This window comes from Lissotriton helveticus, chromosome 5_1 (assembly GCF_964261635.1).
Source record: "Lissotriton helveticus chromosome 5_1, aLisHel1.1, whole genome shotgun sequence".
Taxonomy (NCBI): Eukaryota; Metazoa; Chordata; class Amphibia; order Caudata; family Salamandridae; genus Lissotriton; species Lissotriton helveticus.
The window spans coordinates 1345996621-1346068709 of NC_136065.1; positions in this window are offsets into that span (position 1 = coordinate 1345996621).

The following is a 72089-nucleotide window of genomic DNA, read 5'->3' on the forward strand; positions in this document are numbered from 1 at the left end:
CAGTAGTATAACATATCACATTTAAAAAGTAAAATTCCGGCACATGAGATGACACTGATCCAGATATAAATTGGATTAGAATACTCTTCTTGGGGCCCCCAAATCTTCTTGTCTGTTTTTCAAACAGCCTCTCTCCTTGTAAGTCGTCTCTTCTGCCTTTGCACAGAAGTCAATGCCTTCTACCCATTTGCCCAAAGTGGGGAGAATCTCATTCTTCCAACCAGATGCTATATCTCACCTGGTTATCAAGATGCCCCCTGCCAGCAGCAATCGGGCCCATTTAGAACACTCATAGCCTTCCATAGTGCCCAGCAATGTCCACTTCAGGTCCATAGCAAATAAATGTCCCAAGACCCTTCCTAACCTCAAGGGGACGTGCTCAAAAATAAACAATGACTGGGCAGTGCCATATTGTGTGTTAAAATGTGCAGTGAGCCTGTGCACAATGCAGATTAGGAGCTGGTGCTCTGCCCACCTGCCAGAGGGTCTGGGTGAAAATGGACTCTTTGGAAGTGTTTACATTGGATTAGCCAGAGGCCGGAGGAGATGGCAAGAAAGCATGGGGCCATTTTCGCCTCAGTCCACTCATCATCCTCAGGCTCCCCCATGCTCGTGCTCCCACTTTTTCCTCAACTATTTCAAGAGGGCATGGTGCATTCACCACCAACGATTTTGGATATTCTCTTGTTTCCGATCTTCTCCACAATTAAGCTAGGTTGCCGAGGACTGAAGCTGTCAATTTATTCCGGTAGGCTTCTAAGGCATGACATAACTGCAGTGCTTAATTTGAGCAGGTGGTTTCCGGTGCTCGGCAGAGGCAGTTAATTGTCTGCACCGGCCCTTATTTGTTGACACTGGCACTTATGACAGCTGCCACATGGTAGTGCTGTTTGTATAATTTAAAGATGAGAAGAACAGCAATTGGTTATTAATTCAGTATGCATTAAAAACAACTAACACCTGCCGCCAAAGCTATTTTTATATCTTTGGAGACCAGGAATAGGCTGGAATGTCAGACTTATAGTGTTGTGCTGGTAAGTAGTTGTGTAGGTACTGTCATTGGCAATGACGCCAGTGGCAATGGGTAGAGCAAGCTAGAGAGGCCTCCTGACTAGATCCCTGGCACTTATGTTTTTTTTTTTACAAATTAAGCACTGCATAGCTGTAGGTGACAGCTTTTGTGTGGAGAAAGTTCCTTTGACAGGTGTGCAAATGACTTTATGTGGTCTGAGATCCATATGCCCCCCCCCCCAGTTTGATAAATCTAACAGATCCCATTATTTTAACCCCTACTGTTTCACCACCTGGGGAGCCATGAGCCCTTCTACTGGGGAGTTTCTTTTGTTGCCCTTCCATGCAAATCAATGTGTTTCAGGGCCTCCCACCAGCATAACATTGGTACCTTGGTGATTCGTGGCAATGCGTGGGGAATTTTAATCCCATACAAAAGGGAGTGTAAACTGGGTCTCTCCAGCAAGTCCAGCTCCAGTCTCACCACCAAGTCACTCCTGTCACAGAAAAGGCAGTCATTAGCTGGAATCACTTGTGAGGCCCAGTAGTTTAGACAGATATCAGGTATTCCCAGACAATAATCATATGGAGCCTACTCACATTTAGCAATTGATACCCGCCGGAGGCCTTCCACATATAGGACCTTGTTGATCAATGATTGCAACCCAGTGAAAAATTGGGGTGGAATATACCGTGGGTAGTTTTGGAGACTTTATGGCAGCTGTGGTGAAGAAATACCTTTAACGAGTGCTCCCCTACCCATTATTGACCCTGGCAAGGAGGCCCATCCCTCCAGCTCCTGTTTGTTTGTTTAATTTACAGTGAAATGTCGCCCCACATATGCATAGGTATTTAGAGTGATCATTAATGCATGGAACTAGTTGATAATTAAACATAATGGGTATGGGCCTTTCACCAAGAAATATGTAGGATTTGGATAAGCCGAGAGAGAGACATGTTTAGGTGCTGAATCTATAGTAGCATGTTATCAACATATAAGAACACTCTATCTTTGTATCCATCTCTCCAGCGGAACCCCCTCAGCTATATGTATCGCCATATCTATTCAGCAAGAGGTTCTAATACTAGTGCAAAAAATAGAGGGAGAGCAGACACCCCTGACGGGTGCCTCTCTCTACTGGAAATGGGGCACCCTTTGTCCTGTTTACTCTAACTCGGGCCCAGGGGACCTAGTATAGAGCTGCTATATATTTAAGGAAGAGAGGGCTGAAGTTCATTCCTCCTCTTTAGAATTTTATGCACGAAGGGCGCTTTCTCCAAGTCCACTGCTACCAATGCAACCAGACTCTGCTGTTCTTCTGCTCTCCCCAGAAATTTATACAGTATAGGTAGTGGTGGGCGCTCCTACCTGGCATAAAACATTTTTGATAACTCTGGACCAGAGTGCATTTTACCTTAGCTGGTGAGGACCTTTGCAAGTATTTTGACCTCAATATTTATTTTTAAAAATTGGGCAGTATGAAGAACATTTGTCCAACGGTGTCAGTATCTCTACCTCTGTGACAGTACGTAGGTCGAGTAGCAGGAAGGTTGTTTGCAGGGACTCTTGTAACATCCCTTTTAGATGCAGGACAAGCCGCAAAACATATTTTTAGGTCTCACCTAAGCAGCGCATGCGCTGTCTGTTCGAAACATACTGTATCTACTCTGTGGGCTTTTGTCACTCCCATCGCTTTTCATTTCTTCCTTCATGTGTCTTTTTAAATTCCTTTCTTTTCATTGGTGAAATGTTGCTATTTATCCTGCTTTTGGATGTGTTGTTCCCTCCCATGGAGACTGCTCCTGTTTCGTGTGCCCCTACACTTTTGTTTATTTATATTTTTTCGGTACACTTTTTTTTTAGGCTTGGCTTGTGTTTTGTGCATTGTTCGTTGAATTGCTCCTGCACCGCTTATTGCCTGCCCCGGCTGCTCTCCTTCCTGTCCCACCTCCCACAGTGTTCATTGTGAGTCTCCGGTCGCTCGGTCAGTGGTGTGAAGTGAAGTGCTCGTGTGCTGTTTATTGCTTGCCACCGGATTCTCTCCTTTCCGCCCTGCCACCCGGCAGTTTATTATGAGCCTCGAGATGCCCGGTCAGTGGTGTGAAGTTTAGAACTCACTCCCACCTTGGCAGCAGACAGAAAGCACAGGGGGCATGCGGGAGGAGTGGGGCAGCTTTGGCAGCATACACCTGATGGGCTCAAGCGCTGCTCTCCACCCCTCTAGCTCAGTTCCTGCAGCTGGTAGTTGCCATTCCGGGCAAAAGTTCTTGTCGACTTGCAGGCAAAATCACACTTCCGGTTTACCAATGAAACTGAGGGTTCCTGTTGTACACACTTGCGGGTTCGAAGTGTCTGGCTCACATGCTGCATTTGAGCTAAAGAGATGTACAACTGCATTGACAGAAAAACGTTTTTACTTTAAAGCACAGCACACTGCATCAAAATTGCTTTAAATTACCTTCAAATTTCAAAGTAACAAACCATTCTAAAATAAAAACTGAGTGGAATTGTTTCCACTCAGTCATAGAAATTTTTAGATCTTTGCTATCAAAACTCTCTGCTCCATGTCAAAATGCCAGATAACATCTAAGCACTCTGGTGCATCTCCCATCTGCTCCTGGAAAATGTCAAACATGTAAATAACTTACTGTCTAGAGACCTGTTTTGCTAACTTTTAATTCTATAAGCAGATAAAGTTTGTGAACGTCGCAATATTTGCCAATGTTTTGAAAAATGAATTAAAAAAAACTTCAGCTATAAGAAAGTTTGTGATCCAGACATGTTATTAAAGTGTCGGACGCTGGTGCACTCCTACCATACCTCAACCTCCAGTGCATTTGTTCCTCAAGCACATTATCCATCCCACAGCAGTTTCTTTCTGTCTTTGCAGGACGCGGCTGTCACAATAGGTTGCTTTTTGGGAATGTCTTTGTTCGGATACCACACTCCAATGCATTTTTTCCGTTGGAATATTATTCTATTCAGAGATGCTCAGATATCTATGTAGCTGGTGCATTAACTCCTGAGTTGCTCTACAAGCTTAATAACACTGTAACATTTTCCCCTCAGGCCAGGGACGTAAAACCATATTTGTGGAGTATCACCAAGCCACTAGTTTCCTATGAACTTCACCAAAGTTTGAACACGCAGCAGAAGTATTTGAATACAAAATATAAACAAAAAGGTGCATATAAATTCACAAAAATAGCAACTTTTATTTGGCAATGTGCATCTTAGTTAACTTTGGGATTCCTAAATAAACATTTTTAGAAGCGCTTTTTACAGAAAGCCCTTATTGACGCTTTCTCTATTAAGGAAGTTCTCATGCCAAGCCAGACGTTTAACGCGAGCCAGGCTCGAGCCCTCATTGGCTTGCACTCACAGACACAGAAGTAGCCGAAAATAGTCCTAAAAGTTTTGATAAATAGTCTTTCTACAGTGACAGATCAGACACATTTCTTGTTTATGGTCACATATACTACATTTGTGAGGTAAATCATCCTGCCTTATCATTTGTAGCGTTTTAAGTTTTCTTCCTTTGCCACTTCCATTTCTTTCTCTTGTACACTCTTTCTTCCCCCTTCCTCTACCACCCACCCTCCCCAGTCGCTGCAATCCCAATCTAAAAAGTGCTATAAATCAGCTATTGCTGGTCACTTGATAGCCCTTTTTAAAATCATTATGTTGTCCACCCCACCAGTCCCCTGTACCCCAGTAAGCCACCAACACCCGATTGCCAATTCTTGTTTTAAAAAGTCTGTAGGGAACCTCTTCCAGGCTAGTGTCTTGCTTGTTTGCATGTCCGAGATCACCCACTTTGTCTATGAGAGGGGCAAGTCCTGCTTGTGGCAGTTATCCTTCTTGTGTTTGCCTTATGCATGTAGTGATTGCCATAGTGTTGATAACAGAACAGATCACCATAATTAGCAGAATCTAAGTATAAATCCTCAGCATCAAAGGCAACATAATATTTCAAATCTGAAAGCAAAGCCTCTACGGCTTGAACATCCCAATCATCAGAGCGTATATTTTGTTTTATCACATCCCCCATAGAAACTCTTAGTACATTTGGGACATTTATAACCTCTGTGGGACCATGTATTTGAAATTTAACAGCATCCCATACAATCCCAACTAAAACGGGCCAAGCAGTAATGTTTACAAAACTCAGGTCCCTCTTCAATCTGTGTGATGAGGAATGGGGTGCCAATGTTCCATTAATATGTCGAATGGCAGTCCTCTCTTCAACGTAGTGTCCATTCACAAGACGAAAAAAATACACCACAAATCCAATTGACATAAACAAAAAAAATGAAAAAAGTACTAACCAAATGTAAGTCCAAGGAGGAATCAACATTTTTTTAAAACCATGTTGCAAAAACAAACTTTTGAAGGGGACTTCGATGTGGTAGAGTTAATGTCAAATGAAAATCTGAACTCAGTGGCCAAACAGGTCTGTAAATCGGGCATCGATAAGTCTGTGGGATAAGTATACTCAGTCTCATCAAGTTGAGCATCAGGTGGGGTATTCAATAAAGGACTTGGAATTGCAGGCATCTCAAGGGAAACATCAGGCCTGTTGTTAGGGGCAGGAGCCAAAACAGAATTTCTCAGTATCGATGGACAGGAGACCGCATGAGTCATACTAAGAAGAATCGGCCACTCTGTGTAATTTGACATTGTCAATGGAGATGTACCTTTTTTCCTTTCGACCTGGAAGTAGAGGTAAAATGACTGTTCTTGGGCCGTGCACGGCAAGGACAGGGACTGGAGCTTGATATGAGGGACCAAATTCTTTCTTGTTCTCGATCTTCTCTCGGACCAGCTCTCCAACTCGGGGTAGCCAGCCAACTACCGGAATCTGCATTGCAGCATCAGATGTGGAGGGCAAGTGTTCCTTTGCAAGACTGTCTCTCGTCTTTTGTAGATTCTGTAAAAAATCACAATGTTCATCTACGTCAAAGAGGGCAGCAACCGCTGCCTGGTCTAGACCTTCAAGGTCCGGGACAAACATTTTGATACCAAAGAGCATTTTGTATGGGGTCCGCCCACCCAGAGACCTTCTAGGGAGAATATTAAGTGCACGCTTTACGCTATTGAGATGGGCCAGCAAGTTCCTGCTGGTACCTATAACCCTAGCTGTGAATGATTGCTTTAAATCACAGTTCATCCGCTCGACAACACTATTACCCTCAGGTCGGTATGGAGACGAAAATTTGACTTGGACCCCCAATGAACTCATGGCATCCTTGTACGCCTTAAAGGCGAACGCTGGACCCTGGTCCGAATGGAAGGTGCCACACGCAAAAATTCCCACAAAGACAAGCAAATCTCTTATGACAGTTCGTGAATCAGCACTTCGGTGGGGCCATACCCATACAAAGCGCGTGCAAGAATCAACTGCAACTAAGATATACCTATACGCAGTATCCGAAGAAAAAGGACCGCAGTGATCCAAATAAACATATCCAAGTGGTTTATTGGAAATGTATAACTGTGTTTGGGGCGGACGCGCAGCAGACGAAGGCTTGATCTGCTGACAAATGTCACATTGAAGGACATAATCACGGGTCTGTTTGTACAGTCCCTGCCACCAAAAGCGAAGTTGTAGCTGAGATATAGAAGCCGAAACGCCCGCATGTGCGGGCGCAACACCCTCGTGAGCAGCTGTAATCAGCGCTGACCTGCGTTCTGCGTTGGGAATCAATCTGCCACCAACGTCTGTTATTTTCACATAAGTAACTTTATCAGGACTTAAATGATAAGAGTACTTTGAAGGAAATCCAGTAGGATATTTACTTCCCGTCTCAGTAGCGGCAATTGCTGCCAAGATGTCATCATCAATCTTACTTTTGGAACGTGTAACTGCTGCAACCAAATATGTTGAAACTGCTGTCTTCGCGGCCTCATCGGCCAAACTATTGCCAACAGTATGAACTCCCACACGCTGATGACCAAGAGTATGAATTCCATACACGAGTGGCAGCAGCTCTTTAAGTACAGCCACTCGAACCCAGATCATTTTGTGTTTTATTGTGCTATCTTTGGAGTCACGATGGTCGTTCTGAGTCCAAAAGAACAGATTGTCATTGTAAGACTGGACACAGTAGTAAGAGTTACTCACAATAAGAGTAGTCACACCAGGGTCTGCATACTCCAATGCAAGCATCAGAGCACGGAGCTCCCCTAACTGGGGGGTACAGTCCCCTAATGTCTGTGTATGCATGACATCGGACTTGAATTCTCCATCCACCATAGAACCAACCACAATAGCGCAAGCTGAGACATATGCGTGCTTAGACCCATGCGCAACTTGCGCAGAACCATCAGTGTGAATAATACAATAGAAATCCTCCAAAGGGCGCATAGTCAGAGGGTCAGGATGAACAAATTCATACTGCAAATACTCCTGCGACCGTAAGGAGGCATCAAAAATGAACGTGACATCCGGAGACGTCAATGATGTCGCCTATTGTATCCACCGTGGATGCAAAGCTTTAGAATTTCTTACACTGGCTTTTGTCACTGCCCCCAAGGCAGGATACGGGGTAACAACCAGCATGCGTTTTCCCTGCGACAGTGCGCGTTCCTTCAGAATCGCCATTTGCACTGCTTTCAAAACTTTTTCCACAGTGGAAAACCGCATTTCAGCCGAAGTGTACAAGTGTGACTTCTAAGCGATAGGTACTGTGTCACCTTCATTAAAAGTAAGGTTCGTGAAACCCACCGTCCCAGGGACGATTCTTATCACCAGGTTAGTGTGGTTATCACAAGTCAGTAAGAATTTAGATTCTAGAAGATCAGCCTGCAAAGATTGCAAAATGCCTGAAAGTTCAGGCAGCCAGCACGATTTGCTAAAAGTAGGTTGTATCAAAGCATATAAAGGCTTGATACGCTGGGCATATTTGGGAATGTATGTATGCCCGAAATTCAAAATCCCAGCAAGGATTGCAATTTTTTCAGTGTTGTAGGAGCGCGCAGTTATGCGCATTTCTCCAAGAAGTGAGGAGCCAATCCTCGACCTTCATTTTTTTTTTTAACTCTTTTTATTATATAGAAAGAAAACAAACAATCGAGGCAAAAGGAGCATTACATTACAGGCGCTTTTTCTGATCGGGAAGGAAAAGGCAGTAGCATCACAGTGCAAGTCAATCAACAAAAATCAGAGGGGGGGCATAATCGGGGGTAAAAGACTAAAGATTTTAAAACATATGAATTAGAACAAATCATGGAACGTCAGGATCAGGGAGAATGTGAAGCATCGGGGACATCAGGAAGGGGTGGTGTGCATATATCTCCTCTGTAGGAGTTCCATTGATTCCAAATGTTTCCCCATTTTTGGGGCCTACCTCGTGCCACATACACCGTCTTCTCTCGAAACATGCACCAATCCATATTTTCCTTCCACACCGAGACCGTCGGCGGGCGGGGAGCGCCCCACAACTGTGCAATGTCTCGTTTAGCAATCATGTTGGCCAGGGTCGCCCATCGCGTCTGAGCCACGTCATAGTCATTCGGTTCCCACACATTCAGCAGACACCGCCTAGCTTCCGGGTGTATCTCGACTCCCGTGACCTCTTTTATGACCACATGCACTCTATTCCAGAATGCAGCAACCTCCGGACATTCCCAAATGATGTGAAGGAAGGTAGCAAGTTGACCACAACCACGGATACATAACCATCAACAGAATAAACCATTCGAACCAGTCGCAGGCCAGTGACATACACACGGTGCAAGATCTTGAGTTGGACTAGTCGGAGACGGGCCGGTATCGCGACCTCCTTGGGTGAGGACATCGCGGATTTCCAGTCCTCATCATCTAACAGTAAACCGTCTCTGGTCCAGACCTCCCTTAAATGCGTTAACAGGTCAGACCGATTGTGAGACTTGGCCCTTTCCCCAAAATGTTTCGCCTTTTATTTCCCTTTTAAATCAGAATGCCCTCATGGTAACAACAATGTATAGGCCTTGTGTGGTGGAGAATGCCCTGTGTAGTTTAAAACTAGTGTTAAAATGCAGGTGACTTATACCCCTAACATGGCTGCCACTGACCACTGCTGCTGCAGCGTGGTTTAGTGGGCGCATTCTAGTGGTCAGGGCCTGGCTGGAACCCTCCATACAATGTATCAACTTAGCCTGCCAGCCTGTCCACAGGTAGAATGGTGGAACCTCCTGGAAGCCTCTGGAACCTTCTGGAAGAGGTGAGGTGACACCAACTGCCACCACCAACTGTCAACTGGCAGTATATAAGGAAAGGGAGGGAAACTTTCCAGAGAGAGAAACTGAGGGGAAGACCTGGGGAAGAACCTACGCAGGAGGATAGGCAGTGAGGGTCAGGACAGGGACTTATGATACTGGAAGAGACAGGGCCTAGGAGTTGCCTTTCAAGTGTTGAGGTATCCTGTAACCCCCTCACTGACCTAACCCCGCGGCAGGGAACCCCCAAGGACCACTTGAAGGGATTGGCTGAGAAGAACTTGGAACACCAGCCACCAATTTATTCCCCCCTTTAAGGAACAAGAAACCAAGCAACAAAACTAAGGGCGCAAGAAACATCACGCCAAGAAGAAACTAAGCCTCTATTTACAAGGGCACAAGGAACCTAAAGCGCTAAGAAGAAATTAAATCATCACAGGACTTTTGAAGAAGCAATCAGGTATTGGCGCGGTTCTGACCCTGCGTTTCCTGATGTCACCTGGGGTCTCCTTTGCTAACCTGCTACTGGGGTGTCACCTGTCCTGTATATATAGCGCTGCCCTTGCTGACCCTATGAAGAGCGCTGAAGTAATGAAGGGGGTTGCAGCCTTCTGAAGCGCTATATTCTGTGATGCCCTTCAGCAGCGCTACCTGGAATGAACTGTCTCCCGAGCGCTACCTCTGCTGTGAATTACCTGCTATATCATAGCGCTGTGTCACCAAGAACTTCTGTGGCGCTAGAAGTTGCTGCCTTGTGAAGTGCTGTACCTGCGGGGTGCTATTATCTAAACCTGATTGCCTGTGGCCAAGCGCTCTCAAGTGAGGGGGAGGAGTGCTGTCTGAGTGCCCCGACGCCGCCGTGGAGCGGACCCGATCGCGTGCAGTGGCTGCAGCGGCCCCCGGAGTCTTGGGGAGGCCGCTCCGATTGCCTGGGAACCTCCTGCCTGTTTGGAAATCTGTTGCGGCAGCCCCCGGTGTGAGGAGAGGGCCGCCGGAGTACACGTCAGGCCGCGCTGGGCCTGTCAGGGCTTGAAGCCTGCATCCCCAACCACATGACGGGGGCTTGCTTTGGTTGCAGCCCCCGCCGCGCACTCATTGGCCCGTGGGAGGCGAGTCCCGCAAGCCGCGCTGCTACGGGTGGCTACGGGCGCACCTACTCCATTCTGCCGCCTGATTGGTCCTGGGCCCGGGGAAGCCTTGGGAGGCCCGGGACCAGGAGAAGAGCGCCGGAGCGGCGCAGGCCTTCCCTGTTTAGCCCCCTGCACATCGGAGGGGCGGGAAGGAGCACGAGCCTCCTCCAGGACAGCAGAAATCTCCGCAAGGGCCCTGAAAGGGGCCGAAGATAAAAGGTAATCCCCCAGGGGAGGAGGGCGGAAGGCCAGGTATGGCCCCGCGTTCGCCCCTCCCCGGGGGAAGATGTCACTGAGCCTCGTTGGCCCCCATTGTGCCCAGAGTGACTGTGGGGCCCCTCAAAGTGCATTTAAGCGGCCCTGGGCCGAACACGGGGAAATGCTGGGTTGCCTGATAAGGCCTGTCAATTCAGCCTATCGTGCTGTTCCCCTACACCAGAGAGTTGTTAGCCCGGCCCCATAAGTTGTTTTAAATGAATTGTCAAATGAAATGCCCGCTCTTGTTAATTGCAGAGCCTTAATTAAAAGCTTGCATGAAAGGGTTTTTATGCAACATTTTGACGCCAGGTTGTAATGCAAGGTTTTAATTCCCCGTTTTCAATTAAGGTGCTTTATTCCATGCACAGCGGAATGCTCATTTAGAGTGCTTCATAAAATGCATAATGAAATGCTTATAGGAGCCTAGTGAGATACTTGGGGGGGCTGAGTACTGGAATGAGGGTAATCTCCCAATAAAAAGCTGATTCCTAAACAAGGTACTGGTTATTGTTACCTAAAGGAAATGGGTACCCTTGCCTAGTGAATTGGGGCCCGAGCTCTAATTAGATATTTTGCCTTTATAAGAGGTACTACCCTGATGCAATGCTTGGTTGATTGTAGATGTTACTCCGGTTCCTTCCCTGTAATGTGTACTCCTGATTAGGGGGATGTTACCTATGCTTGGGGAAGAGTTTTGAACTGGTTATTCCTGCTTGAAGCCAGGATTATTCTGAACTATAGAAGTTTTATTACACCCCTGCCCCAGTGTACTAACCTCTACTTATTTACAGGGTTACTCTTGGGTGCTGAAAGGGTTATGCCTGCTTAATGTAGGTATTAGAATGTTGATTCTGAGCTAGGAGGTGGAAACGCCAACAGCCGCATAATGAACTGTGTCTGCTGACTAATGAAACATTTATTCATATTGGTTGAAAGGTGGAGCACATGCCCACAGTTATGGAGTGAGGTGCTCCTTGCTTTAAAGAAATGTTTTCTTTTACTAAAAGGTTTTATATGCATAAGCCAAGTCCACTAAACTCAGGCTGGTTTGCTAAAATGTTTAATGATGTGCAAGGGATGTTTACTCATAATGAAATGTGTGATCCACACTTAATGCCCTGTTTATTCCTGCAGAAGGAGATGTTATTGTTTTGGAACTGTGTAGCCCTGATCTAGGGAATGTCTACTCCTACTGGGAGAGATGCATAAATTGGTCATTCCTAGTTAAGGGGAGGGATATACTTGCACTAGGAGATGTTTATTCTAATGACATGTTTTCTCCTATACTGTGCTATATTTACTGAAACCTACAGCTATTTATTCACCTATTTATGGTTAGTGAAACATGGGTGAAATACCCGCAGGAACAAATGCCATGTTATTTGGTTGTCTCCTTAATGCATTTTTACAGGTGCTGTCAAGAAGCAAGGCGAAGGATAGGCCTGTGGTTTTCTGAAAATGTATTTAACTGATATCTGATATTTATTGAATATTTACTATCTATCTAACTATTTATCTTAATACAAATTACTTGTTTTTTATAAAGCTTTGGAGTGGAGTCATTTATTGCGTGCCCAGGTTTCTGTCTCAGTGTGAGTGTGTGCTGCATGATCGCTTAACACATGTGCTTTCGGATGCCTACCCGCTCGTGCCATGCTACCCTAGGGAGCTGGTGACCCCAGTTCCAACACCGATCATTAATTAATTTCTTATAAATCAAAGAAATCGTGCTATCGGGCACATATCCGTCAAGTATCCGATCCTCCAATGGGGAAGATTCCGGAATAACGGTCCCAACGGGGAAAACAGAGCCCAGCGCGTGACGAATCTGTAAATAGCGAAAAAATTCCCGATCACTCAATTCATATTCCGCCTTCATGAACTCGAAAGTCTTAATCCTATCCTTAGCCCAAAGATCGCCCACTCTACTGATACCAATCATATCCCATTTCCCAAAGCCTTTCGTCCTCCATAAACTTCCCAGCTTGCAAGAATCGTACAAGGGGGTCGCCCGGGTCAGTCTCCCGCTCCACCCCATTGCCGCATTCGCACAATTCCACACCTGCACGGCGATCCTGGTAGGACCAGTAAGCGTCCGAATTGCAGATCTCAAATGTAGGATCTAAACCAGGACCATACATACCGTGATTGATTGCACTCAATTGAGAGGCCCAATAGTAACGCCTGATATCGGGAAGAGCAATACCGCCGTCATACCAGGGAAGAGTAAGTTTAGGGAGGGCGATACGGGCACGCCCATCCCAAATCAGCTGTCTTTGTAGACTCTCCACTTCCCGGAAGTATTTTGCCGGATTTGCGTCAAACGTATTCTGGAGCGCGTATAAAAACCGCGGTAGAGACATCATCTTGAAAAGGGTCGCTCGCCCGAGGGGGGACAGAGGAAGGCCGCGCCAGCCCACCACATCAGAACGCAACCGTTGTAGCGGAGGGAGTAAATTACGTTCATATCTGGCTACGGGGTCCAAAGTGATAAAAATTCCCAAATATTTGAAACCCTCTTGTGTAACCTGTATTGGACAACCACGCGGCAATGCAGGGGCGCCACCCGCGAGTACGTATATACAAGACTTGGACCAATTGATCACGAGGCCAGAATTGTGTCCGAATGAAATCAACACATCAAACAGCATGTTTAACGACTTTTGGGGCGAGGTGAGGTACAACAGAATATCGTCCGCATAGAGCGAAATGCGATCTTCAAACTCAGGGGTCCACTGTATACCTCTCATCGATGGTTCCCAGCGCAACCATGCAGCCAGAGGCTCCAGGGGGAGTGCAAAGAGGAGTGGAGACAACGGACAGCCTTGCCGAGTGCCCCTTCCCAGAGCGAAGGGACTGGACACTCGACCATTGACCACTACCTGTGCCAACGGAGCTTCATAGAGAAGTTTCACCCAGCTAATAAAGCCAGGACCAAAGCCGAATTTCGCCAGAGCGGCCCACAAATACGACCACTCCACAGTGTCAAAAGCCATTGTGGCGTCAAGAGAGACCAAGATGGCCGACTCCAAAAGATATGGGGCTCTCGCGAAAGCGCCGTGTAAGCGTCTCAAATTCAGTGCTGTATTACGGCGCGGGATGAATCCGGACTGGTCCGGATTAATCAAGTCACTAATCACATTGATAAGACGGTTAGCTAGTACCTTAGCGAGGATCTTTGGCTCCGCATTAAGAAGCAAAATGGGTCTGTAGGACGTACAACAAGCCCTTGGCTTCCCCTCTTTGTGAATCACTACTATCGATGCAAGACGCTGATCGTAAGGGAGGGAGCCAGTATCTCTCGATTCCATGAACCTACCGCGGAGATATGGTGCAATCCTGTCTGGACGCAACTTGTATAACTCAATAGGGAGACCATTGGGACTCATAGCCTTCCCCGAACGAAGAGAACGTATAGCAGTAGCTATCTCATCCGCGGAAAGTGGCGCTTCCAGCAGCTCCCTGTCTGAGTCCGATAGGTATGGCAGTGAAATATCTCTCAACAACTGGTGAGAGTCTTCTTCGGGTCTAACAGAAACTGGAGAATAAACCTCACGAAAATGATCAGCGAAGCACTCAACTATCTCAACGGGTCAGTCACAGGCATTCCATCAGGCCTCTCAATCACCGGAACCACACGACTCGCTCTCTCTTCTCTGTCCAACCAGGCGATCAATTTCACAGCCTTGTCCCCTACATCATATAGCCGCCCCTGTCGCTCCCTACTCATGAGTTTAGCAGCATCAGTCACCAAGGCCCTATAATCAGACTGTTTGAGACCGAGGACATGAAGCTTGTCTCGGGTGACCCCCAACTCCAACTCTCCTTCCAGTTCAGTAATATCAGCCTCAAGTCGGACCACAGCCTCACTCCTGCTCTTTTTAGCACCAGCAATTAATGATAAGGCATGTCCACGAAGGACCGTCTTAAACGCTTCCCATAATGAAACAGAAGAAGACACCGATCCCTCATTCTCAAGAAAGTAGTGATCAAGGGACTTGACAAGTTCAGCACGGGTCTTAGGGTTATGAAGATACCAGGGGTTAATCGGAGCCACTCGACCCCCAGTGCCCGGATTATTGTCCATATGAAGCCATACGGGAGAGTGATCCGAAATCCCCCTAGCTAAGTGTCTGATCTCCTTTATCAATGAGGCCTGTGCTGCCGGCATCAAAACATAGTCCAACCTGGACAGGCTACCATGGGCACCCGAGTGGAAGGTAAACTGTGTCCGACCAGGGTGCATCACCCTCCAACAATCAATCAAGCCTAGAGTTTCCAGGAATCCACTCAACCATGATTGGGACCTTGCGAGATCTCGGGTGGGGATGGCGGTCCTCCACCCCCGAAACAACAGAATTGAAGTCCCCGCCCACCATCAGCATACAATCAGGAAGTCCCAGAACCACCCTCCCCAAATCAGAAAAGGTCAAGGACTGCAGACCAGGGGGGGACGTAGACAGAAAGCAGCGCGATGGTCTTCCCCTCCCACCTACCAGTGAGGGCAGCGTAACGCCCTCTATCGTCACACATTACATTGTCAACCTCCAGGGGAAGGGAGTTCCGAACAAGAATACCCAGCCCCCTGGAACCAGAGGTGAAACCAGCATGGGCAGCAAGGTGGTATCCCCGCCTATTCATAGCATGACAAGTGTTCCCAATCAGATGCGTTTCCTGCAATAACACTACATCAGGGAAGAAACGTTTCAAGTATTGCAATACAACACCCCGTTTTATCCTGTCCCCCAATCCATTAACATTCCAACATAGAAGTCTCAACCCTCTACCCCCCACACTCGAAATGGTAGCCGATCCCTCCCAACCCGCAGCGCAGCACCCAAATCAAATAGTAAATCAATACGTTGCCTTGAAAAAGAACCAAAACACACCCCAAACACTTCCCACCCTCCCCCCACAATCCCAGGAAACGAACGCCCCCCACCCTGCACCCCTGCGTTAGACTCAAAAGCCACCCCAACTTGCAGTGTGCCTGTCGCCCTAACATATAACTAATCTACAAGAAGAAACCCAGAGGAGGAAAGAGTCCCACCCTCCCCCGCCACCTCAGGGTACACACAGAAGTCTTAGAAATGCGGGAGACGTCTAACCACAGTGACATATCATAAACAGTGTCAGTAACTCGTGAGCTACAGCTCATTCCTGGTCAGGTTGGCCACCCTCAGCTCCGCCGTAATGTTCCGTGCGATCTCGTCGCTCAGGCAAGGAATCAAGCCAGTCACTCACTCTGTCAGGGCGATCAAAGAAAAATGTCCGGTCCTCATATTCAATCCGTAGTCGGGTCGGGAAAAGCATCGCATATTTCAGTCCCATGTCCCTCAGTCTCCGCTTCACTCCTTGGAACTCCATCCTCTGTTTCTGAACAGATTGTGTGAAGTCCGGGTAGAAGCTCACAGTGGTATTCTCAAACTTCACCGGGCCACCCGTTCGCGATGCCTGCAGGATAGCGTCTCTGTCCCTGAAATAGAAGATTCTAGCAATAATCGGGCGTGGTGGAGCACCGGTTTTAGGCTGACCACCCGGAACTCTCTGCGCACGTTCCACGGCAAAGAATTTGCTGAGGCCTTTAGGAGCAAGATGCGTGAGGATGAGGTCTTCAACAAGGAGATCCGCGGAAGAGGCCGTGGAATTTTCCGGAACACCAATGATGCGCACATTATTGCGTCGCGCCCGGCTTTCAAAATCCTCCAGTCGACGATTAAAGAGGTCATTAGAGGTCCAGAGATTACGCACCTCCGTTTGGAGGTCAGCGACATCCGTAGTGAGGCTGGAAGTCTTTAAGTCCAAAGATTTTACCTTTTCGTTGGTCTTTGATAAATCCATTCTGATAATATTGACGTCAATGGCCACTGTGTCTAGCTTGAGGGCGATGGCCTCATACTGTTGGTCCATAGAAGTCTTCATACCAGTGATGGCGCCCATGACATCTTGCAATGTAAGATCAGCCAACATGGCGGGGTCTTCGGTCACTTCACCCCGATTCCTATTTGCCCCTCCGGGTGACACCTTAGGCTGGGTGTAGCGGTCCATGCGTTCGCTTGAACTGAACCACCTCGGAGAGGGGTCTTGGTTTTGCGTTTCTCGCTGTCTGGTTTGCCTGCCATGTCGGGCGGCAAGCCCCCAGGAAGCGCCCTGGACCTGGTGAAAATGTTTCGTGCGTTTTCCACCAATATTACCGATAGCAAGCTAGCGGGCACACGGCGTAGACCACAGACCTTGGGCTCACAGTGAAAATCTAGGGTCCGGGCGCAACACAGGCTATTGCGACAGGATAGAGATGCGAGAGGGTGAAGACCCAAAAACGAAACTGAAAGTGAACTCGGGGCAGCAACCAAGACTCCGCCGCCGTTGTTGTTGAATTACAGCCTGGGCACTAAGACCACCCGAGGCCCAGAGGTGTCCATGGGGCAGGCCTCAAAAGTTCGGAGTATCATAAGTTCGGTTCCCGGAGTCCAAATCGATTTCTGAAAACAGATCGTATGTCAGCTGGGTTGCGTCTTCAATAGCCCGTCGATGTTGGCAGAATATTATTCAGGATAAATGCGGAAGGTGGCGAGGGTCTCGGGAGCCCTGGGCTCACGCGGCAATCTTGGATGTGCGTGTAGCTCCTCCCCCTCGACCTTCATTATTGAGCTGATAGCCCAGGAACAACACTGTGTACTCTGCAATGTGAGATTTTGCAAAGTTAAATTTGTAACCGAAGTCCGCAAAATTGCAAATTATGCGGTCAATGCGGCACAGATGCGCCCATATCTCGTCGTCTGTGAGATAAATATCATCCACATACGAACACGCATATGGGTCGATTCTCTCCAAAAGAGAAACTATACAGGCAGCAAACACACCTGGACTATTCTTATAGCCCATTGCCAAACGTTTGAGTTTTTCTGTGTGTCACCACTGGTAAAAGCAGTCCATTGACTACTTAAATCTGAAAGATTGTGGACAAAAAACCATTGGATATGTCAAGTGTGGTTTTAAACCGTTAACGCACAAGACCATCCACTAGAGCAGAGCCGTGGGTATTCTGTACTGCACTGGTACGGCAATGCGAGTTTAGATGCCGGTAATCCAATACCAAACAGTAAGAACCGTCAGGTTTGGTCACAGTAAAAAGGGGGTTATTCATCAGAGACACACAAGTTTCAATTACACCTTGATATTCCAATTGTTCAAGGATTTCTGCGACAGAAGCTTTCGCTTCACGCCGTATGGGATATTGAAGTTGAGGCTGTGGCATAGATCGTAAGGGAATCTCAGGTGGAGGGTAGTATTTATCCCAACCACAGTGAGTGTGGTACAATGCAGGCGCAAGGGCCTTAGCCCACTCTTCTGCAAAATTCAGCGCATGCTCCTTTAACACTGTGTGCGCGAAACTAGGGAGGATTACCTCCTCCCCTCTCAGAGCTGCAAGAACAAAAGGTGGGGGCCGGTCAGCCTCCGCTAAAAAAATGTCATATGTAGTTGTAAGATTTTCCCAAAATACCCCTTTTATGGTACGTTGTATGTCACCTTCAATTAAAAGGCCGATTTCAAATAACCTATCAGGGGGAGCTACTCTAGAATCAGCTGTCTCAACAACAACAAATTTGTCAGTCGCTGTCACCTTCAGTAGTGGGCGCAGGGCCTCTCGCACTATGGTAATTCTTTCTTTTTCTGAAACTGGGGTATTTTCTGTGAAGAATCGTCCTGCTTGCCGTTTCCGTCTTTCGGGCGGGGCTTGTCGCGACTCTGCTGGCTACCCCTTCCTCTGCCTCCACCACCGGACGATGAGGCCGATGTGTCCTGTAAAGAACGAGGAAAACGTTGATCAGGAACCTGAAATCGATCAGGTGACTTAATCGTAGCGCGGTCGCGCAAGTCATTAGAGCGCTCAGTAGACGCAGGCACTGGTGACGCAGGACGGGACTCCTGTTTCTGTTGAGCTTTGGGTTGAATGTCTTTTTCAGACTTTGACCCCTGAGTCTGTTTTTTTTATCTTTAGCAGAAAAGGGCTTGACACCTAAACTATTACGGCCTATGGTCTTATAAGCCGCAATAATAATTCTCGGTAACTGATGGGGTTTATCGGCATCGGGGACCTCGCGCAAGGCATTAGACACTTGGAAGTTTACTGCATTTCCCTTGATATTAGAAAGGACGAGAACGGAAACTACATCAAACGAGCCAACGAGTCTCATTCCCAATTCAACCGCAGCCTCAGGTCCGTGTTCATCCTGAACGCGTTTGATGACCGTCGGCAGGACAGCCATTGACGGAGTGCTGAAGCACCTCGTGTACACTGCCGCAAAGATTCTACCCCATGACTCACAGTCACCGGCTTCAGGCACCAAGTCCTTGGGCAAACTAATTGTAAGAATTCTGTGTTTTTCTACAGGACTCGAATTAGGAAAAACAGCTTCCAGCTGGTCAAATGTCTCGGCAAAGCCAGAAAGGCATATCATCCTTATCCTGGGGACGCTTGCCCATAACCGCATTAACCATGACGGGACTAAGCTTCATACCGCTCGGTCCAGCTGGGAGCGCCGCAACACCAGGGGCCCGCCCTGGAAATTGCGGGCAATATATTGAACCAAGGCCCTAATAACTCAAATAGCGGAGGTATATAGGGGCCGCAACTCAGCAACGGTGACTGCCCCGCACGAGGATGCGGGGTAAATCAAGCTAAAACAGTCCAAGAAGCACCTGGAATGGACAAAGGACCTAATCTAATCACGTTAAACTGTGGGGAAGGGCGCCATTATACCAAACGCGGTGCTGCCATGCAGAAATCGATATTTCCTGTGTCCTATAAGGAACATATTCCACGGGCATGACTGTGTGGGTGTAAGTGTGAAACACCTGAGTAGCTGCATCCACAGGTGAAAATGTCACCCATGAGTAGAAGATCTCAAACGGGTAAGTTACCTCAGCACTCACCACTAAAATGACCGCCATGCCCTCCAAGACAACATTATAAGCCTACAAATGATTGGGGACCACAATGCGACCATGCTGCGATATGTCAACATCAACCATAACAACACAGTTAAGAAAGGTACAATGCAAAACAATGTAGCACAACTGGGTAGTAATTCAAAAGGAAACCGTTTTGAAAGATTCAAGCTTGAAAAGACCTATGTAACTATAGGTAGGTTTATCGGTCACCACTGTTAACCGGAAACAATAGTGAGGGGGTTAAGGACTGATAGAAGTACTACTCAAGCGTCATGAATTAAGACCACCAACGTATGGACGCCATGTTGCAGGGATTCTGCTCAGTCACAGAACTGTGCACAGAGACTCAGGACCTCAGTGAATTAGGGTGTACCAAAACTGACCTTAGTACCCAAAATTCCCTACCAGACTAGCATCAGTGTCACATTAGCTCTTCGTCCTATAGCAAAGTCACCAATGATTAGACAACCCAGAACATGCGACTTAGGATACCCTCAGGTAAGGTGGGAATCATGAGCACTCTTTCGTTATACTCTCTTACCAGTCCAGAACAGGGAGTAAAGGGAGACACGAGCAAATTTAAAATGTTTATTTTAACGCTGTGATCTCAAATACAGCATCTTAGCTAATACAAGCAGACATATGATAAGAAATAAGATTGTCAGCATAGTTACTATACCATAAAAGGTGCCAGTATCTGAGCTGTCCACAGCTGCATATATGTTATGTCTAGAACGTGCGCTGATCAGTTCGAACAAAAGCAACAGTGTTGATAACCTTGAAGGCCTCGGCACTCACTGTTCAGACTGCGCTTACAAAGCAAGTCTAGCAATGTGGAAAAACAAGTTATTCTCATGTGAAGCAAAACTCTCAGCTTAACATGAAACAATAACTAACATGTGTGCCGTGTGCAAAAGAAAGCAAAAAGGTAAAATGGCGTTTAAACTTCTAATAAGCTCATGCTAACTTAACACTGTAGAAATGCAAGGCTTAGCCCCACTACTGTAGGATGTTAGCCTGGGTACTTCGGCTGGAGCAAGAGATCCCTCCTGTTCTTCATTTTCGTGCACCTAGTCGTGCCCTAGTGACCAGTCATCAAGATATCTTGAATGTCCTTGTTTGCCATTTTAAAACAGTGTACCAGGTAGGCGAGGCAGGTCCCGAGGGGAGGATTGAGAAATTTCTGGCTAGTGTTGGAATGCCCACACTTGCACCAGACCTTGTACATAACCTGAAGAGGGAAATCTCCTTGGAGGAATTAGGTGAAGCCATTAATACCCTTAATAGAGGAAAGCCCTAGGGGGAATGGCTTCCCAGTTGAATTCTACCAGACCTATTCCACAATACTTAAAGAGAGACTACTGCAGGTTTTTCAGGAGGCGCGGAAAACTGGTGCTCTTGCACCCACCAACAGGAAGGGAATTGTTTGTCTTATGTCGAAACCAGGAGGGGACATTGTAGACTCTTCCTCGTACAGACCCCATCACAATTGCTTAATATGGATATTAAGATTCTGTGTAAACTCCTTGTGATTAGACTAGGAGGGGTGATTCAAAGGTTGATGCATGAAGAACAATGCAGCTTCATGCCGGCTCACAGTACTGCATTTAATTTATGCAGGCTCAATCCGGTGCTTCATGAACCCATTGATGATAATCGGGAGTTGGCTATGGTCTCCCTAGACTTGGAAAAAGCATTTGATACCGTAGAATGGGTTTACCTGCTGGCGATTTGGAATGGTATGGGATTTGGGTCAGTGTTCAGTAGCTGGGTGTGTCTTCTGTACGCTTGCTCTATGGTCAGCATCCGAGTTGGGATTGACCTTTCAGGGCGGTAGGGAGGGGGACTAGGCAGGTGTGCCCACTTTCACCCCAGCTTTTCGCTCTTGTGATTGAACCCCTGGCTTTGTTGTTATGTAAGAAGCTGGGGCAGGGGGATCAGTGGAGGAGGTGTCATGCATGTTATCTCCCTATATGCGGATGACGTGATCATATATGTTCACACCCAAGTATGCTCGGTGCAGATTTTGGGCGGCTTATTTACTGCCTTTGGGTAGGTGTCTGGGCTCCAGGTCAATGTCCGTAAGTCACTGTTTTTTCCTGCTTGGGAGCCTGGTTGGGATACCACTAGCCTGACTGCCACAGTTGGGCCTCCGATAAGAAAATGAGGGCTTCTGATACTTAGGCATAAAGACCGCTCATCCTGAGGATGTTTTCCAGGGTCCTGAATTTGGACAACCTGACGGAGCTATTGGAAGCATTTGTATCCTTCTGGATCAAACTCCCCCTATCAGTAATGGGTAGGACAGCAGTGGCAAAGATGGTCTTCCTTCCTCTGTGTAACTATTTAGTCCAAAGTGCACTGTTCCCCCTTAGGCCGCAATTCAATAATAAATTGGATAGCCTCCTTAACCAACTGGTATGAGCAGGCCGACGCAGCAGAGTGACGTTGTCGGTCCTTGAGCGTGACTTGGAGGATGGGGGACCAGCTCTCCCAGACTTACATACTTATTATTATGCTGCAACTTTGCAGCATGCGTCAAGATGGTTCCCCAACTTGCACACAGGAATGTTGGGAGTGGATACCCTCGGGCATCTATTAATGAGAGGGTGAGGCTCTGAACACCCAGTCCCTTATTTGGTATGGCAGACAGCAACAGTCTGGGAAGCTGTTGTCGTGAAGTTGCTGCATAGGGCTCCCTTTGACAGGGGACTCGGTTTGTGGGGCCTGGCTTCTTTTTGGGCGATTGATAAGGATATGTCTATGGAACAATGGAGGCTGGGTGACTGCACAGTGGCGGGCAATTTGTATCCAGGAGAGGTTTTCCTTTCATTTTAGCAGACTCAGGAAGCTTTTGGGATGGGACTGAGCCACTTTCTTCACTATGCCAAATTGAAGAATACTGCCAGAGAGGTATGGGTTGGGTTCCCAGGGACACTCAGTCCTCCCGGGTACTGGGTGGCCTGCCCCAATTGGGAGATGCAAAGCATCTTATCACTTTATTATATGGTGTGGTATGGGTGGACATGGAGAGTGCCTCCTGTGCAACCTGCAGGGCATTGACAGGGGATTTGGGAGAGCCTATCACAGACGTGGACTGGTACTGTGCATGTGAGTTGGTGAGATGGGTGTCATGTAACGACAGATTTAAATTACTGCGTTTTTAGGTCGAGTAATTTATTACTCGAAAACTATTGTGTTGAACCAAAGTCTCTTGAATAAGCCAAATTTCCTACAATGCATGTTAACTTTTCAAGCGTGACGCTTCTCCAGCGCGCGCTTGGCCTAGCACACCACATCAAAGGCTTAATGCATGTTAACTTTTCAAGCGTGACGCTTCTCCAGCACGCGCTTGGCCTCGCACACCACATCAAAGGCTTCTGCTCCCCCTCACTCACACCCCATCCCCATATGCTCCTTTCTTCCCTCCCACTCGCTGTCTCTCCCGCCCCAGCACCAGGCTCTAACCACGTTTCAAACAATGGTCTTTTAATGTATGCTTAGCGACATCTGATTCATTTTATTTACTTCAAGCACTTTGTGCGTTTAGTTTCCCCACCCCACCCTGTTTGTTCATGTCGATCTGAGAATGTTGCTAAGCTTATGTAAAATGTTAAAGCAGACGGGTGACTGTTTACAGTGGGTGGACTGGCTGATGTAATGTGATTGTTTCACTAGATGTGATACCTCTTTAAGATCTACGGCCGTGAAAGGGGAGGATGGGGTCAGGGTCCACGTGACACTGATTACGCACAGGTTCACAAGATTAGACTATATAACGGACAAAAGGTATGGAGTTCAGTTAGAACATAATATGAAGGAAAAGAACGAAGCGCCACACACGGCTCTAAAAGTATAATGCGAGGAGGGTTATGTTTATAAGTATTGAAGGGGCCGTTGCATAGTAGAATACTTGGGTAGATCAGAGGGGGTTGCAGGATTGAGTAATAGTATGTTCACTATTTGTTCCAACTGCTTTTGTTAAGAGGTATTCTTCGAATGTTGCACTGACTAGTTATTCACTATGACGAGCACCCACTGTTGCCTATCATTTACATTTAAAAATCAGGGACTTTTTTTAGCAAAAAATTACGATAACATTAAGGGTGGGTAATAAAGAGTGTACATATTGATTGTGTGAGTTCGTAATAAACATAGGTTGATAGTATAGTTACCTTTCCTATTTTTACTTTTGTAGTAACCCCTGACGAAGAACCAGTTAAGGTTCGAAATGCATTGGGTGGATTATTAAGAACCTGCTCGACATGGATGCTTTGTGAACACGTGCTGCTTGTAAAAGTTAAGATGACGCCAGGTGGCATTTGAAAATGGAAAATAAAACATTCAAGTGGAACGATGCAGTCTCTGTTGTGGTTTCAAATACAAGGTTTAAAATTTGGATAAAGATGAATGTAAAGAATGGCATAAGTAACGATTATTCTAAAGACTTCTCAGAACTGGATTCAGTGAAAGGGACAATCCCTTAACTCAGCAGTGCGGAGGATGGGTGCGGTATGAACCGCACCATTTTCGTTCGATCTGAGAATGTTGCCAGCAAACTCATTCGCAGCTTTCCTTTGGCTGCTTTTAAAATTTCTGTATTTTTCTCGCTCCTCTTACTGCTTCATTTCACTCCCCCCTCATGTCTTCCCCTTCAAATACTCCCCCCCAATCATTCTGTGCCAGCCGTTGACAGGAGGTGGCAAGCAGACACTTGAAACAAACACACAACTGGGCTGAGGCCAACAAAGGACAGTGTTCAACATCGTGTATCAATACCTTGCTGTCACACATGGCTCGTTGGGGTTTATCTGCATTTCTCATATCTACATCGTATTCCCTAGCACAACAGGGAGTTCCTGAAAGTGTGAGTCTTTTCATAGAACATACTTGTTTTCTTTCTCACCGCAATGGTTGTATCCGTGTCTCACCTTGCTGCTCATTCCGTGTTCTACCTTTTCGGTTCTACCATCTCCTTACCCGCCATTTCTTCACCCCCTAACCCTCTCTATGCCCCCTTACCCCACCTAACTCTCTCTTCATGCAATCTCCCCATCTTCCTTTCACATACGTCTGCCCTTCTCCTCCGTTCCAAAGCTGAAGACAGTAAACAGGGGGACCTCACTCCTCACCAGGCAGAGGTCTGTAAATAACTAGCACAACAGTAGCCCCCCCCACACAGCCTCCTTAACCTATTCGTTTTGGTTAGAGTGCACACAGGACAGCCTTCTTCCGCCACCACTCTACCACTCTCTCCATCAATACTCTACCACTCTATGCGCCACCACTCTATGCGCCACCACTGTATGTGCCACCACCCTATCCACCACTCTAGCGCCCACACTCTAGCGCCCACACTCTAGCACCCACACTCTAGCACCACCACTCTACCCGCCCACCACTCTACCCTCCAACTCCACCCTCAAAATCCACCATTCAAATCCACCATCCAAACACTACTACACCCTCCAAATACACCCTCTGACTACACCCTCTAACTCCACCATCCAACTACACCCTCCAACTCAACGCTCCAAATCCACACTCCAACCCCTTCCTCCAACTACAAATCCACCCTCCAAAAACACCATTCAACTCCACCCTCCAACTCCAACATCCAAATACACCCTACAGATCCACCCTCCAACTACAACTCCAGCCTCCAAATCCAGCCTCCAAATCCACCCTCAAAATACAACTCCACCCTACAACTCCACCATCCAACTCCACCCTCCAACTCCACCCTCCAACTCCACCCTCCAACTCCACCCTCCAACTCCACCCTCCAACTCCACCCTCCAAATACACACTCCAACTCCACCCTTCAACTCCAACCTCCAACCACACCATCCACCTACACCATCCAACTATACCATCAAACTATACCATCAAACTATACCATCAAACTATACCATCAAACGGGGGGCGTGGCTTGGATGGCAAGGAGGCTAGAGACCTAAGTCCGGAGCTCCCGACCCCCAAGTCCAACGAGCGGCGCGCATCACAGTCCAACGCAAAGAGAAACGGGTCCAAAAGCTAGAAAGGTGTGTAAGAACCGATCAGGCACCTTATGCGAGGCTCGGCGGAAGGAAAAGTGCAGGAACGAGGCGACGACGGAGGGGAAGACGAGCGGCCAGGGGGAAAGAGGAGCGACCCCAAGATGGCGGCGTGACCAAGCAGACCAGGGGAAGATAACAAGCCGGGCCGGAGACACGACACACAACACACAGCCCGGATCCCACCGCCCCAGCAGAAGAGAGAGGCAGTCAAGGTGAGCGATCAGTGCAGCAGAAACAACAGCCGGGAGAGACAGCCAGGCAAGCAAACAAGCCCCGGCATAGCGAGACAGCGCGAGCAGAACAGCGAGCGCAGCAACGCAACAAGCGCGCTAGTCGCCCCCTCACTGCCCACAGCCCGCAACCCAGAACTGAGGCTGGAATCTCTTAAACAAGGAGAACAGTCATTCAAGCACGGCCCAGCAGCGTCTGTCCAGCGGGGGAAGCCAACAACTAGGCGGCCATTTTGGTGAGGAGAGAAGAAGCACAGGGCGGCCATCTTGCCAAAGTACCCCTACAGGGGCATGCCCCGCAGTGTATGTCTTCAGCCCGTTTGAACAGCGCAAACACAAGGTGAAGAACAGCAAGCGTGCAAAAAGAGACCAGCGCAGGAAGACACGCGAAGACACCGCCATAGAGAACGCACTGGCCGCCCCTCTCTCTAATTGCGAGCCAAATCTCCCAAGGGCGGTCCAAGGCAAACAGCGCAAGCAAACAAGCAAATAGACCAGCGAGCGCTCCGGTCGCATCTTTCACAACCCGAGACCAAGGCCAAGCAGCGGCAGGTCAACAGAGGTGCCAATAACAAGGCGGCCATCTTTGTAGGGGGAGAGGCACAGGGCGGCCATCTTGCTGAAGCGCCGCTCCACCAAGCAGGTAAACAAACCCCCGAAACAGCGGAACGGCACAGCAGATCAGCGCCAACAAGCGCGCTGGTAGCCTCAGCAGCCTTGTCACCTCCTACAAGCCGCAGCTCGAAATCAGGCCCAAGCAGCGCCGGGCGGCCATCCTTGGTGAGGAGAAAGAAAGGAGGCACGAGGCGGCCACCTTGCCAAAGCGCAGCGGCACACCCTCAACGACAGCCCAACGAGCAGCGCGAGCAAGTCAAGGAAGCAACGAGCAATACGGAACAGCGCAAACAGAATTAAGGCTGGGAAAGGCCAATCACGCAAAGTACAGCCCAAGCAGCGCCAATAACAAGGCGGCCATCTTTGGGAGGAGAAGAGGCACAGGGCGGCCATCTTGCCGAAGCGTCGCTCGACCAAGCAAGTAAACAAAGCCCCAGGCATAGCGGAACGGCACAGCAGATCAGCGCGAACAAGCGCGCTGGTAGCCTCAGCAGCCTAGTCACTTCCTACTAGCCGTAGCTCAGAATTAAGCCCAAGCAGCGCCAGGAGGCCATCTTGGTGAGGGGGAAAGAAGGCACAGGGCGGCCACCTTGCCAAAGCAGAGAGGCTCATCCCAGTGCTCTACAGCAAACAGCAAATCCAGCGCAGCAAACGAGATCCCTCACCCCACGACTCAGACCACAGAGCGGCCATCTGGCGGGAGCGTCGCCCCACCAAGCGAGCAAACAGTCCCGGCGCGGCGGGTCGGCACAGCAGATCAGCGCGAACAAGCGCGCCAGCAGCCTTGGTACCCCGGTCACTTCCCACAGCGGAGCTAAGGCAGTAGTGAAGCAAACAACAAGGCAGCCATCCCGGTGAGGGGGGGGGGGAGCACAAAGGCGGCACCCCGGCCAAAGCATTCGAACAGTGCATGACAAACCCAACAAACAGCGTAAACAGATGAGCGCTACTCGGAACTGAACTGAGGCGGTCTTTCAAAGGAGGCCAATCACCCAAGCGCAACTCTGACAACGACGTGACCACACAAGCCACATCATACGACCACCAGAACAAAGGCAAAAGGACCAGAGAACACGGTGTAGAAGGCTGGCGGAATATAGAACAAAAACCAGAGTGGTCAAGTGGCCACCCAGGTTTAGAGACAACACCACAACGCAGATAAACACCCTGAGGCTCAAAGAGGGTAAGGGAGGAAACAGGGCCGCAATAGGACGACCACCAACAGAAGGGAAGCCCAATATCAACCAGGTAAAAAGAGGGACCGAGGCCATGGCGGGCAGAGATGGGAAACAAGGCACAAATGACCCGAAGAAGAGCAAGAATGAAATCCCACCGTCCCCGGGGAAGGAGCGAAACAACCAAGGGGAAGGCACAATCACGCTGGACATGCTCCTAAAGAAAATAACCGAAGGTAACGAACTAGCAAAAGCCACGAAAAAGACAGTAGACAGCATCCAAATGGAACTAATAGCAATCAGAGCTGAGCAAAGCAGAGCCAATGGCAGAATAGACGAAGTAGAGAAGAGAGTAAGCACGCTGGAGGACAACGCAAGCATAACGCATAAGGACATGGGCCTTGTCATAAAGAGAACAACGGCGCTGCAAAAGGCCATGGCGGAGCAGGAGGACAGGAGCCGCAAGGGGAACATAAGACTCCTGGGAGTTCCCGAGGAGGAAGAAGACACACCGGGGGCGTGTGCCTTGATGCTGGAGGCCTTACTACCAAAAATAACGGGACTCAACTTCGACAAACCGCTGGAAATCACCAAGGCCTACCGCATACCAGCCAGGAAGCAGATGAACAGCAACGCCCCTAGGCCCATCATATGCAAACCCCTAAGAGAAAACCAGACAGAGGCGATTTTTGCGGTAGCGAGGAAAGGCCGCCCGATTATGATAAACGGGAGCAAAGTAACCATCACCCAGGACTTCTCCAAACTAACAGTCGAGGTGAGGAAAGGCTTCCTAGCCCAAAGGGAACATTTGCGGAAAAAGAACATTGCTTTCACATTTGCAGGCCCGTCCAGGATGAGAGTGACAGACAGACACGGAAGTAGAGTCTTCGATGACCCCAACGACCTGTACCGATACCTACGAGACCCGGAGCCAGAGGAGATGGAGCTGCCGAGCCCAGGGGCAAAGAGAAGGGCATCCTCTGACGAAACACACGAAGGAGGTGAATAAGAAGGAGCGCTCCTGAAGGAACACGCATATCACAGACAACCAGGCGCAGGAGCAATAGCACCCTCCGTGACTCTTGACTGATACGAACAATAGCCTGGTAAATCAAGCATGCGCAACCACGCAAGGAGACTCTGACACCAACAACAACCTACCTCAAAAAGGGAACCTACCTCATACGACAACAACATACTACCTCAGAGGGCCACAGAACGAGTGCCGACCACAACCACCGGGATACAGAACATGCCGTGAGCCACCAAACAGCAAAACAACCATATCTACCTCAGCAAGACCACGGTGGCCACGGGAGGAACGGGCGTGCAACCGCTGATCATATCCTTTTCTTTTGAAACTGACCATGTGGGGCGGGGGGGTTTTCGTTCTTTTCGTTTTGGTTCTCGCTTTTGGCTAACACGCTAAGGACTAAAAGACTCAGGAAGTACTTGGGGGGGGGGGAGTGTGAGGACCCTTGCTGTCGCACACCCGGTTTACTACTGACGGGGGGGAGGGGGGAGGGAGGGAGGGGGTCGGGCCAGGGGAGGGAGCGAAGTCGGCGGGAACGTTAGTACATGGCAGAGCCGCCGGCGGCATCATGAACAAAGGACCTAGAATCTTGCCTTTCTCCACAGGCACCCTATACTTTTCCTATTCTTTTTCTCCCATCCAGCACCCCGGGGGGGGCCGCAGAACGCAAAGCACAAGCGATGAAGCGAAACCACCGTGACAAACACAACTAGAGCAGGCCTGTCCACTGATTTGAAAGTAGTGTCCATGAATGTTAAAGGACTGAACCACCCAGTCAAACGTAGGAAAATCCTGGACTACCTGTCCAAACTGAAGGGAGATGTGTACATGCTCCAAGAAACAAAGCTCTCCGAAGAGGAGGCGAAACTACTTAAAGCCAGATGGATAGGGGAGGTACTCTGCTCACCGGCAAAAGGGAAAAAAAGAGGAGTAATAACAATCCTGAGCAAGAAGGCCAACATGGCAACACTAGCAGTGGACACTGATGAAGATGGCCGCTTGCTCATAGCAAGCGTCCAGAGAGGAGGCGACACAATCCACATGGTCAATATCTATGGTCCGAACTCGGAAGACAAGCAATTCTGGACGAGAGTAGACAGCAAGCTATCAGATCTCCCCCAAGAGGACCTCCTGATCACAGCCGGGGACATGAACAAGACGATGGACCAGGCAACAGACAGACACCCAAACAGGCCAAGTCACAACTCCAACAACAACAACAACACCCTGAAAGACTTATGCACCAAACACCAACTGGCAGACCCGTGGCGGCTCCAACACCCGACAGCGCGAGAATACACCTTCTACTCACACCCACATAACTCCTACAGCAGGATCGACTACATACTAATGTCCAACACACACACGCACCTCATAGAAGACACGGAAATAGCCACAATCACCGTCTCAGACCATGCTCACATAACACTCACCCTAAGTGGGAAACACAATGAGAACCCAACGAGGAGGTGGAGACTGAACGATGACATTCTCCAGAACAGAGAGAACGTCAAGGAAATTGAGGCCACAATAAAAGAGTACCTCGAACACAACGACAATGGCGAGGTAGGGAAAGACACTGTATGGGATGCCCTCAAGGCAACAATAAGGGGGAATCTGATAAACATCAAGGCCAGGATGAACAGAGGGCGGAACAAAAAGCTCCATGAGCTCGAGGAGGAAATAACAGCACTGGAGAGAGGTCACTGTGCCAACATAACGGACAAAAACACGCTCACTCTGCTCACAAAAAAGAAATACGAGCTAAACAAGATTTTAAGCGAGAGAGCGGGCTCCTGGTTGACGAAGTTCAAGTCAATCAACCTATGTGCAGCAAACAAGGCCGGGAAGCAGCTGGCGTCCTACTTAAAGGCAAAACAAAGGCAACACACGATAGCAGCGATTACGGACCGCACGAACAAATCCCAAACAACGAACAAAGGAATACTAGAGGTCTTCAGGCAATTCTACCAAGAGCTGTACACTGAGGATCACAACTTGAACAAAGATGCAGGACGTGACCTACTCAGTAGAACCAACCTGCCAAAGCTGGACGCGGCGGAAAGGGAGTCGCTCGAAGCTGACATCTCGGAGGAAGAGATTGGAATTGCCATAAGCCAACTGAAACGAAACAAGGCGCCAGGACCAGACGGTTACTCAGCAACATTCTATAAAACATTCAAGGAACACATCAAGACACTAATGGCACAAACATACTCCACATGCATCAAAAAAGGGAGGATGACGGAGTCCATGTGCGAGGCCAACATCACCATAATTCCGAAGGAGGGGAAAGACCCACAGTACCCCCAGAACTACAGACCAATATCGCTGATAAACGTTGACTGCAAGGTCTATGCAAAAGTCTTAGCAAACAGACTAAACAAGATCCTGCCGAACATCATCCATCCCTCACAAGTGGGATACATAAAGAACAGACTGTCGCAGGACAACACAAGGCTACTGTGCCACCTGATCAACCACACAGCAAACAGCAACGAGCAGGCAGTCATGATAGCGCTGGATGCGGAGAAGGCGTTTGACAGAGTCTCGTGGCCTTTCCTGGGTAACTGTTTGGGAGCTTTTGGCATAGGCAGGAAGTACACGGCGATGGTCATGGCCCTCTACAACAAACCTAAGGCGAAGATAGTCGTGAACGGGAGCGCATCCGAAACGCTCACGCTGGGCAGAGGAACCAGACAAGGATGCCCCCTCTCACCCGGACTATTCCTGCTCGCGCTAGAGCCCCTGCTAGCCAGAATCAGGGACAACACCGAGATAACAGGCGTAAAGCTCAAGAGGAAAACAGTCAAACTAGCAGCATACGCCGATGACATCCTAATCACAACAGCGAACCCCTCCACGTCGATAAAAGCTCTGATGGCCACAATAGGTGAATATGCAGAAGCCTCAGGCTACAAACTCAATAAGGAGAAATCTGAATGTAAGCCAATGAATGTCCATACCACAAGAGAGGTCCTAGGCGATTCCGGCCTAGCATGGCAAACGAAACCTCTGAAATACCTAGGACTCCACTTTGGGAAAGACCTCACGTCAACCCTGCAACACAACGAGGACCTCACGCTGAAGAAGATAAAGGAGAGACTGGAGTTATGGTCGCCAAAGTTCATCAGCTGGTGGGGACGCATTGAAACGATCAAAATGATGATAACACCGGTAATAAACTACACGCTATCAATGCTACCACTTCCAATGACAGATACATTTCACAAAAAATTGGACCAGCTCATAAACATCTTCCTGTGGAAAAACAAGAAGCCAAGGATAAGCCTACAAAAACTGAGACTGTCTAGAGACCTCGGAGGCCTTAACATCGCGAACTTCAAGACATACCAGACGGCTTGTCTGGCGAGACAGGGTATCGCCTGGGTAGATGCCACACAAACGTACAGGCCAGTATGGTTGGAGGTCGAACAAGACATCCTAGGAGGACTCAGGCCAATAGCACTCCTAACAGCGAACCGGCACCCACTGAAATCGAGCGCCATACTAAAACACACGAGAGAGGCCCTGCTGAAAGTGGACAGGCACATGGCGCAGAAACTGAAGGGCACTGCTTGGGAGTCCATCTGGTTTAACACGAAAGTGACCTACCAAGGGGCAACACTGCATAATGACACGTGGATCAGAGAAGGCATCAGCACGCCCAGTCAATTAGAAACAAAGGGAAAACCGCTGACCTTCCAGAACATACAGCAGCTACATGATCTCCCGAACCCAGAGTTCTATAACTTCCTTAAAATCAAGACTGCAATAACAAAGGCCAACCTATGCGGAGAAGAGCCGGGGATCATCAAGTATCTGCAACTCATCGACCTAGCAGGACATCAAACGGCAAAAATCTATAAACTACTCAGCCCATCCAAGATGGCGCAGAACAAAAAAGCAACCAACACATGGGAAACGCGCCTGGGCAGGCAACTAAATGAAAAGGAGCGAGCAATAATGTGGAGTTCAGCGACAACAAACAAAATCACCCCACAACTAGCGCAAACAAAATACTGGCTGCTCCACAACGCATACTGGACGCCATCCAAACTCCACAAGGTCGGCATAGCAGACTCAGACAAATGCTGGAACTGTCAGAAAGAAGAAGGGACCCTCGAACACCTTATTTTCACCTGCGTGAAGGTCAGGAAGTTCTGGGCTCAAATCAACACTTTCCTGAATGACATGCTCAAAACTAATCTGAAGATCAGCTTCGTCAGCCTGGCAACTGAGCACCTAACAGCGAACCTAAACAGTAAAGAAGAAAGAGAACTCCTAGACCTACTTCTCACAGCGGCCCTCAAAATGATCCTAACGAACTGGAAAAACACAGCCAAAGCAAGCTTTAAAACATGGATCAACTGGATTACCTTCCTGAGGGGAGCAGACAACATTACAGGCACCTTCTCGAAAGAACACACAGCCAAGCTGCACATGTGGGACCCGCTCGATGAGCTCCTGAGGACGACCCGATAAAGGACAACCCCCCCCTCTTTCTTTTTTCTCTTCTTTCCTTTCTTCTCCAGTGGAGGGAGAACAACAGACATACATGACCGCCAACTGTGTACCTATATCCGTATGTATATATATATTTTTGTACGACCTTCTTTTGTATACCAATAAAAAATTTCTAATAAAAAAAAAAAAAAAAAAAAAAAACTATACCATCAAACTATACCATCAAACTATACCATCAAACTATACCATCAAACTACACCATCAAACTACACCATCAAACTACACCATCCAAATCAAAATCCTACATCCAAATCCACCCTCCAAATCCACCCTCCAACTCCACCCTCCAACTCCACCCTCCAACTCCACCCTCCAACTCCACCCTCCAACTCCACCCTCCAACTCCACCCTCCAACTCAACCCTCAAACTCAACCCTCAAACTACAACTACGGACTCCAACTCAACCCTCAAACTACAACTACGGACTCCAACTCAACCCTCAAACTACAACTACGGACTCCAACTCCACCCTCGAAATACAACTCCACCCTCCAACTCCACCCTCCAACTCCACCCTCCAACTCCACCCTCCAACTCCACCCTCCAACTCCACCCTCCAACTCCACCCTCCAACTCCACCCTCCAACTCAAACTCCACCCTCGAAAGCATCCCTCCAACTCCACCCTCCAACTCCACCCTCCAACACAACCCCTCAACGCCACAGCACCACTCAATGCCACAGCACCACTCAATGCCACAGCACCACTCAGCGCACAGCATCCCTCAACGCCACAGCATCCCTCAACGCCACAGCATCCTGCAACACCACAGCATTACTCAATGCCACAGCATCACTCAACGCCACAGCATCACTCAACGCCATAGAATCACTCAGCAGCAATGAATGCCACAGCACCCCTGAATGCCACAGCACCACTCAATGCCACAGCACCACTCAATGCCACAGCACCACTCAATGCCACAGCACCACTCAATGCCACAGCACCACTCAGCACACAGCTTCCTCAACGCAACAGCATTACTCAATGCCACAGCATCACTCAAAGCCACAGCATCACTCAGCACCTCTCAACGCCACAGCACCACTCAACGCCACAGAACCACTTAACACCACAGCACCACTCAACACCACAGCACCACTCAACGCCACAGCATCACTCAACGCCACAGCATCACTCAACGCCACAGCATCACTCAGCGCCACATAATCACTCAGCGCCACATAATCACTCAGCACCCCTCAACGCCACAGCACCACTCAATGCCACAACACCACTCAACGACACAGAACCACTCAGGGCACAGCATCCCTCAACGCCACAGCATCGCTCAATGCCACAGCATCACTCAATGCCACAGCATCACTCAATGCCACAGCATCACTCAACACCACAGAATCACTCAGCACCACTCAACGCCACAGCACCACTGTATGCCACAGCATCACTCAGCACCACTGAACGCCACAGCATCACTCAGCACCACTGAACGCAACAGCATCACTCTGTGCAACCATTCAACAACAACTGGTTCTAATATGTTCTCTCAATGTTTCAAGCTTTATTACAAATGTCACAGAAAGATGTTAATATTTCACTTCTGTTCTTGGATTTTCATCACAATAAAATACACTGAACATAATCTTCCCAAACGTTATTTACAAAAGTTTAAGATATTGCCATTATAAATTACAATAACTTTTATTTAAGTATTAATTATAAAAAAAATAAAAGCCATTGTTATTTGTAATATTAATACATCTAAGTCATGTAAATGCAACACATATTGCATTACAAATGCTATAGGTGTCACGTTTGCGAAAGTTAAAACTATTGGCATTGTAAATGACAAAGCTATTAATTTCGCGATTTTCAAAACCAAAACATAAATAAAAAAAATTGACATTTACAATACCAATACCTCAAACTTTCCTAATGCGAGACCTATTGCATTGCAAATGCTTGTTATTTCTTGCATCGCACCTATGTGACAACTAGGCAGTTGAATAGGATAGGGCCACTGAAAGGAGCTAGCTGTGCACATTGTGAGGAGCTGGGAGCCTTTTTTGTACATCTGGCCTGGACTTTCACTGGCATTCGGGGGTTCTGGCGGGTGGTGGTGAAAACCATAGTGAGGGCTACTGGCAGTGAAGTCCCCCTCAGCCGTGGTGTACCTTCTGGTTGTGGTGAAAACACCCAATGGTCTCAAGACCCCCTAAAAACTCACCCAGCGTGCATTGATATTGGCAAAAAAGAGAATAGCCATTGGTTGGTTGGAAAGGCTACAAGCAGCTGCAGACAAACTGTGGGAATGGGGTGCAGTGGAGGAGTCCCATATGCGCCTCTCCCGTACTGATGAGAAGGCTTAGGAAAAGATTATGACCTGGGGGCTAGTTCTTAATAGCTTCAACGATGACGGTGAAACTAGGTTGGCTGATGGCTCAGGAAATGAGGTATGAGAATCTTGTTTTTACTTTGTTACCTTCTAATAGATGTGACTGCCAAGTGTGTTATCATGTGTACATGTCAATTGGTTCATGTCTTGGACTCGTCATCCTGTTTCTCTCAATGAAATGAAATTAAATGAAAAGACAATTTGTAAAGCGCGATGGCTACCCTGAGGCGTCCCAGCGCTACAGACTATGCAAGCTGGAAACAGAGAAGTTAGTTAATGCACTCTTGTATTTACCAAGATATGTATAACATTGTGATACCCAGTTGTAAGTAGTATTTCTAGGTATAAGGAAGTGGTATTACCATTGACTTGTAACCTGTATTTTGCATTGCTTGTTTTTGTTATGTTTTGGGGAACAATTCAAATAAACAAAGTTACAATTTTGAGAGACTTTCACGGGATGGTGAAAACCTCCATGAGTAGATACTCCTTGAATACACTCTGGTAAGCACACTTGTTACTGTGGGAAGGCGCCTTAGTGGAGATGGTGTTTATCAGAGTGCACTATTTATGCCCATCGTGTTGGGAAGGGCTGTGAGTAGAGTTAAGGCTCTTCCCATACCCTACCATGCACATTCATCAACCAACACATGGGACTCAGTGGAGAGGCTAGTCCCTCCACACCCCCTCTTACACACAGCTGTCATCCAAAAGAGAGGTCTCAGCAGAGAGGCTAGTCCATCCCCACACACTACTACACACATCAATCATCTGAGAGGGGGTCTCAAAGGAGAGGCCAGTCCATTCACATGCCCTACTACACACACCTGTCATTTGAGAGAGAGGTCTCAAAGGAAAGGCCAGTTTCTCCACATTGACTGCTATACACACCCATCATCTGAAAGGAGAGGGCAGTCTTTCCTCACACACTACTACGCATACCCATCATCTGAGAGAGACATTTGAAAGGAGCGACCACTCCATCCAGACACCCTACTATGCACACCCATTATCTGAGAGAGAGCACTGAGGGAGAGGCCAGTCCATCCACACACCCTACTATGAACACCTGTCATGTGAGAGAGAGGTGTCAAAGGAGAGGCTAGTCCATGCACACACTACTAAGCACACCCATCATCCAAAATAAAGGTCTGAGCGGAGAGGTCAATCCCTTCCCATTACCTACTACTCATTTCTGTCATGCAGAAACCGATCTCAGTGGAGGGGCCAGTCCCTGCTCACACCCTATTACACAATCCTGTCATCCAAGAGAAAGGGGTCATACTGTGGGGGGGGGGGTGGCTGCATGGCCTGGCTGCAGGACTTCGGCTGTGTGCAGCAGTGGGTTGCATTTATGTATGGTAGTTAAATATTTCTTTTTTTCTTTTTTAAACCTAGAAAACAATTGAAAAAAATAAAGTTTAAAGTAGCATTATCGTTAGGAGTAATAAAAAGATTTGTTTTTGTTTAAAAAAAAAAGCTTAGAAATTCATTGAAAAAAACCAAAGGTTAAAGTAACGTTATAGTTAGGTGAATTCCTCAGTGACAACATTAACCACAGAAACTACTAAAGAAATTCAATAGTTATAACTAGCAAAGCTAACTATAACTTGTGCCTCCGCATGTTCTAAGCGATACAAAAGGGCATGTTCTATGGCATTATTTATGACATCACTGATGACTTATAAAATGACATCTTTTATGACATTTCTCCGTTTTTTTTTTAAACAAAGATCTTTTTATTGCACCTACCTATAACGTTACTTTCACCTTTGGTTTTTTTGTGAATATATATATATATATATATATATATATATATATATATATATATATATATATATGTGTGTGTTTTTTTTTTCTTGTAGCAGTAACCCGCTTCTGTTGCCCTGCCCTAGAGGGGATGCCACATCTGTCAGGCGTGGTACCCGGCTCTTAAAATCATCTTCCTCTACCTATATACTGGTCACATGGGCTGAACTTGTACAATAAACTTGAATACTGCAGTTCTGAGTCATCTGACCAGTTATACTGGTATTGGGAGCCAAAATAAATAAATCAATAAATATATTCACAAGCACTCGCCCATAGGATGAAACAGCCCATAGGATGAAACAGCACTCGCAGCCTGGCCGTGAAGTCAGCATCGCTGCAAGGATTGTGAAGGGGGTTCATTTGCCTCTGACAGAAACAGTCACGGAGTGACGAGGGGCCCTTTTCATGTTATCTGGCAAACCGAATAGCCTACTGGAGGATGCAATAATTAACTGTGAACCCAACACCCACTGGGGCATGGAAACTTGGCTAAGAACAACTAGTCCTAGCATGCATTGTGTTATGTAACTTACCTGAATGGTCCTCTTGTGAACAATAAAACGATTTTACTAATTAACTGGTAGTTTGCAGCAGTTGCTGTTGAGGGATGCAGTCAGCAGCCTGTAATCAAGAACTGACTTCATTTGAAACGCATTAGGCTGAATGCTGAGATTTCACAATTATCTGCCTTGTCTGCACTGGTAAGTCGCTGTGAGAGCGTCCCATGGGCAAGTGATTGATGTGTATATATATATATATATATATATATATATATATATATATATATATATATATATATATATATATATATATATATATATACACAATTTGACTGTTCTTCTGCTCCAGGAGCTCAGGAATTACAGACGGCACTATGGGGGCCAGTATTTTTCAAGAACGTATTTAATCCCCAGTGCAACAAAACATTGGACAGACTTTGCATTTCGGCGAATGCCTTCCACAGAACCATAGTGTCCTGCCGTCTAACTTATCCTTTAATAGTGTATATGACCATAGTCCATCTATTATGTTTACTTTTTAAGTCGTAAATAGACCGCACATTTTCTTCTCCAGTTCAAGCAATTATTTCTTGACATTCAAGATAAAAATGTATGTGAAGTACATTCATTTTACACATGCTTGAGTAGATTTTAACAAATTATGCAGAAGGGCAGCAAATTACATAAATACATATTTTTCATATCTTAATTCTTCAATGTAAAGTACTGCCATTGATTACATTGTTTTTATACAGTACGATTACTTTCTTATTATTGCACTAACGATTCAAGATGGAGGAACTCCTCCTGTCAATATAAGTGCAAAAGGAAGAGAGAGGGAGAGGTAGGAAAAAAGAGAACGAAGAGAGAAAGAGAAGAGAGGGGAAGGGAGGAACGTTTATATCTAAACAAAGTAAAACAGAGCGAGGTTGTTGATGTTAAGGTGCAAATTTCTATAGAGTTTAAAGTGCAAATTGAAAGGTCTCTACAAATTGCATATGTAATAGTAGCTGGATTGTGCAAATTACAAGTTATGAGATGATGTCAATTAATTGGAGATATTAACGTAGTAGCAGCAATCCATCTTAATTGAAAGTGTCAGTGCTTTACTAGCTATTAGCAGCATCAAAAAGTGCATACATATTCTATTTCATATTTCCCTTATTCTGGACATAGTAGGTAATAATTGTGCTCAAGAGTATCCATTTTTAAAGTGCTAGTGCTCCAATAACTATTAGCAGCATCATTTTATAAGGTGCCTATTCTATCTCATAGTTTCTTCACAATCACCATAAGACAATAAACTCTTTCTAAAGTGCAAATGCATCAACAACAGATGTTAAAAAACTCATAAAACATCCAGTTTCCTAAAGCAATCCCAGAAATCAACATACATTTGATGTTTTGACTACTATAAGTGGGAGTTATTTTACAGATGTACATGTAATTCTGCGTCCAAGTTATGTCATTAGAGTCACCAATCTTGATTCTATTCTTCTCTTTCATCCCCCCTCATTTTTATTTATGTGCTTAATTCCAAAATGTTGAAAGTTCTTAATCTCTCCTTGATGTTTCTTCCAAATGTTTTTTTGCAATTGGGTATGAATAGTCTCTGTTCTTGATGGTTCGAAGATGTTGCAAAATCCTAATTTTGACTTTATTAACAGTACTTCCTACATAATATTTTCTACAAGAACATAGTAAAACATATACTACAAAATCTGTATTGCAAGTAACATGTCTTTTATCATTTCAAGTTTTCCATTCTGCAGTCTATATTCCTTTTGATCAATTCCATGTTTACAAGCTTTGCATTTGGCACATTTCCAGGAGCCCGGCTGGCTGTGCTAATTCGTTTTGTTTCCTGTTCCAGTGGAGTAATGACTTTTAGTTAAAATATCTCCTAATGAGGCCGTCTTTCTATGGGTTATATTTGAATCATTCATCAAAATTTCATTTGCTGATTTATCAGACCTTAATATCTTCCAATGCCTTTAAATTATTTGTTTTATTTCTTTGTTTTACTTGTTATAATCCATAATAAGTAAAATTATCTCATCTCCACTTTCTAAAGTGATTTTCTTCAGTGTTAGTAACTCACTGCTTGGTTTCAATGATGCTCGCTTCATGGCTTCTTCTGCTACTGCCAGTGGGTATCTCCTTGGCAGGAATCTATTTTTTATTTTTTTTATCTCGTCTTTGAAGTCTCTGTCCTCGGAACAATTCTGGCCCTTAGTATTTCTCCATAAGGGATACTCCTTCTCAATTTCTTATGATGTCCTCTATTTCCATGTAGGATGCTATTACATGATGTTTTCTTCCTTCCTATGTATTTTTGTGCAAATATACATGTCTGAAAACATGATGTGTTTCAAGCTTATAGTGTAAATGAAAGCTACATTTAAATCATTTTCATTTAGAGATGAAATAAATAACTAACCCTGGGCATAGCGTGCATAGCGGGGCTACGCGGAGTGCCACAGAGTTGGAAACAAACTCTGTGGCACTCCGTGTAGCTCAGCTACGCCACCAGCCTCCCACCCCCTATGAAAAATTGATAAACAATTAAATAAAATTACTGTAAAAGTAAATTTAAACCACTTACCTTGTCTGCGGCGCCCCCGGGCTTCCCTCCTCCTCACCATGGTTGTTTCTGGGAAAACTGCGCATGCTCATTTCTCGTGTGTGAAGGCACAGTTTTCCCAGAAACAACAATGGAGGGAAGGAGGGAAGCCCAGGGATGCTGCAGGTAAGGTAAGTGGTTTAAATTTACTTTAAAGTAATTTTATTTGATTGTTTATCAATTGTTAATAGGGGTGGATAGGAGGCGGGGGCTGGCCACTCCGCTCCGCCACGGAGTGTGCAGAGATTTGCCGACTCTGCTTTTTCTGGTGATGCGGAGTAGGCAAATCTCCGCACACTCTGTGGGCGGAGCGGAGTTCTGCACCCACAGTTATAAGTAACTCAAGTTCTTTGCTCTCACCTTCCCATATAATGAAAAGATAATCAATAAAGCATGTCAATAGTTTGACTTTTTCTACTTTTGCTGAATTGTTCTCTGTCCAAATGACTTCTGTTTCCCAGTAACCCATAAGAAGGTTCGCATAGGTTGGAACAAATGATGTCCCCATTGCAGTACCTTTTTGTTGCAGGTAATAGCTGCCATTGAACATAAAAACATTGCGTGTTAGACAGAAGTCTAACATCTCAATCAATAAGTTTGCATGTTCTAGGTGGCTAATTGGTCGATCATGTAGGAAATATTGAACTGTTTTTATTCCATCCTTTGTGTCTAATGGAAGTATATAATGAAACAACATCAATTGTGGCCATTAAGTACGAATTCTTCCAAGGTATATATTGGATTTTGTTTAAAAAGTCCTTTGAATCTCTTAGATAAGAAGGAAGAGGTGTCACAGGTTTAAGTCTCCGATGACCAATTCTTGGAACAGGCCTATCTTGTTGCCTGGTTGTAACTGAGGACAGAATTTGGAAAATGATTTTAATCCAGTGGCTCCTCCTTCCCCTATGTCAATACTTAGTTCCGAACATAGTTGTATATCCGTTATTTCACCTACTTGAATTGTGGGTGTTCCACCAGCTATTTCTTCCTCTAAAGATGTCAGAGTATTTAAACACTGTAAATCTTTACATATTAAGATGGAGGATTTCTTTACTGTTTGTACTCATATTACCAGGTGAGGATGGGTTAAGAAATGATTTTTAATGTAATTTTTTGTACACATTTGTATAGATCGATTCTCAAATTAGCTAAATCCATTTCATAGTCTGGGCAGAAGGAGAGTCGCTTGTTGAGGATTTTCATCTGATCTTCATTGAGCACTTTCTTAGATAGATTGACAACAAGATTTTCTTGATTTAGTATTATTATGAATTTTGTTTTCTCTTTTATTTTCTTGTTCTTGTTCTTCCATCTTCCTCTACATCTTTTGGTTTAAATTTCCTCTCCTGCCTATCCCAATAATTGTCCATATCCCCCTTCCTCTCTGTCTCGTGTTCATACAGACTAATCAAAGCTTCCCAAAAAAATCCAAATTTCCTTGATTAGAATCTTCATCAGATGAACAGATTTCAGAACTATCTAATGAGGTATCTGAGGTGCTCTTTGATTCTGTCATTATATCCATCAAGGCTTGATCCTCAATCCATCGTTTTTTCATGCAAAAGTTTAGATTCACCCATCTTGGTAGTCAATTTGGTCTCAATTAAATTTCCTTGCTTTCCTTTTTTCTCTGTCACCTTCATGCTTCTCTAGTCTTTGCTCAATCCGTTCAAGTGCCTTTCTTATTTTGTAATTCATTTTTTTTTAACATGTTTTGATTGAGTTTTTAAAATGTATGACAGTTGGTTACAAGGCACATATATCACAGCATGAAACTGCATTTTTCCATTTCAGATCAATTAATATCACATTCATACAATATCAGCTATCAAGGTAAACTTTGCGATTCTATGGAGGGTAGCGTCTGTTTGGTTTCATGGTTGATGTACATGTGTATCTGCCTATCCGCTCCGGCTTTGTGATTCCAGATTCATGCCAATGCTGTGACACAGTCCTGTCCTATGGCTCATGTCGTGGGGCGGTGGGTAATAACACCATAAAAATATAACTGGGTGGATACAACTGGGGTTGGATACTCCGGCAGTCCCCTCTTTTAGACTAATGCTTGTGTAGTTATACTTTTTCCCACAGTATGACCTCGTTTATGGTGTGCTGTGGCCAACTCAGGTTCTAAGTACACAAATTGCCGGCCACACACTTACTCAAATCCTCTATTTTTGAGGGAACAAACCATAAGAGACTTCCTGGTTCGTTCGGGTATATCACTCGAACCCTTTTATTATTTGTTTTTTGTCTTTTTTTTAAAGTATTGATGTATGAAAGGGACACCTTATCGTTTTGTACACCTTATATACAATTATTTACAATTCGCGATTATTTACAACACAAAAACATACACATACACATAACTAGTTGTATTATACTAAGTGAATTGCTCTGATATATATACACTCAAATATTCATACTATGAAGAAAAAATCATCCGTAATTCCATAAAGACCAGAGTCAAAAGTATAAACTTGATGACAATCATAAATCAATGAACTACAGTTGAATGTAGACAGTTCAAATAAGGAAAAATAGACTCCAAATTAATTCATTCAGTCCATTCAACCAATAAATGGCTAATCTTTTTACGCCAACGCGTTTCGAATCCGGTATGTCAACTCTACGGATTCTCATCAGGGCTCTGTCTTAATACGGGATATCTGCAAGTGTATAAAATAAAACTTGTTTTAGCTACATTTTTGACAGTTGTTTAGCTTCCGACTACATTTAACTCGGATTCCTCATATTACCTGTTGAACCAGCAGCCGCCGGTCAAGGGTAAGGTATTAGTTCTGACTGAGTTTCTTTTCTTTTCGGGATCTAAAAACAAACGCAGGTATCATGACCTGTTCTTGCTCACTTTTTAAGACCAGAATGGGGCACATATGTTATTAACATACCTTACTGGATCATGCTCGTGATCCTACGTTTCCACCAAATGGGAGTTAATTTTCAGTCTTGTATTACAGCCTGAAAATAATGAGAATAACGTTTTACGCGCTTTTTATGCACAGACGGAGAGAGTATGGCACTCGTTGCTCTACTCGGCATACCTGCTCTGAGGGATTCCTCGCTTGGGCTGTTCGTGTGCTAATCGGTTGCAGCGGTAAACGCTTTCTGACCATGTGGGCACCGCTTTCCTCAATCCTTAATATTTGCGCTCACTTTCCCTAGAGGAAATGACAGCGTTTTATTAGGTATCAGGGGCTACTGCAATATTAGTGGCAAATCGAACCCATGTTAGCTCTAGACTTACTTGAAAAAGCTGTGACTCGGCATCTAGCTCTCATTCACTTAGTTTGGCAGCCATGTTGTAACATGGCTTTAGACCTACTTATAGCTACTTACTTGGCGGCCATCTTAGAGTGGGGTCGCTAAAGAAAGCTCTCATTCACTTAGTTTGACAGCCATGTTGTAACGTGGTTTTTGACCGACTTATAGCTACTTGCTTGGCGGACATTTTAGAGTGGGGTCGCTAGAGAAGGCTATCATTAAGATGTTAAAAAAAAAAGTGAATTTAAACCACATATGAGAACATACGCACAATCACCATCGACCCTTTCTTTTAGATGCACTTTCCTAAGTAAAGCTCACACTCTAGATATTTCAGAAAGCGAGTTAAGCCCGCTGAGTGCGCTATTAAACTTAAGTATAAGGTAGGCCTGTTTTTTTAGTAGAAGTTTATCATGGTCGATGGATCTAGACTGTTGCAGAACATATAGAATTGACCACTTTAAGTCATTCTCAGTGTGTTTATTTTCAATGCAATGCTCCACCATAGGTGCTGTAAGCACTTTATTCTTGATTCTAGACTTATGTTGCGTTATGCGCATATTCACTTGTTGTGTTGTCCTGCCTATGTAAATCTTATTGCATGGGCAAATGACTACATACACAACATTTCGTGTTTTACAATTTGAGAAACTTAAGTGTTTCCACTTAATATTCCCATGTTGGAATTCCTTCCCTTCCACAGTAGTCCCACAGGCCACGCATGTCCCACATTTATGATGTCCCTCAATGGGTTTCATTCTCCATTGAGACAATAGGTCACTCTTAGGTTTGGGTAATGCTATCTCGGCTCGGACAAGATGTTGTCCGATGCTCCTGTTCTTACGATACGCAAAAAGCGGACGGGGAAATGGACAGTCCAGGTTTTCTAGTAAGTGCCAATTTTTTAACACGGTTTGTCTGAATTTGTTTGTGTCAGGCCCAAATGTGGTGACACAGACCATCCGGTCTAGTTCAGCCTTTGATTTTGTTTGTAGCAAACATTCGCGTGGTGTACATCGTGCCCGCTTGAATGAGTTTTTTAACAGTTTTTTGGGATAACCACGGCTTTCCATTTCTTGACAGAATGTGTCAGCGTGTCTTTCAAACTCTGACAGCTCCGTGCAGTTTCTCCTAATACGGAGCAGTTGGCCATAGGGCAAGTTAGCCTTCAAGTTCCTGGGGTGGTCACTTTGGTGGTGCAGTATTGTGTTTTTATCAGTCTGCTTCTTGTATAAAGAGGAGACCAACTTCCCGTTTGAACATGTGATTTCCACATCCAGGAACGCCATTCTTGTGTCACTGATCTCAATAGAAAATTTAATGTCTGGATGTTTGGAATTAAGCCATCCATGAAATTTCATCAACTCCGTGTGGCTCCCCTGCCACAGGAGCCACACGTCGTCGATATCTCGTAGCCATTGCTTAATGTGACTGCAATATGGGTTATCCTTTTCAATAAATTTCTTCTCATATTCTGCCATATATAATATGGCCATCTCCGGAGCATAGGGGCATCCCATAGCAGTCCCTTTGGTCTGCATAAAGAACTGCTCATTGAATCGGAAGTAATTTTTGCGCAACGCTATTTCTGCCAATTTGAGAATAAAGCTGGTAGGGACTCGATGTGGTCTTGCACGAGCTTCTAAATAAAGCTCAATTACTTCCAATGCCTCTCCCTGGGGTATTTGAGTATAAAGGGACGTGACGTCCATTCTCTTATGGTTTGTTCCCTCAAAAATAGAGGATTTGAGTAAGTGTGTGGCCGGCAATTTGTGTACTTAGAATTTATATTAATGGTCCAGCTAGCCCCACGTCCCTGGACCTGACTCCCCCAGTGGCCAACTCAGGTGGCACCTGTGGTTAGCTTGTTTGCACCTTTACGCAGGCTACGCATAATGTATGCTCTCTGTCAGTCCATTTCCGTAGCTGTGCGTGAGATCACATCTGTGCCTTCGCCCAGGTGTAGCAACTCAGTCAGCATCACATCCCACCAGGCTTCTATCGGGACCCTTCATGTTCCTGTGATGTCTTTGCGGTGAATTGAAATGCTTTCTGCTTTAGCCCATGCTAGCATTGAGTGTCTCTATGCGTGTATGTTGGGAGGGTCCCGCGACTTCCACCTTTTGGTAATTAATCTCTTGGCTACTGCTATACCAAAGTTCAGGAACCTAGAGGACACCCTATTGCTATGTGTTTGACGATATACTTGTAATATGTCGGTCTGCCACTCAACAGGGATTATGTGCTTCGTGCAGGAGGACATCGTGGTTGCCACCTCCCTGCAGTAAGTGTGGAGGCGGGCACAGCCCATAACATGTGCAGCAGATCAGCATCCACCACTGCACACCGTGGACAAGCAGCATCTGTGCTGTTAAAGTAACGATTGATTTTGGTGGGTGTAAGATATGCCCTTTGTGTGACATAGTATTGAATTTGGCGCAAGTGCATGTTCCTGGGGATGCCTACTGGGCTCTCTAGCACTCGGGCCCATTCCATGTCTTAGAGTTGTCTCCCTAAATCTTGCTCCCAATGAGTGTGAAGGGGACGCAGATTAAATGCTGTGTGTTGATGTAGGGAGGCAGCAAACCACAGTCTTTCATTGCTCATGACATGTAGGTATTATATAGTAAGATGGGCTTGCGGTTCAGCTGTAACATCACCCCACCTGGATGTGAGCTTGGCTATTAACGAGCGGTGTAAAAGGAACTGACCGGGCAGAAGCCCCTACTCCACTGTCAGTGTTGCATAAGGGATTAGTTTGCCATCCAGATACAGGTCGCCCAGGGACAGGACACCTGCCTCATGCCAGTCACGGAGCTCTATTTCTGTTGCCACTGATCGGCCTTTGGGTGACCCCTCTAGTAGTAATGCCGGTGCGTATGGCGTGACTTGGCTAGTTAAAAATAGACTTCGGTGGAAGCACTTATATGCTACTTTGAGCCGTAGGGTTTCCGGGGGTCCCACGGTAGCGCCGAGATGAAATATCTTTATCAGTCATAATAGAGTATAGGGTGGACTCATTGTGGCAGTGAAATCGCGTTGCTGATCGGCGAGCCAGCTTGCTATCCACTGCAATTGGGCAGCAAAGTAGTGTTGCTCAAAGTTTGGAGCTGCAAGGCCTCCCTGGCCTGTGGACAGGTACAGCTTTTTTATTGCCACCCAGTGTCGGGCACTGCTCCAAATAAAATCACAGACCAATTTCTCCAACATATTAAAAAAGGAGGAAGGAACGTACAGCAGCAGGTATGAGAAACAGTGTAAAAATTGCGGGACGGTCTCCATCTTGGTAAGAGCCACATGGCCTGTGACCGTAAGGGGGAGCGTACTCCAGAATTGCATTTGTGACATGATGGCAGAGAGTGCTCTGCTCATGTTACCGCCAAACAGGTCTGTTGGGTGTCTATATATCCGGATACCTAAGTAACGAAACGTTGAGTGCTGCCCACTGCGCCGGCACTCCGTCAAGGACTTATCCCGGTTTGCAGACCCCTTCCAAAACAAATATACACAGGACTTGTTGCCTTTGACTATTAGTCCCAAGAGGGTGGCAAAATCATGCAATATGTGCTCTAGTTGTAAGGGCATATTTCCGGTGCCCCTGATGTACACCAACAGGTCATCCGCATACATCTTCGAGCGGGATGCCGTCCACCAAGGTGGTGTGGATTACCTCTGCTAACGGCTCTATGGCAAGAGTGACAAGTAGGGGGGACAATGGGCATCCTTGCCTGGTCCCTCTATGTACTGGTATCATTTCTGAGATGTATGGGTCTTCCTTGACCCTCACCGACAGCAAAATGTATAATTATCGGACCATCTGGATAAACATGGCCCCCAGGTTATACTTTTCCAGGGTCACAAACTGAAATTCCCAGTCCAAGGTGTCGAACGCCTTCTCTAGGTCTAGAATTAGGCAGCTGGCAGGTGGCCATTGGATTGCGGAGTCAGTCGAGATCCTAAAGAAGCGCCGCAGGTTGAGGGAATTGTGTTGGGATGGCACAAACCCATTCTGGTCAGACTGTATCAGGGAGGGGAACACTTGTGCGAGCCTATCTGCTAGAACTTTCGCAAAAATATTGTAGTCTACCTTAAGCAATACAAGTGGCCTATATTAGCCTAACTCAGTGGGTTCCTTGTCAGGCTTAAGTAATGTCACCAGGTTTGCTTCGCATGGTGACGGCAGGAGATGCCCCTTATCCAGCGCCGCAGTATACAATGCCTGCAAGTGTGGTGCCAGTGTTGCTTGATATGCCTTGTAATACTCCTCCGGGATTCCGTCGGGTCCTGGTGTTTTACCCGTGGCCAGGGATGCGATTGCAACCTTAATGTCCTCTAGCGCAATTGACTCATTCAATAGTTCCCTATGTTCTGGTGTCGACCCTGGTAACTGAATAGTGTCTAAGAACATTTGCAGTTCTTGCCCATTACGCTGTCCCCTAGTCTGATAGAGTGTGACATAGTGATGTGTCTCCAGGCGCTGTGCACCTCCTCCCCCCTCAGTCCTATGTGTTTCGTACCGTAGCAGTTGCGCCTCTATTTTACGAAGTGAGCCGGATAATTGCTTACGTATGAACCAGGTGGCCCCTAGGTAGTATCCTCTCCTGGTCAGCTTGAAGGCCTCTCATTCAATTAGTATGTCGCCCACCATGTCCTCGTTATCTTCAAAGAATTCTAGGTTATTTTGTCATTTATAAGATGTTTTTCCAATTCCTTTTCCAGTTCTTTTATTTTTTTAGTTAGTACCTCCAATTTCCTATACATGTAGATAGATATAATTATATTTCCACACAAAATATATGTTGATTTATATTTTGTATAATTTGTATACATTTTAGTGAAATTAATTTGTACTTTTCATATTGGAAACATTCCCTAGACTTTTTATATATTTAGATGATTTCAAACAGTATTTTATTTACTTCATATGCATAATATATTTGTATGTATATAAATATATTTACATTACTTTGCTATAAATATAATTTTGTAGACAAGAAATACAAGAGTAACTTATTTTCATTACATAATAATATGATATAAAAATGTATGCACATGTTTGAGAATTAAACTTAATTTTAATGAAAGACATTTAATATTTTAAAAATGTATTCTATATTTTTAATTAATGTGTAGGTTTTCCATATTTTTGATACTTCTTAGATTAATTATAAAATGAAATCTAATTGTAATTCTCAGTTTTGGTTTAGATATTTTTTTACGTTATATATTTTTGTATGTGGATATTTTGGATTACATTTTTGTGTTGTTTTAATTGTAATTCTAAGGTTGTTGATGTTATGGGTGTCTCTATTTTGGCTTTAATATTATTATAGATAGATAATTTTAGTTTTGATATTCAGTAGTGCACTTGTTAATAGATATGTGCGGGGTTTGTTTGTATTTTTAGCATGAGGTTATCACAGCAACCCTTGACCCTTGGTAGGTTGCTCCCCACACCGCACAGCTCCGCCTGTGTGCCCGTGCCCTAGCCTGCTGCCACTGCTGCTTGTGGTTGGTGTTTTCTTTGTTACTGTAATCTGTACTTCTGTAAGGTCACTGTTGGTCTTCTGTGCTTTCTATTAATTCTTTGTGCTTTAAGTTCACTGTTGGTTGTTGCTCCTCCCTGCCATCTGCGCCATTACTGTGCCCTCCCCATTGTTGCCCATTTCTTCTCTGCCCGCCCATTCCCACCGCTGCCTCCCCGGCAGCCCCACCGCCGCTCTCCAATTCTTCTGTGCTTCTGTTAATTCCTTTGTGCTTTAAGTTCACTGTTAGTCGTTGTCCATCCCTCCCTTCTGCGCCACTACTGTGCCCTCTCCACTGTTGCCCATTCCTTCTCTGCCCGCCCGTTCCTGCCGCTGCCTCCCCTGCGGCCCCCCTGCTCTCCAATTCCCCCGCTTCCACCTCCCAGCTGCTCTTCCCTCCTTATGGCAGCCGCGCCGCTGGCGCGCCAAAGGCAAGCCCGTCTGCGCCCGTCCGCGCCTGGACCGCACCCAGCACCAGAACCCCTGGCCCCCACGAACGCCACGACACTGGACTCTGCTACGACTCCAGCACCCTCCATGCATTCAACGTCAGACGATCACGCACCTGCTGCCTGACCGCCCCAAAGCGCACACAAGGACCTTTCTCCTGCCGGAACTGCAGCTACACCAGCACCAGACCCCTCAACCCACCGACCAGGAAAGAACCCAACGACCTCAGATGCATCCTCCTCAACACCCGCTCCACCTGCAAACACGCCGTTGAACTCTGGGACATACTTGACTCAACTTCCCCAGACGTCGCCTTCCTGACGGAGACCTGGATGAACCCCTCCCAGCACCCGACATGCCATAGCCATCCTGGATGGCTATAAGATCACCTGAAGGGACCGCACCAATGGAGTAGGAGGAGGAATCACCATCGTCCACAGGAACACCCTCAGAGTCTCGACCAGCACCGATGACACCCTGAGGACCGCCGAACACCTCCACTTCCAGATCCACACCCACCCCAACACCACCCTCAGAGGAACCTTCATCTACAGACCCCCCAGACCCTGAGCATAGTTCAGTGACTCCATCGCCAACTTCATCAGCACACACGCCCTCGCCTCCACGGACAACATCCTCCTCGGGGACCTGAACTTCCACCTCGAGAACAACAACGACACCAACTCCACCAACCTGATAGACAACCTCCCCAACCTCGGACTCAGACAACTCGCCACCACACCCACCCACTCCGCCGGCCACACACTCGACACCATCTTCTCCGCAAGCCCCCAAGTCTCCATCAACCACACCACCGAACTCCACTGGACCGACCATCGCTGCATCCACTTCACCTTCCGGAAACTCACCTCGCACCACCTCTCCCAACAGATGCCTCGCCGCTGCTGCAACAAAGTCACTGAAGACCAGCTAACCACCACCCGAGACCACCGACGCTGACACCGCCGCCCGCAACCTCAGACAGTGGATCGTTGACTGCGGCAACACCCTTGACCCGCTCAAAAAACCCTCCAACTGACACACCAGCAAGAAAGCAAGCTGGTTCACTGAAGACCTCCAGCCTCCAAGCAAAGCTGATGAAAGCTGGAGAAGAACTGGCTTCATGAAAGAACACCGGACAGTTATGCAGCCTACAAGAACGCCACCCGCAGACACCATCACCTCATCAGAGCCGCCAAAAGAGCCTCCTTCAAAGACCGCCTAGACAACAACGCACACAACAGCAAAGAGCTCTTCAACATAGTGAAGGAACTCTCCAACCCCAGCTCCAACACCAGCGACAACCCACCTTCGCAAGACCTGTGCAACTCATTGGCCACCTTCTTCCATCGCAAGATCGCAGACATCCATGACAGCTTCAACAACACGACCACCACGACAACCGCTGAACCCCCGCGCCCACGACCACCATCTGCACCAACCGCCTACTCTCCTGGACCAACATCAAGGATGATGACACCATCAAGGTCATGAACACCATCCACTTCGGATCTCCATCAGACCCCTGCCCTCACCACATCTTCAACAAAGCCAGCACCGCCATCGCAACCCATCTCCGGAAAGTCATCAACATCTCCTTCGAGACAGCTACCTTCCCAGAGAGCTGGAAGCACGCCGAGATCAACGCCTTACTCCAAAAACCCAAGGCGGACCCCAAGGACCTCAAGAACTTCTGGCCCATCTCCCTGCTCCTTTTCCCGGCATAGGACATCGAGAAAACCGTCAACAAACAACTGACCCTCAAGGAGAACAGCATCCTGGACCCTTCTCAGTCCGGGTTCCGCAGCAACCACAGCACCGAAATTGCCCTCATCGCTGCCACAGATGACATCAGGACTCTGCTAGACAACGGAAAAACCGCGGCCCTCATCCTCCTGAACCTGATGGCCGCCTTCGACACGGTCTGCCACCACACACTACGAACACGCCTCCACGATGCCGGTATCCAAGAGAAGACCCTGGACTGGACCACCTCCTTCCTCACCGGCAGAATACAGAGCGTCCGCCTACCCCCTTCTGCTCCGAAGCCACTAAGATCATCTGCGGCGTACCCCAGGGCTCATCCCTCAGCCCAACGCTGTTCAACATCTACATGGCACCACTCGCCCATGTCGCCTGACTGCACGACCTCAACATCATCTCCTACGTCGACGACACCCAGCTGATCCTCTTCCTCACCAAAGGCCCCCACACTGCCAAAACCAACCTCCATGAAGGAATGAAGGCTGTTGCCGAATGGATGAGGAACAGCCGAATGAAGCTGAACTCGGAAAAGACGGAGGTCCTCATCCTCGGATCCACCTCTTTGGCCTGGAACGATTCCTGGTGGCCGATCGCACTGGGAACAGCTCCAACACCCACCGACCACGCACGCAACCTAGGGGTCATCCTTGACTTCACCCTCTCCATGACCAAGCAGGTCAACGCCGTCTCCTCCTCCTGCTTCAACAACCTAAGCATGCTGTGCAAGATCTACAGGTGGATCCCACGAAACAAGAAGAACGGTTCCCCAGGCCCTTGTCAGCAGCAGGTTGGACTATGGAAACGCCCTATACGCAGGAGCCTCGGCCAAACTCCTGAAACGGCTTCAACACATCCAGAAGGCCTCTGCACGCCGGATTCTTGACATCCCTTGCCGCATCCCACCCCACCTGAGAGACCTGCACTGGCTCCCCGTCAAAAATAGCATAACCTTCAAGCTCCTCACCTACGCACACAAAGCACTCCACAACACCAAACCAGCGTACCTCAACAGCCGACTCAGCTTCTACACCCCCACCCGCCAGCTCCCCTCTGACGACCTCGCCATGGCCACTGTCCCCCGCACCCAAAGAGCGACCTCCGGTGGCAGATCGTTCTCCCACCTTGCCACCAAGACCTGGAATACCCTCCCCGCCCACCTACGGCAGACCCAAGACCTGCTGTCCTTCAGAAGACTCCTCAAGACCTGGCTCTTCGAGCAGAAGCAGCATCCCCCACCCCCCAGCTCCGTGAGACCCTCACGGGTAAGTAGTGCGCTTTACAAATGTTATGATTTATTGATTGATTGATTGTTATATTTATGCATGCATTACCCACAAAGCGGTGCACTATAACACACCAAGATATCTAGCCAAGAAAATCAAGCTATCGGGAGGAAACAGACCAACCAGAAGCGCCAAGGAGCTACTGTTGCGGCCAGCCATCTTCTGAAAGAAAAAGTCTTATGACCGAGCATTCTCTGGAGCTGCCCCCAGAGTCTGGAATTCTCTCCCTCCAAGCATCAGGAAGATTCAAAATATTGTTTCATTCAAACGGGAACTGAAAAGCCATATGTTGAGGAAATACCTTGAATAGGGAAGCTGACGGATCTCTAGGACGAATATCCATATCAGCCGAAGGGCAGCCATCTTCAGGAACAATATCAGTGATAAATGACTGACTCCACCCACAAGCCTCAACTTTGTCCTCATTGCTATCACCATACTATGTGAACCTATAACTGTTTTTATAGCCGAAAACTATATAACCTCTACCTCTTCTTATTGGTCGATATAGATAGGGATATAAGCTAAGCCTTATCTACCTTTTATTGCTAATTGCACATGCGTTTGGAATATATATATTTATGCACCCCCTCAAAGCCATAATTTTGTCTACCTCATATCTGTTTGTTTTTATAATTGTTATTGTACTGCCAATTTGTAACTGACCTCGATGTTAAGCGCTCTGATACCCACGGGTCTTGTTCGCGCTATACAAAACACTATAATAAATAAATAAATAAATAATAACATATGCCAAACACCATTCAGACCTGGACTTTTCTTTTAAAAACCATTATCCAAATCTCAACGAGGTAGACAAATTGGATTAGCCTTGGATGCCACCTTACAAAATATTTTATCACACTTGGGCAAGGGTCGTATACCAACATACCAGGGGTGGTTACACCGCTTATGTCATACTTTATGGCTGGAACGTCTATCACATTCCTAACTTAATCAAGGATCCCCGTTCCCAGATTTATGTCAGCTTTTTCTGTCCCTTTTGTCCTCGGAGTTTAGAGAACTCACCTGGCCTAAAAACCTATGCCTTCTTTGATTGACTGAGGCGCCCCATAACTCATTGTGATAGCCTTGTAATTAATCTCCTAGTTGGACTCATGAGATTTTCATCTTAATTTGTTTCTAATGCTTAGGTCCCGGAGGATGGATGGGGGTAGGGGGGTTTTTGTTTCTTCCCTTTTTTGTATTGATTGGAAAATTTGTAATGATACTATTGCCGATGGGCCACTGGCATAGTATTGCTACAGTTTCTTGTATCTGAAAACTAATAAAGATATTTGAACCATAAACCCCATTACCAACTCATCACTTCCTCATTTCAGTCCTTACATCAAGACGTGTGCCATAGCATGGACACTAGTACCCCCACTGCCTATGTAAAAGAAAAAAATCCTCCAAGAGCAAGGTTACTAAGAAACCTCCTATTTTCTGGTCTCGTACCGGATGTTGTCACTGTGTGCTTTTGCCTAGAAGGGAGCTCCGCCTTACCTTGTAGATCCTACTTGGGTCTTTTTTGCTTTTTGATTGTTTCTGTTGTGGGTCGTGTTCATTCCTAGCTGGCTTCCTGGCCGCCTCCTGGATTTGTGGTCTGGGGTATGCTGGCATTGTGTTCACCTAGGCTGCACTGCGAGGCTTGGTTGGGGCTTTGTGGTGCTGATTCCATTGTTTGCCCTAATCTTCCGTGAATACCTGCGGGACTTGGAAATGTGATTGTTGGTGCTCTTCTGGATCTTGTTGTGAGCCCTCATCAATGGATGTGAATTCTCCTACACCCAAGGAAGCAGGGCTGGTTGTGGATCTTACACAGTGAATGTCTCCAGAAGGACCTTGGTGTACATGTTCCCTGTGCAGAGGTGGACTCCCCCTAGCAGAAGAAACGTTGCATGCTCTCGTTTTTCCTGGGGCTTGGCTTCAAGCTATTCTCCCCTCTGGCCATAGAGGTTGTGGGATGTTCCCTGTTTTTCGGTCTCATTACCTCTTGGCTATTGTGTTCCCCATTGTGCCCCTATGACCCCTCTCAGCTTTTTAGTATGTGTGTGGTGCTCGAATAATATCTGCTCTGTGCTTCAATGGCTGTCTTCCAGGTTTGGAACTGTTCTTGGGTTTGGTTAATCTTTTCTTTTTGCAGGTTTATATAGAGCGAACTCGATACGAAGGTATTGGAGCGCTTTACATGAGCACCATTTAAGTTGCACAAGGACACATTCATTTTTAGGTAGGCACAGGGAGAGTAAGTTATTTGCCCAGAATCACAGGATGTGGAGTCGACCCTAAGGCTCGAACCTTGGTTTCTCAGCTCCAAAGTCGGCAGTCTAGCCATGAGACCACATTCTCTCCCCTCTTGAAGATGCTGCAAGCCTCTGCGGAGGATATGAATATCTGTCTGGGCTTGTATGACTGAGTGTGAGCCCTCCCCACATGTAAACATGGCTTTGCCTGGGGTTGGGGTCTTCTTGCCCTTTGTGTAGCAATGAGGCCCCTTCGGTGGTGGAGAGATCAGCGCCATCCAGAATCCTGTGGTGCAGGCTGGCCTTGCACTTCTGTGCACTCATATGGGTTTGGAAATTGTTAAATGTGTACCGTTTCTCCCCATCTCATGGTTGTGAGGGAGTTTGTGTATGTTTTAAGTAAAATATGCATTAATGTTAGTTGCTCTACATTTGAATTTACGCATGTGTACTGCCGTACTCTCAGTGGCGTGGCGGGAACCGCCGCACTGGCTGTCCTACCACCACATCATGAGTGCAGTGGTCCCACCACCACAAGACCGCTGCAACCTCTGGGTATCCGCGATCCATCATCGGTGGCAGGCTGGTCTGGCCCAGAAATATGCTGGTGGTGCCGCTGTGGCACAGCCAAGCATATTGGGAGTTCCCCACTGCCACAGTTTTCATGGCAGTGAGGCTGCCCTGTTTCCTCAGGGCCATGGGGACACATGTTGTTCCCTCATGTGTGCATTCACCCCTTTCCTGCACGGCATCGACTGCACAGTCTATGCCGTGCAGGAGTGGCTTTTGGTGCTCCCATTGTGGTGATTTTTTATGGGAAACTTCTGCGGGACTGCACATCCCCAGTTGTTTGCACAATTGTGGGTACAATTGTATGTCCACAGTTGTTTATTTCCCTCCATGAATAACTTGTTGGGCGGTATTTATTCTTATGTTTGGTCTGCCCTTCCCTGTCATCCAATTCTACTTAGGACTGGGGTTTCACTGCTCAGTGTGGGGTGATGGAGCCTCAGAGTCTTCTTATTTTGATGGGCTCTTAGCTGGGTTTGCGATGTCCTCTGTGCTCCATACTGAGCTAGGAGCTTCTGGGATATAAGCCTGTATTCCAGTCTCATGTCTTTTTTTGAACATGTCTTTGTTGAACTTGTTGGGGGTCTGTGTGGAGTCGTGCCTAGTTGTGGCCCTCACTTGCTCTACAAATGTTACTTGAGGTTAGGCTTGTTTTGAAAGCCTCTGCCTCCTGTCTTGCATTTGGGTCTTCACATTTGCCATTTCTGTATCTGACCTAATTTCCTAGGGGACTTAGTGATGATCTGTCTACTCTCCTTTGGCTAGACTGGTGTGTGACTGTTGTATTGGGAGTTTTCTTCCTTCTGGCTTCTAGTCCCTTCTGGCTCTTTCTCTGGGTCTCTGAATGCGCTTTGCTTAACAGGTGGATGCCTTCTGCTTTCTTGGCTCTCGTGTTGCCTCTTATGGTTCACTATTGCGGCATTTCCTCTTTTAGGTTCCTGTTTCTCTGCCCTTCTGCCTTCCGAATTTCTAGTGTTTTTCCCTTGCTTTAGCACTAGCCTTTAGAGATTTGCTGCCTACATGGCTCAGTCTCTTCCTCCTTTGTGTCAAAACGTTGTCCTTTATTGTTGGCTACCTTGCTGGACAATTGAGGCTGATCATGCCTTGTTTCGTAGATCTTTGTGATGCAAAGACTGGGACAAGAAAAATATAAGAAAGTAATGCTTCCATTACTTACCAGTAATCCATTAGTCATATTCTATTTTCTGTTCCCAGTGTTTACAACTTTCCTGCCCTCCTTCCAGTCTAACTGGCATCCACTGAGGTCAATTTGGCTCATTTGATTTGTCAGCTCAGGAAGGCTTGGTTAGAGATGGTCCTTCATAGGCAATCCTGAAAGGTGAGGAGTTTGACTTTTTTTCTTGGACCATAAGAAATCGAACGATTATTAGAGGGGATGCCTGTTAAATTGGTTCAGTCAAAACAAATAACGTGTATAGCTCCAAGAATGCATAGTTTGTTTAATGAAAAACCGAGGCCAGGATATATGGAGGCATATTTATGAAAAAATTGGCACAGGGCAATTCAACAAGTCACCTTACTGCAGTGACCTGCATCACTGGGTAAGGGCAGGAATGCAGTATATTTAAGAAATACTACACATTCCTGTCATTTCCCCTTGTGCTGGCGCTGTTTTGGCAGCCTAGTGCCAACTAAGGCACCCTTGCACCCTTGCACTAGTGAAAAAAAGGCCAAGAAATAAAGATATTTCTCCTCATTATGCTTCACCTGGGGAGGCGTATAATTTTTGCGCATTCCCAGGTTTACAATGTTTGGTAAATCTGGAAATGCATCAGAAACCATGGGATTTGCCTGAGAACAGCAGCCATGGAACATCTCCCTTGCACAGAGTAAGGAAACACAGTGATTTGCACTGCATAGCCTTACTCTAGATTTATGAAGCTATTCAAAGCCACTCTATATCGCTTTGCGTGGCTTCATGAATCTGACTTAGAAGCATGTACCACTTTGTGTGGTCCAAACGTGATGCAAGCCTACCATATTTATATGCCCCCTGGTGTTCAGCATACAAGGAATGATCTGGCAAATTTTGTTTGGCAGGAGTGTGTGTAGAATATGGATGAGATCTATTCTAGTAATGGAAACTGTATGTTCAGTCCAGGTTATGTCAGTCAGTCCAGGTTATGTGTAAATTGACACTAGCCCTGGATGAAATTGATGTAGCACGGTCTTTATTTAAGGGGACAGCTGGTGGGTTCACCGGTGTTGCTCAGCAAAACAGAGTCTGGCTGCTAGCCAGCGATTCTCTTCTCGTATGTAGTGATGGTGTTTGGGTTATTAATACATGAGCAAATGGCGGTATGCGCCCAGCAACGCTGCTCTACAACAAATACTGGGGCATATTTACAATGAAGGGACGGAGTGAGGCGTTAGCCTTTCTGGCTTAACACCGCACTCCGCCACTTCAGAAACGCAGGGCTGCACAATATTTACAACAATATAGTGCAGCCCTGCGATTCCCCCAGCACTGGCGTTAACTTAGTAGCCTAGCACCAACACACGCACCCTCTTTATTGAACAGAAGACTGTTTATGTGCAGGAAGGTCTCCCTTCATGCACATAAACAATTTTTAAATTACATATTGTAACTTTTATGTGTGCTGCTTAATACAGCACACATAGAAGTTGCAAAATGTAATTTCTTTTTTTTGATTGTTTATGTACAGGAGGGAAATCTTCCTGCACATGAAAAATCAATGGCAATTTGATGTTTCTATGTGTGCTGCACACATGGAAACAGCAAAAACGAGAAGAAATAAAGCATTTCTCCTCGTTTCGCCTGTATAAGACCAGGTTTTACCTGGTCTTCATTTTGGCGCTGCCTCCAATTTACGCCTGCCTTGTAAACAGGGGGCAGCGTCAAAATCAAAACCCATTGCCCTCCCCTTTCACGCTAAGTACAGCGCGACATGGTGCCTTATTTACAAGGCAGAATTAGGCCACATTAAGTGGGCTAACGCTACCTTGTAAATAAGGCGCAGCCCCTATCGCCATCACAACGTCACTGAAAGTGGCATTGTGGTGGCGATAGGGGCTTGAAAATATGCCCCACTGTCTGCTGCTTGTCTCTCTCTCTCTTGCGAAGTGTATAGGGCTGGCTTAACAGATAGATGTACAGGATGTTTGTCTGCAGGCTCAGCACAGAGGGGCACTTGAACAAACATCCTACAGGTAAAGAATCTCCCTCCAACCCAAATTTGATAATTTCTGCTGATCATTCATCCAAATGTGTAAGTTCCTGGCCACAGTTGGAGGGGTAAAAAGTGATATTTTTCTTCCTTCAGACTTGAATCCTACTTTCAGGGTCAGAAACAGGGCTAATGCTTTTCTTATCCATGGGATCATGAATGCCAATGGTGAGAAAGTGACAGATCACTGCCTCATTCTGGAGGAGTTCCATTCTTTTTATCAGAAGCTTTATAATGAGGAAGTGGCTCCCCCCACTGAGCACACTGATCAATTACTTTAGGTTAGAGGGCCCCATCTTACCCTCGGAAATGGAGGCCGCAATCGGTCAGCTGGCTTGAGGTAAAGATTGTGGCCCGCTCAAATTCTACTGGAATGTTTTGTCAGACTATTGCATGTTTTGATGCGTGTCTTATGTGAACTGTTTAACTCTTTTGAGCTACTCGGACAGGTTCCTGGGTCATGAGCCGAGCAAATATTGTCATTTTCCCGATAAAGGGAAGATCATCTTCTTTGCGGGTCATATCGACCTATATAATTTATTATAAGATTTACACTCGGGTTCTTGCCAATTGGCTTGCTACTGTGGTCTCTGATTGGTTGATGAGAACTATCATGGGTTTGTTCCAGTAATACAATATGTTTTCAGTGGATACATAAGGAATTACTGCAGGTGCAATCACTACCAACTGCCTTATATTTTCAAAAGCTTTGTTAGCCTGAACAGACCAATCAAATGTTGTGCCTTTCTTTAGAAGTGAAGCAAATACAAGGAAATGATGGACGGAGCGCTGAAACTTTCCGGACTCCCACCGCCACTCACTATTAGATCTGGGTTGAATCCATCATTGTTCTTTAGCTCACTTCGCCAGCCCAGGTCAGACCCAGCCGTATGCAAATCAGTCTTGACCCTGTTCCTCATGGGAACAGTCCAGCCAGAACTGCCAAGGCATGTCTTCCCTGGACTGTTAACAAGCATCCTGGGACTGGTTTCAAGGTAACACCCCCTATCAGCCAAGCTAGCGTGAATCCAGCAGAAAAGTGAGCAAGGGACCTACATCTGGGCATACCCTGCCAATTTAGGGCGAACAAAGCAAACAAGGAGATGATGAAAGAAGCCCAAAACTGGTCCTAGGATGCATCTTTCCGGTCAAGTTGGGACTTGGCTTGGCAGTTCGGGCTGGACTGTTCCCATAAGGAACAGAGTCTTGACTGATTTGATTATGGCTGGGTCCAAACTGGTGTGGTGTAGTGAGCAAAAGAACAATGGATTTATCCCAGATCTCTTGACTGGGGGTGAATGTTTGATTTACTCATCATTCCACCCATCATCTGTAACAGTTTTCTTCAGAAGCAATTGCATAGGCTGCACAGTTAGGCAAACCGTGGGACAACTCTGGCTTAATACTCACAAAACCCTACAAATGAGTGTAATAAATGCTTATTTCCAGGAGGTGATGCTCTCTCAATCATTTCCAGATTACAAAACTTTGGGGCATGTTGAGTGGCGGAGCGCGATGTTAGCCACCTTGCCTAACGCCACTCTCCGCCACTTTCAAAACGCAGGGCTGCACCGCTTTTACAAGGATACGGTGCAGACCTGTGTTTCCCCCTGCGCTGGCACTAATTTTAGCTGCCTAGCTCCAACGCAGACATCCTTGCATCATAGTGGAAGGGTGCTTGCGTTGTTGGGGAAGTTTGTTTATGTGCAGGAAGCTGTCCCTTCCTATACATACACAATCTGAAATGGCATTTGTAAACTTCTATGTGTGCTGTTTAATGCAGCACACATAGAATTTGCAAAAGGTCATTTTTTAAATTGCTTGTTTATATGCAGGATGGGTCACCTTCCTGCACATAAACAATCAATGGCCTTTTGCTGCATAGAATTCTCTCAAAATGGAGACGCACCATCGTCCCCGCCAAACGCACAACCGAAGCAGCCCAATGCGGGCAATTATCCAACTGGTCAAAATGAATCCATGTATTACTATGTAATCCGGTTTCTGCACTATCATCAAATTTTTCAAACTTTCTTTCCAACACGTGGGGTGGATTTGCCAATTTACGAGATTTCACATGTTAGGGCTGGGCCATCCGAACCTCTTGCACAGAACACGAATGAAGCAATTTCGTCAAAGACAGTGTAGTTTATTATAGTACCCAATGGGCCTCTGGGGGCCCTTCGTCAGGAGTCACTAGAATAACAAAAATAACTACTATTACCATTTGGTGCATAAAACATCATCAGACTAATACATAAATGTTCAGTAACATTTCATCACACCATGTCTCTGGACCAACTTATCATAATTTATACATAGCCATAGTTATACGCATTGATAATGGGATTGATTAACTACCCCGTGTTTGACTATTCCCACATGCTGCTATGTGACTTAACGTGCTCCAACTACTAAGATAACGTCCCCACCCGGCCTTATTTTCGATTGCCTATCCCGGCCCCATGGTGTTTCCCCAACTCGCAGGCTCACCCACTGGATCCTACTGATGCTTCCTCCCTATCAACCTAATTTACATGCAACACTATTCACCCATTTATTCCACACAAGTTCAACACTCCCTCCTGGCCCGCATCTATTACCTCACACACTCACTAACACCCTAACTATCATCCTTCACAAATAGTGTCCAACACCTCTCCTCATTCCTTTATTTTCTCGCATCCGTGCACACGTTATCTAACTCAAGTATTTCACCCCTATGCCTTCCCATGCTTGCATCACAATACTTCTAGCCCACATCCGCACGCTCATTTGAGCTCGCTCATAACATCTCACAACTGTCTCATACCGCGAAAGCCATCAATCTCGCTATTTCATTGCCGACACTTTCCATACCTGCCACTGCCGTTACGTGACGTCCAACTTAATTTCTTAACTGACCGAGGAATACGCTCTGCCTCTTCAATCGCCCTATTTAAACACCTCTGCTTATCCCCCATTGGTCCACATGATTTACATTTCCCGCCCGTTAAACCGTAAACAGTATTTTTCTTGCATAAAAACTACGTTTCCCATAATTCATGGTGATAATAAAAACGGTAACAACATTCCTGTCATTTAGTTCCCTAAAAACACTCAATGATCGTCGTTAGTGTCAACAAAATTCATTTTTTGTCCAGCTTGTAAAAGTTTTGTTATTCCATTTCTGTCAATGGTGACGAACCACGTTGTATCGCCTTCCGTGTGGGATCGTAATGTTCATTGATTCTCTCCATTTTACCTTTGTTTTCTCGCGGGTGCTATCCCATTGCGGGCATAAATTTCAACAAGAATTCACTAGAGGGGGATGCACGCCATTAGTTTTCACTTTTCAAAGTTTATCCATATAAGTCCTGTGTAAGCATGCCGTTTGGCTCAGCACCATGCCCACAAGGTGCCTAGGTAAATTATTCTCTCAAAATGGGGACGCACTATCGTCCCCGCCAAACGCACAACCGAAGCAGCCCAATGCGGGCAATTATCCAACTGGTCAAAATGATTCCATGTATTACTTTGTAATCCGGTTTCTGCACTCTTTCATCAACTTTTTCAAACTTTCTTTCCCACACGTGGAATGGATTCGCCAATTTACGAGATTTCACATGTTAGGGCTGGGCCATCCGAACCTCTTGCACAGAACACGAATGAAGCAATTTCGTCAAAGAAGTGTAGTTTATTATAGTACCCAATGCAAAATCGAAGAGAGGACATTTCTCCTCGTTGCGCCTGTTTAAGATCATGTTTTTCTGGTCTTAATTTTGGCACTGTCCAGTATTTATGCTGTCATTGTAAATATGGGGAAGTGTCAAAATCATTGGGTGTTGCAGTGGAACGCCCACCACAACACCCATTGCCACCCCTTTCATGCTAAGTATAGTGTGAAAGGCGGCCTTATTTACAAGGCAGTGTTAAGCCACATTAAGTGGCTTAATGCTGCCTTGTAAATAAGGTGAAGCCCATAGAAGTGACGTTCCTGTGGTGATAGGGGCTTGTAAATAAATAACTAAATAAAGCAAGACAGAGGGTTGCAAAGTGGCCAGATTGGTTTTATTCACATCCAAAAACATCAGCCTCACTTTACAGACATTTCAGTGAAGCTCTACTTTTGTTTTCTCATTTTTCTTTGAACAGCATTGTTTCCCCCAGGTGGGGAAGTGCACATTTCCTGGGTGTAATGCAATGCCTGGTTGATGGGTGGATTGGAAAACAAAATGTGTACCATGGCTCTGTGTTTATGGATGGTCTTTTTAAACCACTCATGTTTTGTAAGGATATAAGCAATGGACATTGAAACGGTTCCCTTCAGGGCCCTGTAGTCATGTCCTTAACTTTTCAAGTAAAACCAATTGCTGATTTCTGAATAGTGAGGGATTGATTGTTAAGGTAAACATGTTGTTTCTGCTTACATTTCACATGCTTTACTTAATCTTGCATTCCCTATGAGTGGGTGCTTTTACTTTTTGTTTTTGTTTTTAGGCAGCATATTACTCTTATCAAGTGCATAAATTGAATTGAGCCACATCCAAGTGTTTATAGCGGGCACAATTAGGTTGTGGCTGAAGGCAGTGTGAGTTTCTCTCAGTGGGGCAGTATGGTGTTCAGTGGGGGAGAGGATGTGACACTATGGCCAGAGCTGTTGAATTTGGAACTGGGGAACCGGGTTCAGCCTTCATGACCAGTCCACCAGACCACTCTACTGAGGGAGCATATTCCCATGCTAGACCTCAGAAGGCCCCACTAGACCTTAGAAGGCCTGATGTCTTAGCACAAGCAGGTGTACCCTTGTGCTGTCAATTGTGGGTTAACCTTGAAGGCCTGTCCATCACAATCCATACTGAAGTTCATCTCCAGTCTTGCGGGAAGGCCTACGAAGCTGCACACCCTAGAGCAATAGTGATCCAGTCACTGTGACTCTGTCACTAAGGTCACATGACTATCACCAGTAAAACAATGCTGCGCCATGGACTGGGCAAATGAGTTGGGGTCCTTACGCGAAACATATTAACGGACCTTATCTGGGATTGTTTTGTATGAATATCAAAAAGACATCTGTTGGATGCCCTCATGGGCCAAAACACTGATACTGCACAGATACACAAATAGTTATGTGTTTACAAACCGTATTCAGTGATAGTGATGTGTGCATCAATTTGTGTTCCACAACAGCACCTCCTCATCAATATCACACCTATTAACGTCTGTGACACACTTCTTTTGCCCCTTCACACTTGTCTGCCATGTCATTTCTGAAGGTCACTTTTCATGCAGCTTACCATGTGTCTAGTCTTGGTGAGTCCACATAGAAACCACTACAACTTCCATGAGGCCCTGTGATTATAACCCTAAACAAGATTCTATGCCCCTTTTGCCCCTACTCACTTGTCTGCCATGTCACTACTGATGGTCACTTTTCATGCAGGTTACCATTTGTCAAGTCTTGTTAAGTCCACATAGAAATCACTACAGCTACCATGAGGCCTTTTGACGGCACCTCAATCCAAGATGCAATAGTGACTGTGACACACTCATATTGAACACATCACAGGCCCTGTTTTGATGTTAAAGAAACATCTGCATGGATGTGTCAATAAAGCGAAACACACCTTCTCTGCAATAACTCTGCATTGGACTCTCACCCATCACCCACATGAAAAGTCAATGTCAGTCAATTGGAATAAATAGAATGCATGTGAGAAGCATTCAACTCGCACAATGGAAACACTATCTGCAGGATAGTCCTACTTCTATCAGGGGGAACCCTGAAAGGTTGGGGCCCTGGGGCACAGTACATTTTGCACATCCTTGACAAAATCAATGTGGACTGGACCTGTGAATTGAAGTATATCAGGGACAACCAATAGATTTACCAAGTGTAATGTGTAAGTGCAACCCATGAAACCAAAAAACAGCATGTAGATCTAGATAAAGTAGATGTAAGGTACACACAGGAAAATGAACACATCTCTATGCAGAACTCCGTTAACACCTTCAATGTGTGGATAAACAAATATCTAACTTGAACACACCAAAACATATCCAACATACATCATAAGGACAACTGCAACCTAAATGATGTGGACAGTGGCCAAGACAAGCTGAAATACTTACCATATCATATAACACACAGAACCATGTCTGCACCAATCTGAGTTCATCCCACATATACATCCACACAACATTACTCCTTGTTCTGTGTAAGTCTAGCACTGGGCCCAAGGATACATCATACTAACTAGGGGTGGGCGGTATTTGCGTAGTCGCGCTACGCAAAGCTCCACGAAACGGTAAAAAATCTTCACGAGCACGCAAAAGTTCAGCGTACACGCATTAAGGCTTGTTCCGCATATTGACGATGCTTTTTTACTGTTTACGAACGCTGTTTGCGTGCTCGGGGAGAAATATCTCGCGAACACGCATTTTAAAAGCGCAAACAAGCAAAACATTTCACGCAGACGCAGATCGTGGAATTTTTAGCAATTCCATTTTCTCCGCGGAACGCAAAATTACTACAGTTCCGCAAATTATGATAGCGGAACGGAATTTACCGAATGGCCAGTCCTTTGTCATGTCATGTGCCACCACACAATGCTGTGCCACCAAACTTGCCCTTACTGACACTGCCAGGGAACCTTCTCACAAAGAGGCATCCATTGGGCACAGCAGGCACCTTGAAAATGGTACTTGGGGGGGGGGCTGAGATTTAGGGAGGGGTGGGTTTGTCCTTGCGAGGGGTCATCCTGGGTTTGTGGGGTTTTGGGCGGGGTTCAGTGGGTGGCGATGCTGTTTCTCAGGGGTGGAGTGGGAAGTGGAATGGATGGGTTTGTCTTTGGGAGTGTTTTTATTTTCGTTTTTTATTTTGGGCTGGGTTCAAGGTGTGGGGATGCTGTTTCACAGGGGTGGAGTGTTAAATGGAAGGGATGGGTTTGGGTGTGGGAGAGCTTTTGAGACTTTGGGAGGGTGGGGGTCGGTTTTCAAGGGGTAAGGACTAGGGCAAACACAGGGAACATGGGTAGGATATTCGGGACGGAGTTCGGTTTGATAGCAAGAGGGAGTGGAATTGTGAGCTGTGTCTGCTGTCTGCACTGTGTATTGTGTTGGTATCTGTTGTGTGGGTGACTGTGAGCATTTGTGTTTTGTGCCTGTTTGCGCTATGGATGTTCTGGGTGTTTTGGGTGTTAATGTTAATGTTAATTGCATTTGTAACGCACTGCTGCTACCCGAAGGTGTCCTGGCACTGAGGTGAAGACCTACCGGAGATTTAGGAAATTGTGTGAAATGCGAGCTAGTTTGTGAAGAGCAAGGGTTTTAACGCCTTCATAAAGGCCATCAAGTTGGTCATGCGTCTCAGGTGTAATGGAAGTGTATTCCACGCCTAGGCCGCGTTAGCAGTGAAACCTCTACCACCCCAGTTAGCTTTTTTCCCCAGGGGTATTGTCACAAATTTAGCATCCGATGACCGGAGTATTCTTTTTTACACAGCCTTGAATTGGGTGCATTTTCTGACTGGTAGCCAGTGGAGTTTTTTAATAGATGCTGTGATCGATGCATACTTAGGAGTTCCTGTAAGGAGTCTGGCAGCAGCGTTCTGCCGCCATTTGTAATTTGTTTATAGATCCTTCTTGAAGCTTAAGGTAAAGACCATTGCAGTAGTCCAGTCTGGACATTACTAATGCTGTGACCACCGTTTGTTGAGCATCCTCAGGAAGTAGAGGCATTATTTTTTTACATGATCTGAGAATGAACAAAGTGGTAGATGCCACTGAATTAACCTGGTCCTTGAAGCTGAGAGTATCATCAATCCAAACTCCCAAGTTCTTCACCTTCCTGGTCGGGGATGGCAGTGGACCTAGGGAGTTCGGCCAACAGTTTGGGGTCCAGAAAATGGGATTGTTGTCAAAGACCACAACCTCCGTTTTTTGGAGTTTAGCTTTAAACAATTCTGTGCCATCCAATTACCCACTGCGTGCATACAGTCCTGTAGTCTGGATGTGGTGTCGTGTAGCATCTCAGGTCGTATTGCTACCATGATTTAGGTGTCATCAGCGTAGGATGTAAAATTAAAACCAAAAGATTCAATAAGGGGGGCTAGAGAGGACACACAAACGTTAAAAAGCGTGGGACTTAATGAGGATCCCTGCGGAACTCCACAGGGTAGGGAGAAACCTTCTGCCTCAAATTTGTCCAGTTTGACCTTTTGGGTTCTTTCTGAGAGAAACGGTTTAAGGAGTTTTTGGGCTGTTGCTTTGACACCTATCTCCTCTAAACGGTCCACCAACAAGGTGTGGTAGACCGTATCAGATGCATCTGAGAGGTCTAGCATGATCAGGGCAGCCTTACCTCCCTGATCGAGAGTGGCTCTGATCTCTTCCGTGGATTTGATAAGTGCCGTTTCCGTACTGTGACCCTCTATAAACCCATATTGAGTGGGGTCTAGTGTCTGTGATAATTTTAGAAATTGATGAAGTTGGGCGTTTATGTTTCTCTCTATTATTTTTGCTGGGAGGGGTAGTCTGGAAATAGGCCTGAAATTGTTCGGGTCATTGACATCTAAGTTAGGTTTCTTCAATAATGGCAAAATGGAAGCCTGTTTCCAGTCTCTTGGGAAGTATCCTTCTTTGTACATTAAGTTAAAGATGGATGGGAGTTTACCCGCCACTGTCTTAACAGCTAACTTTAAAGTTTCTATCGGGCAGGGGTAGTACGGGGAACCTGACTTCACTTTAGTGGGGATATTATAAGTGTCCACTTCTGTAAGAGGATTGAAGCAATTGAGTTCAATGTTATCTTTTGAGTCTTTTGTTAGGCTAGTAGGTGAGTTTCCGTTTGATGAGTCTGTAAAAGTTAAAAAAATGGCATTAACTTTATCAAAAGAAAATTTGGCTATAGTTCTTGACTCGCTAGAATAGATGGAATAGTGGAGCGTGCTAGGGATTTAAATGTTTTGAACAGTGTTTTAGAAAGGTTTTTAGCTTCTTGAATTTTTTCTGTGAAGTACTTTTGTTTGGCGCTATGTAGCAGCTGTTTGTATTGAGCTAGGCTCAGTTTGTATTCTTTTTTTTCATCTTTGTATTCCTCCCTCCAGCTTCTTTCCCGATGTTTACAAACAAGTTTTTGGTCTTTAAGCTCCTGATAGTACCAAGGTGCTGAGGGTCGTTGCCTGTGGAGGCGTACCCATTTTTTGGGGGATAACTTATTCCCCAGAGGGTCTGGATGGGTCTGAGTGTGTTGCTGTGTTATATGCAGGTTTGGTTGTGTCTGTGGAGGGGTCTGTGTGTGTTGCTGTGTTGCCTGCGGGTATGCTTGTGTCAGTGGAGGGCTGTGTGTGTGTGTTGCTTTATTGTCTGCAGGCATGATGTAGTGATGGGGCGAGGGGTTGAGTGTCTGCTGTGTGCGTGTATGATTGAGTTTTTGGGACGTTTTGTGTTTGTGTGTGGTGCGTGTGACTACTGAAGTGTGTGCTTGCTTAGGTGTGCGTGTGCTTGGGATTGGAATGGGAATTGGGAATTGGGAAAGGCAAGGGGCAGGAGGTGGGGTGGGGTGGAAGGCTGGGATGAGATGGGTGGAGGGCTGCCATGAGGGAGGAGACCACAGCCTGAAAAGATCTCTGTAGGTCAGACATTGCAGTATGTATGCCTTCCATGTAAGTCACCATCTGGGTCAGCTGGTTGCCTTCCCCTGGATAGCATTCAGGACTGCATTCTGACCCACACAATGCTGTGCCTCAAACTTACCCTTACTGACACTGCCAGGGAACCTCCTCACAAAGGGGCATCCGTTGGGCATCCATACAATTAATTTTCCAAAAACTCATTAGTCTATATTAAAGAAGGGTGCAATGTTATTATTAAATGTGAAGAGGAGTTGGCCTAACGGCTAGGGCGCTCGACCTCGGACCTGGGGATCTGGGTTCGAGTCTCGGTAACGACGCCAAAACCTCCTGTGATTCTGGGCAAATCACTTAATCTCCACGTGCCTAAAATGAAAGTGTGTCCTCGTGTAACGTACCTGGAAAATATGTAAAGCGCTCTGATACCTGATTCGGTTCGGGTCTAGTTCGCGCTATATAAAACTCTGCAAAAAAATAAATAATAAAATCAAAACTATCTATAACGATAAAACAGCAATTAGTGGACAAATTAGGCTGATTTATGTATGTTAAAAATGAATCATTCAGTGCAATGTACATACCAATATTAAAATCATACAAGCTTAAAAAGCATAAACAAATACAAGCTCATGGAAAAAAAATCTTAAAAACATATCCTTTATGTTGACATGTTCTTCTTTCTGCTCCTTCAAACAGTTAATAAACAAGAAGCAAGTGTGTAACAAATATAAGGGGTGTCCAGTGATCGTAGTGTTGCCAGAGCCTGCTTATGCATGCTTAGACTGAGTTTTTTCAGGAAAGGGATGATACATTTACCTCTAACAGCTTTATAAAAAGAGCAAAAGAAAAGCAAATGCAAGATTGATTGCTTGCAGTAACCATCACAAGGACAAAGCACCAACTGATTTACCATATAAGATTGTGCAGGATAACCAACAATTAATGTGACATAGTTTAATCTGAATCTAACCAAAATAAAACGATGTCTAATATTAGTAACAAATGAAATATAAGATAGATGCCCAGTTGCCACAGTTTGTAACGCTCTATAGTCATTAATTCAAAATTTGGATTCATTATTTTGCCATCTATCTTGGGTGCATTTGGCAATAAAAAGTTCCTTTAAACGGGCTTTAGAAAAAGATATACAGTGGGCGGTGACTCATACAAAAACGCTAAGTTCCACCGCTAAAGGATTGTTTCACATAGGCGAACCAGGAGATAGAGAGGGCACGGTCCATGGATAGAATAACCTTTAAAACTGTTTGATTCAGAAAGACCGTTTCTCTTTTCCAAATCGATAGCCATGCCATAAGAGGGGCCAATTTTAGAGTGTTGTAAATGAATGAAACACTTAGTTCCTTTTGAACTAAGATATTTATTTGGACAAGAACTGTGAATAGCCAACAATCTTTTTAAAAATGTATCATCTATAACTTGAAGAGAGTCAAATTGTGCTAGACACCAGACTGCCGCTCCATAGGTTGCTATAGTTAGTGTTTTTGCAGAGTAAATTTCTTTTTTTTTAATGTTTGAAAGCTTTATTGAAGTAAAGTTGTCAATACAATAAGGTGACATCAGCAGAACAACAAGAGAAAGGGAAATTATGGGAGAGATGAAACATAAGCAGCCGATGGCACAATGAAAAAATCAAAGCATTTTTGAATTTTAAGGGGGGGGAGGGGAGGAGAAGGGAAGGGAGGGAGGGAAATAAAACCATGATAATATAATACAAGAATGAAACAGAAATAAGCATAATGAATGTTGGCAATAAAGTACAGTAAATGCACAAATATCTAGCGAATATATGGAATAAGAACGTTAGAAAAACATGAATAAAGAAAAGAAACTGCATTAGCGAAATTTAAAACCTGTAACTACAAGCAGGAGTACAAATGTTCAAGGGGGCTTGAAATTATCAGAGGAAAATGGAGAGTATTTCTTTTTGGTGGATTGATCCAAATATAGGGTAAGAGGTAACCAAAAGAGTTCAACATTGCGAGAAGGTTTGCAGGAGGATGCAAAAGCAACATCAAGTCTATGGGAATGACATAGTAGGTTTCACCAGCAAATTAAGGAAAGTTTGGTCAGAGACTTCCAATTAGAAGCAATATGTTGTAGTGCAAGGGCTAGCATAAGGTCAAAAAGACCATGTGAATGTGGGGGGAGGTCAAAAGACTCTGAAAGGCTACCCAAAAACACCAAAGTAGTAGAAAAAGGAATAGAGAGACTAAAAATACGGGAAATACGAGACCATATCTGTGTCCAGAAAAGTCGAACTGAGGGACAGAGGAAGAAAAGATGAAAGAGATCAGCATTGGGAGCATTACAGGTCCAGCAGTTAGCAGTAGAAGAAGAAAAAAAACGAGAAAGAGAAAGGGGAGAAAGGTAGAGTCTATGGTAGAAGAAAAATAGGGATTGAGTGAGAGATGCAGTACGGGAAGTCTTCAAGGATTTAGCCCAGAGTTTGTCCCAAAGAGAAGTCGGCCAGGAGTGACCTAAGTCTTTTTCCCAAGAAAGTTCCAGTTTTGATTTGGGACGATCAGGATCAGGAGCTGAGAAGTATCGATAAATAAGAGAAGCTTTGGGAATAGTAGAAAGAATGGTAAGTAGAGAGGAAGACGATGCGGGTAATACATCAGAAATAAGAGAATAGTATCGATCAAGAACGATTTCCATAAGAATGAAGTATTTCTTTGCGAACGAGGAAGGACAGTGAAATTGGGATTGAAATTGAGGAAAGGAACAAGGAGATGAACCGCCAAAAAGATGGTGAACCCAGATGATACCCTTCGATCTCCACGAAGGCCAGGCAATAGATCTATTGCGTATTAAAATGAGTGAGTTATACCAAATGGGTAATAATAAGAAGGATTCCCGAGAAACAGAAACTGTGGATACCAAGGGCCGCAAAAGAGAAGAAGTGTGTTTGAATAATAGGGGATTAAGACATGGAGCCTTAGCGGTGAAGCGAATTACCTCCTGAAAAGAGTAAGGGAGCAATAATTCATGCTCAACAGAAAGTCAAAGGGGAGAAAAAGGGGAGATATCTTGTGATAACCAGCGAGAAGCTTGGCGAAGAGAGAAAGACTTATGATAAAGACAGAAGTCTGGAAAATTAACCCCACCATTTGATTTGGACTTACGAAGGGCTGAGAGAGATATACGTGCTTTTTTCTGCTTCCAGAGAAACTTAGATAAAACAGAGTCAATACGACGGAAGTAGAGAGCTGGGATATGGATTGGGAGCATGGAAAGTAAATAGATTAAGATCGGAGCAATCATCATCTTGATGGAATCAAGACGACCCCACCAGGAAAGATAGAGAGGATTCCAAGAAGAGAGCAAAGAATCTATTCTAGAGATGACTGCATTCATGTTAAGTTGGATAGAGGATGAGATAGAGTTAGAGAAAAGAACACCAAGATACTTTATTTTCTTACTATTCCAAGCAAAGCCAGTGGAAGTAAAAAAATGTGGAAGGCAAAATTTAGTTAAAGGAAGAATCTCCGTCTTATCCAAATTTATTTTATATGCTGAAACCAGGGAAAATTTCTCACATTCATCTAATAAGGAAGGAACAGAGGTAACTGGATCTGAAATGAATAAAAGTATGTCATCCGCATAGGCAGATAGTTTAAGATGATGATCGCCGTACGGAA